A 60,948-nucleotide genomic window follows, 5' to 3' on the forward strand; every position below is an offset into this window, starting at 1 on the left:
AGGATGACAAGCCCTTACCTGGGGGTCTGACTGCCTCCCTCCCTGTCACAGGGGCAGCTTGCCATGACCAGAACCATGAACCCACTATCCGGGCAATGGGAGGATGTCGAGTGAGTAGTTTCTGTTTCAGCCTGAGGGCAAGAATCTGCAAGAAACAGGTGCTTTGGGGAGTCTGGGTTCCTGACCATACAAGAAAAAGAAAGTGTTCTGACTCAAAGTAATCCAGGGCCGAAGCAACACGGGAAGGAGGAATACTTTTAAAAATTCAATGGAGCTATTAAAGAGAGATTAGGTGCTACACCAGATGTCAGTTCCCAACGCCTCCTAATGTATCTTAGTGTAATTCTTTTTGAAAAATATTTATTTGGCTGTGCCGGATCTTACTTGTGGAATATGGGATCTAATTCCTTGATGAGGGATCAAACCTAGGCCTTCAACCCCAACCTCCCCCACCCGCCACCCACACTGAGGAGGAGGAATCTTAGTCACTGGGCCACCAAGGAAGTCACAGTGTAATTTTTGTGACAGTGATTTTTACTGTTGAATCCAAGCCATATGAAACCTGATGTTTAATGTAACTAGTGACTGGAATTGCATAGATAGATCTGAAATCATGGAGTACCTTACAGAAAACATGCATTTTTAGGGTTACTATACGTGTGCCAATAGCAGCTCCATGATTAACAAAAAGAAATTAAAACTATGGGTTTGATCTGTCTTTAATAGAAACAGTGGATACAGTTCACAATTTTCTGCTTAGTCGATCAGTCATGTCGGGCTCTTTGCAACGCCATGTATTGTAGCTCGCCAGGCTCCTCTGTCCATGGAAGTCTCCAGGCAAGAATACTGTCTCATTCTTCATTCAGTTCAGTTCAGACACTCAGTCATGTCCGACTCATTACAACCCCATGGACTGCAGCACGCCAGGCCTCTCTGTCCATCACCAACTCCCAAAGTCTATTTAAACTCATGTCCATTGAGTTGTGATGCCATCCAACCATTTCATCCTCTGTTGTCCCATCTCCTCCCACCCTCAATCTTTCCCAGCATCTGGGTCTTCTCAAATAAATCAGTTCTTTCCATCATGGGGTCAAAGTATTGGAGTTTCAACTTCAACATCAGTCCTTCCAATATTTAGGGCTGATTTCCTTTAGGATGGACTGGTTGAATCTCTTTGTAGTACAACGGACTCTCAAGAGTCCTCCAACACCACAGTTCAAAAGCATCAATTCTTCAGGGCTCAGCTTTCTTCATAGTCCAACTCGCACATCCATACATGACTACTGGATAAACCATAGTCGTGACTAGACATAGCTTTGTTGGCAAAGTAATGTCTCTGCTTTTTAATATACTGTCTAGGTTGATCATAACTATTCTTCCCAGGAGTAAGCATCTTTTAATTTCATGGCTGCAGTCACCATCTGCACTGATTTTGCAGCCCCCCCAAATAAATCCTGCCACTGTTCCCACTCTTTTCCCATCTATTTGCCATGAAGTGATGGGACCAGATGCCATGATCTTAGTTTTCTGAAGGCTGGGCTTTAAGCCAAATTTTTGACTCTCTTCTTTCACTTTCATCAAGAAGCTCTTTAGTTCTTCTTCGTTTTCTGCCATAAGGGTGGTGTCATCTGCATAGCTGAGGTTATTTTATTTCTCCCATCAATGTTGATTCCAGCTTGTACTTCTCCCAGCCCAGCATTTCTCAGTATGTACTCTGCATATAAGTTCAATAAGCAGGGTGACAATATACACACCTGACGTACTCCTTTCCCTATTTGGAACCAGTCTGTTGTTCCATGTGGAGCTCTAACTGTTGCTTCCTGACCTCTATACAGATTTGTCAAGAGGCAGGTCAGGTGATCTGGTATTCCCATCTTTCTAAGAATTTTCCACAGTTTCTTGTGAAGGTTACTGTTGGTTGTGGGTTAACACTTCATTCATTACAACCAACTGAAACACTAAAAACCATTCACTTCTACTAATAGCCTTGTATGAATTTCACACATAGTTGACATAAAACCTTTAATAATCCACGATATGATCCATGATTAAATACATATCAAAAGTACAGAGAAAGATATTCTTTTTTCTGATTTTTATGGTGTACAAACAAAGCCTAGGAAACAATTAGTAAACATGATACACACTAATTGTCTGCCTTTTCCAGGAAGGGTTTCCAATACATTTCTAGGTTATCACAGAAGCTGTCTTTATTGCAACACTGTCAAGTAATATTCATGACTTGTGCTGAAATTATAAAGGTACATCAGTATTGTAGTGAACTGTGATGGTGTTCCTCTTTCAAATAAATTGGTAGACCTATTGAAAATTTATAACCAACTTCTGTCTTCCTTTAATACTTGAAGACATTCCATGATCACTTACATCATGGCAACCTCCCAATATTTAACATCAATGCCAAACACCTCCATTTAGATGTTCATTGTCCACTTTACATTGTGGTATCCTTCATCTTCTAATGGAGAATAGATAGAAATGGTTGCAACACAGTATGAAAAGGCTAATCTTTCAAGCATAAACCATCCAAAACCCATGTTTGCATACACACTATAGAAGCGAAGCATAGTATGGATTATTTGAGTGTTGAATTACATTCACTTCTAATAATCTCAAATCACGTCATTATAAACAAGCATACATTGCTAAGAATTCTAACTTTCGTACCATCAATACATATCTACGATTCATGCTGATATATCCATTTTCTGTGAGTTTTCACCATGGAGTACTCCCTACAGTAGTTCTCCTTCAGAGAAACTTTGGAAAAGAGGATTGATGAAATACTTTCTAATAAGCAGTCTCTTATGTTTCTTTACATTTAAATTTTGATTAAATATTTTCTACATATTTGTTACATCATTTTCATAGGTTTCTTGTATAAACTCCCAAGTTTTCTGATGCATGCTTATGACAAACCTTTCATCACTTCTTCCATTACTAGTGTTCTTCCCCGGTGTGTGTTCTCAGCTGTTTAGTGAGATGACCCCTATGACTAAAGCCTTTGCCACAATCTTCATGCTTTTAAGGATTCTCTCCAGTATGCACTCGCAGATGTGCAATAAGATTGACGTTCTGATGAAAGGCTTTGCCATTTTGTACATTTATAAGGTTTCTCTCCAGTATGAACTCGCAGATGATTAGTCAGAACTGACTTGTGATTAAAGGCTTTGCCACATTCTATACACTTATACGGTCTCTCTCCAGTATGAACTCGCAGAAGTGTTGTAAGATTGAATTTCTGATTAAAGGCTTTGCCACATTCTGTACATTTATAAGGTTTCTCTCCAGTATGAACTCGCAGATGTTTAGTGTGTTTTGATTTGTCATTAAAGCCTTTGCCACATTCTATACACTTGTACGGTCTCTCCCCAGTATGAATTCGCTGATGTCCAGTAAGAGCAGAACTGTTTATGAAGGTCTTCCCACATTCTGTACACTTATAACGCTTCTCCCCCATATGAATTCGGTGATGTTTACTAAGACTTGAACTCGCAATAAAGGCTTTCCCACATTCTGAACATTTACAACATTTCTCTCCAGTGTGAGTAAGCTGATGTTTAGTAAGAAGTGAGCGATGGACAAATGTTTTGTCACATTCTGTATATTTGAAAGATGTCTTTCCTGCATGAATTTTCCTATGTCTACTTAGATTGGATGAGGTACTAAAGAATTTCCTATGTATCTTACATTGGTGTCCTTTCTGTGAATTTTGAATAGTTTGCTCTTGTACAAGTTCTGAAGACTGATTAGAAGCTTTACCATATTCACTACAATTATAAGTCTTCTCTCCGGTGTGAATACTCTTTAGAGAAAGAACTGACATCTGATAAGAGATATTTCTGCATTCATTACTTTTAGAATCCCTGTGTGAAGATTCACCTCCCTGATGTTTCATAAGGTATGAGTCTCCGTCAACCTTATACCCAGCTTGATTGCTTGAATACCTTCTCAATCCACCATAAATACCCTTATAATTACTGGGGCTGGAACCCTTACTTAAGACCTGACTAATTTTATTACACGTAGAAAGCTGTTCCGTATTAGCTATATCATGACATACATTGAACAATGGCGGTTAGACTACATCTCTTCCATTATCATCAACGCTATACATTGTGGAATGGAGAGGAAATATCTTTTGATGGAAGAATAATGACTTCCTGCTCACAGATCCCTCAAATTGAGTATATGGTGAGTTTTGTCCCTCATTTTTAAATCTCAGGTGTTCAGACATGCTTGAACCTATGTTTAAATGAAGGCTACGTTCAGAATTGTTTGAATGAGTATTTGCAGTAGAGACTAAATCACCTTCAAAATATACCACTTTTCCTTTCAGAGAACATGTATGTTTCTCAAGGTGAGGTGAATCTTCTCTTAAAAACTTACATTTCTCAGCAGATATTGAAGACTGAAATTGGTTTTTTCCACACTTTGACTCATGTTGCTCATTTCTTTTTGCACTAATGTTTGCCTTATGCGTCACTGTTTCAATTTCTTTATGTCCATAAAAACATGTTTGTCGTTCATATGCCCTCGTATATTTCCAGTGTTTTATTAAATTGAAATTTCTGAAGTGAAATCTTTCATATATTCCTAGGTTTGCTTTTGGATACAAATCTTTTATCCTTGGCTTCTGTGGGATCAAATCACAGGTGTCTTGTGGAGACACACCTGAAAGATAACAAATAATAAGTAATTTTACCTGCTCTTCCCAGGGAATATCCTTAAAGATTTAGAGAAAACTGATGAAACTTTCATTAGTTCAAAAATGAAATAGAGAAGGGAGGATAAACATGCCAGAGGATTAGGAGGACATGGACTTCTTCTCTCTCCACAAAGGCATCAAGAATACATCAGAAATGGAACACTTCTCACAGAGCCCAGCTGGACACTAGCAGAGGCCCTTGGAAATCTACAAGGACAGATACATTCCTGCTGAGCCAGGTAGGACAAGAGAAAGAAGAAGGAAAAGGAAGAGGAGAGAAGTGGGATGGGGCCTGTAGCCCTGGGGGGACATGAAAGTGAGGAGCGGTCTGCACATCCGGGGAAGCCTCTCGTGGGGAGCTCAGTTTGGACAGAAGGAGAGCCTCATTCTCTGTGGGAGAGAACATGGCAACCAGCGTGTGGCAGCGGGACAGGGTGAGACCTGCACACGGGGGCCTGACCCCTGCCCTGCCCACCCAGCCTGAGAGGCACGTCCACCGCTGCAGACAAGGGCTGGGCGCTGGAATGTGGGGTTCAGAAAGCAGACCCAGACAGAGGCCTGCGGTTGGCAGTGAGGAGACATCCTGAGGGGACGGGAGTGAGGGAGGGCTCTATAAACGGGGTGCTTGTGGAGGAAGCCTGAACCATCACAGAGCAGAGCACAAATCTCTGGACCAATCTCACGCATCAAGGTGTAGGCACCAGAAGGATGACTAACGAGGTGCCCGTAGCCTTCAAAACAGAGACTACAAGCAGAAAACTGGACAAAATGAGATGGCAAAGGAATGTGTGACAGAGGGAGAAGCGTGCTAAGAACCTACAGGAACCATTAAATGAAGAGGAGATAGGCAATCTAATGATTAGTTCTTGCTTTACGTCATCTGAAGTGGAGACACCAAACATTTTCACAAATCCTAGCTGCCTAATAATTCTTTAGTCCACTTCTTGTCCAACATGTTTCCAAGAATGTTCTATTAGATGCTTCAATCTAAAAATAATAAACAATATTGACAGAGAACTATTCATAAAGTGAAGGACACTTTATGGAATAAAAGACACTTTATTATAGGAAAATATCTGAAGAAGCTCATTACACATAAGAGAAACTTAATAATTTCTTGAGAACTTAAATGAGAGACTTTGAAAATATGCTTGAAACACTGGGAATTCTACTCATTGCTCTGTGGAGACCTAAATGGGAAGGAAATCAATAGAACGGGAAAGACTAGAGATCTCTTTGAGAAAATTAAAGATACCAGTGTAATGTTTCATGCAGAGAAGGGCACAATAAAGGATAGAAATGGTATGGGCATTACAGAAGCAGAAGATGTTAACAAAAGGTGTCAGGAAAATGTGGAAGATCAACACAAAATATCTTAATAACCATGATAACCAGGATGGCATGATCACTCACCTAGACACAGACATCCTGGAGTCTGAAATCAAGTGGGTCTAAAGAAGCATCACTACCAGCAGAGCTAGTGGACGTGATGGAATTCCAGCAGAGCTATTTGAATCATAAAGATGATGCTGTGAAAGTGCTGCACTCAATATGCCAGCAAATTTGTAAAACTCAGTAGTGGCCACAGAACTGGGAAACATTAGTTTTCATTCTAATCTCAAAGAAAGGCAATGTCAAAAAATGTTAAAAAGACCGCACAATTGCACTGATGTCACACACTAGCAAAGGCAGGCTCAAAATTCTCCAAGTAAGGCTTCAACAGAATGTGAACTAAGAAATGCCAGATGGTCAAGCTGTATTTAGGAAAGGTAGAGGAACTGGTGATCAAATAGCCAATATCCCTTGGATCATTGAAAAAGCAATAGAGTTCCAGAAAAACATCTGCTTTGGTTTTATTGACTATGCCAGTGCCTTTTACTGTGTGGATCACAACAAACTGGAAAATTCTGAAAGAGATGGCGATGCCAGACCACCTTACCTGCCTCCTGACAAATCGCTATGGAGGTCAAGAAACGACAGTTAGAACCAGACATGGAACAATGGACTCGTTCCAAATTGGGAAAGGAGTATGGCACGACTGTATATAGTCACTCTGCTTATTTAACTTATAGGCAGAGTACATGATGCATGAGCACTGGGTGATCCCTGGGTTGGGAAGATTCCCTGGAGAAGGGAAAGGCTACCCACTCCAGGATTCTGGCCTAGAGAATTCCGTGGACGGCATAGTCTGTGGGGTCGCAAAGAGTTGGACACGACTGAGCAGCATTCAGTTTCACTTTTCATCATGCTAAATGGTGGGCTGGAAGAAGCACAAGCTGGAATCAAGATACAGGGAAAATATCAACAACGTCAGATATACAGATGACACCATGCTCATGGCAGAAAGCAACGAGAAACTGAGGAGTCTCCTGATGAAACTGAAAGAGGAGAGTGAAAAGCTGCCTTCAAACTCAACATTCAGAAAACCAAGATCATGGCATCCATTCCCATCACTTCTTGGAAAATAGTTGGGGGAAAAATGGAAACACTGACAGATTTTATTTTTTGGGGCTCCAAAATAACTGCAGATGTTGACTTCAGCCATGAAATTAAAAGATACTTGCTCCTTGTGAGAGAGTCATTTCCTAGGTAGATTGATAAGTCTAGGGATCCCCAAGGAGAGAGAGGTCTGGAATACTCAAGGAGGAAGAAAGGACAAACTTTTTCCTTTCTTTCCTCTATATTCCTTAGGATTATGTAACAATAATATATTCTGCCTGAGCACAGTCTCTGCATTAAACCTTCTGGCTAATTCTGATCTTAAAATTTAAATTCTGGAATAGGTCTGGTGAGGCCTTTACAAGCTCCAGACATTCTTTGAATTCATTGGAGAGTATGTAACTCCATTGCTAACACTAGCAACGGGGTATTCTCTCTGCCCCCTTCTGATGTCTATGTCAGAAGCTTTCTCTATCTCCTTTATACTTTAATAAAACTTTATTACACAAAAGCTCTGAGCTATCCAGCCTCATCTCTGGCCCCGGATTGAATTTTTCTTCTCCAGAGGCCAAGAACCCTGGCGTCTTTGCATGATTCAGCAACAGCCTTTCACTTGGGAGTAAAAGTATGAGCAACCTAAACAGCATATTAAAAAGCAGAGACGTTACTTTGCCGAAAAATGTCTGTCTAGTCAAAGCTATGGTTTTTCCACTAGTCATATATGGATGTGAGAGTTGGACCATAAAGAGAGCTGAGTCCCAAAAACCTCATGCTTTTGAACTGAGGTGTTGGAAAAGACTCTGAGTCCCTTGGACTGCAAGGAGATCACACCACTACATCCCAAAGGAAATCAGTCCTGAATATTCATTGGAAGGACTGATGCTGGAGCTGAGGCTCCAATAATTTGGCCACCTCAGGCAAAGAACTGACTCACCAGAAAAGACCCTGATGCTGGGGGACATTGAGAGTAGGAGGAGAAGGGAACAACAGAGGATGAGATTGTTGTATGCATCATGGACTTGATGGACATGAGTTTGACCAGGCTCCAGGTATTGGCGATGGAAAGAGAAGCCTGGTGTGCTGCATCAATGGGGTTGCAAAGAATGGGACACGACTGAGAGACTGAATGAACTGGCTGATCGGTATAATTGATTCTTCCTGGTGTACAGTAGTACAAAATTATAAAGCAGCTGTATTCCAATTAGAACTTTTTAAAAAGATTTCTTTATATAATCTAGAAATTCTTATAATTGGAATCAACCATTAAGAATACGGGTGGAAAATGTACTAAGCTTTTATGCCAATTTATTTTAAAATTCGATGAGGTAATTGAGTATATTAACATACTTAGTATTTTAGAATGGGGCCAAATGCACTTAAGATATTTTATATGAAATCATATAAGGAAAAGAGAAACTTTGAAGTAAACCTTTGATTTTCAGCAGGTTTTGCTTTCTGCAGTGAAAAAATTACTTGAATTTGAAATTTATTTAGAAGGTCCTATATCTAGCTCGCAGTGGATAGGAAGTTATAAATCAGAAAACAAAAATCTGTCCCTAGTATTCCTAGGAGTTTAGCAGTTTGTTTACGACTTCACTCACACATTTTTGTCTAGAGGTAGAAACTTTAAAAGGACCATCATACAGTCACTCATAAATGGCACAGTTTTCCTAGGATCCCCAAGAAATGGAAGAGCAACCAATGAATGCAGTTTGTGACAAGCCAAGAGGAGCCTTTTAATTCACACTGTGATGGAAAAAAGGAATCACTGGAGATCAATTCATGAATGATTTCAGAGACAAAATGGGGCAGGTGATCAATTTCTTTGACAGTAGCAGAAATAAACCCAGGTTTTCCAAAATCATTTCCACTGAGGCACATCTTCCAAAACCACCTGACACATGATGACTTCCTCACTGCTCCTTGGACCTCTCATCTGAGTCCATTCACACCTACCTGGGTATATGGCTGTTGTCTCTATTCTCCTTATACTCCTGGGTTCGTTCAATTGCTCCAGAAAAGTGCCAGATTCAGCCTAGAGACTACAAGTCCTGTTCATCAGAGAAAGGAATATTTGTGTTTTTAGGGATTCATCCATGCCCAATCCTATATGTATTCAGGTGAGACGAGAATGCTAATAGAGCCGAGAAAATGATTTCCCCAAATACCTTATTCAAAGCACCTCTATAATACTAACAAATACATAACAATCAAATCCTGAGATTTTGGTCACATACTGCTAAGCAAAAGTAAGTGTGTAAATGTGAAATTAACAGAGCATGCAACTATTTAATACCACAGAACGTATACAATTACCACTCACCTAGAATGAAGCAGGAAGAGTACATCAGGGAAGAAAAAGCTTACCAGCATAGCAAACCATCATGAAGCCTTCCTCTCTAAACTCACAGACACTCATTTCCCTCTAGAAAGCAGAGATCCAAAACCACTGTGGGAAGCAGACAATTTCAGAAGACATTCTAGAAATGAAGGAACCAAAACCTCGTGGGTAGGTAAGCGATTCTGGAAGGCAGTTGTCCTCACCCAAGGAGGCCAGGTTCCTGTAGTTCTCTAACATCACCTCCCTGTACAAGTCCCGCTGACCGAGGTCCAGGCATTCCCACTCCTCTTGAGTGAAGTCTATGGCCACATCCCGGAACATCAGCCGTCCCTGGAATACAAAGTACAGATGCCATGGGGCCATGGGAAGACTTCCTTATGTGACCCAAGATGGAAACAGCAAGTTCAGAGACCTGGTTTTCCTTTACAAGAGTGTCTGCTGTTACACAAGAATATAATTTTTACACAGTAGTATCTTCACCATATTTTTAACCCCAGGAAAAGAGGATGACATATGATGACCCATAAACTACTACAGAAAATATTATGACTAGGAAGAAGAATTATAAAATAATCAAGAACTATAAAACAAATATTGGCATACTTATTTTTGACTGTTGTACCCATGTGACACAGTATAAATTGTCTATCCAAAAAAAAAAAAACAAACAAACTGGAAATATTTTTAAAAACACATTCCAATCCAAACATTCTGGAGTGGGACCAATGTGCCACATTTTTAACAAGCTTATTTCAACTACTAATGCTGAAAATTCTGCTCCATGAATGACCATTTTGAAGAGCTCTTAGGTAGAATAGTAAGGAAAGAATTCATACTTAACTTTGAACTTTAAGTGTTCTACAGATTTTACAGGTCTCTCAGTAGTAACCTTGGTGGCAAGAATCATTTTAACTATTTAGCATTTACTATATATGCAGGTCAGGAAGCAACAGTTGGAACTGGACATGAAACAACAGACTGGTTCCAAATAGGAAAAGGACTACAATATATAGTCAAGGCTGTATATTGTCACCCTGTTTATTTAACTTATATGCAGAATACATCATGAGAAATGCTGGGCTGGGAGAAGCACAAGTTGGAATCAAGATTGCCAGGAGAAATAAAACAACCTCAGATATTCAGATGACACTACCCTTATGGCAGAAAGTGAAGAGGATCTAAAAAGCCTCTTGATGAAAGTGAAAGAGCAGAGTGAAAAAGTTGGCTTAAAGCTCACCATTCAGAAAACTAAGATCATGGCATCTGGTCCCATTATTTCATGGGAAATAGATGGGGAGACAGTGGAAACAGTGTCAGACTTTATTTTTTTCGGCTCCAAAATCACTGCAGATGGTGATTGAAGTCACGAAATTAAAAGATGCTTACTCCTTGAAAGGAAAGTTATGACCAACCTAGATAGCATATTAAAAAGCAGAGACATCACTTTGCCAACAAAGGTCTGTCTGGTCAAGGCTATGGTTTTCCCAGTGGTCATTTATGGATGTGAGAGTTGGACTGTGAAGAAAGCTGAGCGCTGAAAAATTAATGCTTTTGAACTGTGGTGTTGGAGAAGACGTGTGAGAGTCCCTTGGACTGCAAGGAGATCCAAGCAGTCCATCCTAAAGGAGATCAGTCCTGGGTGTTCATTGGAAGCACTGATGCTGAAGCTGAAACTCCAATACTTTGGCCACCTCATTCGAAGAGTTTACTCATTGGAAGACCCTGATGCTGGGAGGGATTGGAGTCAGGAGGAGAAGGGGACGACAGAGGATGAGAAGGCTGGATGGCATCACCGACTCCCGATGGACTTGAGTTTGAATAAACTCTGGGAGTTGGTGATGGACAGGGAGGCCTGGTGTGCTGGGATTCAAGGGGTTGCAAAAAGTCAGACTCCACTGAGCGACTGAACTGAACTATCTTTCTGACAGTTTTTCAGAGTCTTCAGTGTGCAAGAGAAATAATTTAAAATCAATAATGTTGCTCTTGCATCCTTTAGAAGATATTTTAACAACAATTTTTAAAATGGCAGAGCTGAAATTTTACATCAATTTATGGACTCTAGACTGTCACAAAACACAGACAAATATACAGAGAAAACTCTACTGAAAGTTTACAGAAATTTCTGTATTCCTACATAATACTAAAAGCAAGAAAAGTGTTAGTCACTCAGTCATGCCCTATTCTTTTGCAACCTCAGGGACTGCAGCTTGCCAGGCTCCTCAGTCCAAGGGAATCCCCAGGCAAGAATACTGGACTGGGTAGCCATTCCCTTCTCCAGGCAACCTTTCAGAAGACAGGAAAAAAAAAAAAAAAAAGAACTTCATAGCATGGGAATCTCACAGAAGCACAGGAGCCAATGAACACCTGAGGTCATGGTGTAAGAAGTACATGGGAAAATGTATTATCACTGCCGGGTATTTTGGCAACATTATGAAAAGCATGATCTCAATCTACTATGAAAAATAATCATTTTATGCTATTCCACTGCATATATTGCTACCAAGATCTGTAACCTAAAAGTACATGTCATAGTAAGTTTTTCTTCTTGAAGCAGGAGAATCTCTGGTACGTTTTTGATTTCTGAAAATTTTCTGAGAAATTCTGCACCGCTGAGTTCATCTATTTATAAGGGCATTTTTTTGACTCCTGTTCTACAGAACTGAATTGCATCTCCACCTAAACTCATCAGGGCATTTCCCTACTTCCCTGGGATCCCAACACGAACCATATTCCAATGGGAATCTCAGATACCAGTGAATTCCCGTGTTCATTTCTCACAAAAGGAAGTCATTAATTCTTCTTGAGAATTCATCATGCTCTACAGAAAGCCAGAATAGAATGAAGAAAAGGCTGTGGGACACAAGGGAGAAGCAGCCTAAGAGCCGGTCTTCACCATTATAAGAAATAAAGGAAAAAAAGACGTTGACAACAACAAACCCCCCAAGGGAGAAAAATTAGAATCAGAGAGTAAAGGTGTGCTGCTTCTCAGCCCAGCCCTTTCAGGAGGAAAAGCAGACACAGCCCCCGACCCGGGACAGGACATTTACCTGAAAAGCTGCCATTTCCTCCTCTTCTTCCTCCTGCTCTGTGTCTTCTTTGGGGATATTATGTCCCAAACTCGCATACAGGCTGAGAAAATACCTTTAAAGGCATCCACACAGCTCTTTCACCTTCAGCTGCTGCCGTGAAAAAGAAGAGAATGTCTTCTTTCTCTCTCCCTTTTCTGAGCTCTTTTCTGGCTTCCTCGGTCCCAGAGCTGTAGTGGGTAATCAAGATTAAGCTGATATGCTAATCACATCCTGGGTTTGGTGCTCACTTTCCCCAGAATCTTTGCAGACCACCCCGAGAGTTCTCTTTCTTTTCACATTAGAGAGACCAAGCCCCAGAACAATTCACAAGAGACAAGGTCCCAACTTCTGGGCTAGCGAGAGGGATTCTGGGAAGTGGACAGACCCGCAGTGTCTCCTTTTGACCTTTCCTGAACTCTTCCGGTTGGCAGTGGCTTATTAGTTCCATATTCCTTCTCAGGATCTTTTGTCATAAAACAACTCATGCAAATAGTTACTATGGTGCCTGGCCAGGGTGGGCGGTTTCAGTCAGTGGGCTTCCCCTAACAGAACAGTTGACAAGGGACAAGTGACCCAACCTCTGGGCTACCTGACTCTGCCTCTGAGGGTCTTTGAAACAAGGCAGCAGGAAGACCCGCTTCCAGGAGCCCTGAGCTTGAGCCCTCAGCTCTGCCTGCCCCAGAGCTCTGGAGCAAGGGTTGAGAGCGGGATCTTCTAGAAACAAAGAACCTCAGCCTGATTCCCTGGGGAGGGGCTCTTTCTCGGATGGGTGTGGCCTGTGCCTGTGCTCTTGGGGGAGGGGAGGGGAGGGGTGAGTGTTTGGTGGGAATCACCTGGGGGCCCTGGGTTCCTGCAAGGCTTTGCTCTCAGAATTCTAGGAAAGATGGCCTGAGTCCTTAGTTTTGGTTTGTTTGTTACTCCCCTCTGTAACCTGGGACACAGGTTTGCACAAAATGATTTGCACTCTGACCACCTCTCTTCAGGTGGCAGGTCTGCTACAGCAAGACCAGGATCCGGGAGGTGTTTCCATCACAGCTTTCTTTGAGAATAAACCAGGGGCAGCAGTGGACGTTGGGTTAACAGTGTGTATGTGCAGGGACAGATGCATTTGAAAGTGATGCCCTAAAGTCTATCCGGTGACCAACCAAGGAAACAAGTCATAAGTGAACTTACCCATAAATTAACACATGAAACAGATTCTCTGGTGGCTCAGAGAGTAAAGAGTCTGCCTGCATGTGGGAGACCCGAGTTTGATCCCTGGGTCTGGAAGATACCCTGGAGAAGAAAATGGCAACCCTCTCCAGGATTCTTGCCTGGAAAATCCCATGTAGCCTGGCGGGCTACAGTCCATGGGGTTGCAAGGAATCAGACATGGGCTCAGCGACTTCACCTTCACTTTCAACACAGAAAAATGTTGCTGCTCTACTTCATGTTTGTATTTCCAGGTTTTATGAATCATTCGCTACAGTTTCTTCTCTGTTCTTTATGGAGAGTTCTCTTTTCAGACATCTTTAAAGGATAATTGACTAATGAAAAATTAAAGATAGGAGCATATCCATATTTCTAGTAGTATATATTCTAAAAAATAATCACTGTGCATGCACCAGTACGACTATCTTAGATGATTTAGTTTCACAGCAGAATTGAGACTAAGGTACAGAGATGTCCCATATACCTTTTCTTCCCTCAGGATGACAATCTCCCTACTTATGTCCCCACCAGTGTGTACATTTGTTACCACTGATGAATATACATAGACATAAAACAAAGTTTCTAGTTTCACCCTATGTTTCTCTTCTAGGGGTGTTCACTCTAGGATCTGGGCAAATGTATGTGTCCATTACAAAACCTGTGTCCATTACAACAGTTTAACACAATCATTTCATGATCCTGAACTCAGGGTATTCATAGCCCCTCCTTTGCCACAAAGAGCAACCACTGACCATTTTAATCTCTACAAAATTTCCGAATGAATTCTCAGGTGGCTCCAGGTAAAGAATCCACCTGCCAATGCAGGTGACTTGAGTGATGTGGGTTCAATCCTTGGATAAGGATCCCCTGAAAGATCCCCTGAAAGAAGAAATGGCCACCCACTCCAGTGTTCTTTCCTGGGAAATGTCACGAACAGAGGAACCTGGTAGGCTACAGTACATTGGGTCCCACTCAGACACAGTGGAACACATAAGAACATTTACCTACAACAAAATGCCATGTTGTAAAAATCCTACTTCTTGTGGCATTTTCAGATGGACTTCCTTCACTTAGTAAAATGCATGGAATTATTGTCTATGTATTTTATACCTTGAAAGCTTAATATAAAAAAGCTTGATATCTATGTCTGCAGCTCTAGTCCTGCTCATTAAAGAGTATCATCAATAACATTTTCTAGATTCCATATGTACATATGTCAAAACTTTTTTTCACCAATATAGAGAATAGACCTGTGGACACAGCGGGAGAATGAGAGGGGGCCCAATAGAGAGAAGAGCCTTGACATTTATTCACCACAATGCGTAAAACAGGTAACAGGTGGGGAGCTGCTCCATAGCACAGAGAGCTCAGCGCGGGGCTCCGTGATGGCTAGAGGGGGGAGACGGAGATCGTGGGAGGGAGGTTCGAGAGAGTAAAGTTTGTTCTGGATAAGGAAGATAAAAATGTTCCTGTGTATTTCCTCTTATTTAATTTTTTGTGTGCAGTTACAGTGTATAATGTGTTTGTTTAATTATGTCTTGTGTTTGTGGATTATAAGGAATGTTTGTAATCTGTTTAATAGAGAATGAATGTAAAAATTGTTTGAACTACTTAGAAATATAGGCAGAGCCATTGACTGCTTTTATAGAACTAGGTGTTCTCATTATCGCGAAGTTAGTTGATAGGTGGGTTATAACATGTTGTGTAGTTTTACCTTAGAGAGGTGTTGCCCCTAGAAAAGAAGAATTTGTATTGATCGAGACGTGTAAGAAGGGAGAGGTAGAAAGTTCAGGACATTGAGTTACATTTATTTGCCATAAAATTTTCTTTCATTTGTCATAAACCTTTTTAATATTTTTGTATTCATCATTTTATTTGCCATTTCTTATACCTTTCTATTAAAAGCATATATTTTACTTTTCTTTAGCAACTATGAAGTGTCTTATATGTTAGCATTTTATAGATTGTTAAATATGTTTATTAAATCATATTATATTATATACATAAATATATATTTATATATATATTTGTTAATAGCTAAAAATCTTTTTAGTTTTTCTCTAAGAAAAACTTTTTGTAAGAGTAAGTTAATGTTCAGTAATTAATGTTTTAAAATCTTACTTCATTTGGAAATGACCTAGTTGTTTAATAAACTTTTATTATTTAGTTTAGTATAACTCTAGAAACTTAAGTTACTCCAATCTTAAGAGATTGTTTTAGATTATAATAATAGATTATTCTATTAAAAATATAATTATTTTTAATAAAGCTTATCTAAAAGTTTTCATCTCATTTACATATTTGTGTGTGTATATGTATATATATATATATATATATATATATATATATAAAGAGTTACCTTTTTGTTGACAAATTTAGCTTACCTTAAACCAAGGCATAATAAAAGTATTATATAATGTTAATGACTTAAGACATGTCTTAATTAGATTAACAAATAATTATATTTAAATTTAAATAAACATATTTAATATTGAATATTTTTCAGTTCATGTGAAGTTGAATTTAAATAGAGCTTATTAACTTCATATTATCCAAAAACAAAGACATATATTGAAACATAGATAATTTTAGATAGATAGACATAGTTCTCCATTTGAAATTTAAAATATCTTTCTTTTTTTATTTATTTATTTTGAGTTCCACCAATTTGTTAATGGCTGGAGTCCTAGATAGAGCGGCTGTGTATCCCAAGGACATGATAAGAGTTAACTTAAGGCTTTTTCTTAGGCCTATTTTTGTTTCCCAGGCAGAACTGGAGCTCCAAAAAAGTGTTTTAACAAGTTAACCTTTTCCTAACTGCACGTGCAAGAAGAACCGGTTTTGCAATTTCAAAAAAGATTTTATTTTAGTCAGCTTTCTCCAGAGTCTAAAGAACATCATGGCCATTCAGTGTCAAAAATATTATTTCTCCTTTTTGTAACTATAGTATATTATTAATGATATATACATGAGGGAATTGCTGTCACATAGGAAGTAAAGCCTTGGCTACAAAATTTTGACAAATACTAGGACTGTTATGGAGAAGGCAGTGGCACCCTATTTCGGTACTCTTGCCTGGAGAATCCCAGGGATGGGGGAGCCTGGTGGGCTGACATCTATGGGGTCGCATAGAGTCTGACACGACTGACGTGACTTAGCAGCAGCAGTAGCAGGACTTTTAAGCATACCTTGAGGTAGCATAGTCTACTGAAATCTTTTATGAGGCCCGAAATGAATAGGATAAGGGAGAGAGAAAGTGAATCTCTCCCGGTCTAAAGGGTGTAAAGGTATATTAAAAAAGCAATCTTGTGAATCAGTAATAATAATGTGCCAATTTTGAGGAATAGTAATAGGTGATGGGATCTCTGCTTGTAATGCACACATAGGTTTCATAGAAGAATTAACTTTTCTAAAGTCTGTTAAGAGACACCATTTGTTAGATTTCCTTTTTATAACAAAACTAGGAGAGTTCCAAGAAGAGTAAGATTCCTCAATATGTTTCCATTTTAATTGTGTGTTTCTAAGTTCTTTAGTAGCTTGTAATTTTTCTTTCACAAGGGGCAATTGCTTTGTCCAAATAGGCTCATAATTTTTCTCAGTTGTTTTAATAATTGTTTTGTTTGTTAAATGAGCAGTGGCCCCTAGGAAAAATGTGGAATGTATATCTGAGTTTGCCGTTGCATAAGTAAGTCCTTTCCTATTAGATTAAGGGGTGCATCTATCACATAAGGTCTTAATGTTGTAGGTTGGCCTTTTGGTCTATCACATGGGTAGATTTGAATATTTTGATAAATTTCTTGAACTTTGGTTTGAGAAATTCCTGCAATTTGCAAGAGACCTTTTGTATAGGTCAGGATTTGGGCCATAAGTGTTTGGAAATAATAGTAATATTAGATCTACTGCCAAGGAGACCAGAAAATCTTTTACCATTAATTTTAATATTTATATTTGGTAGGGCATATTCAAATACCAGTGATGTCCATAAGGATTGTTTTTGACCTGTATTGCCAAATCTGCCTGTCCATACATTATTAGAGGAGTTAATAGAAATGTAAGGCAAAAGAAGTAATCGAGCAATTTTGTCCCCCCTTTGGAATTGCCATAGAATCTGAGCTGACATCATAATTTGAATCTCTCCTTTATAATTTGAATCAATTATTACAGGGTGAACAGTAATTCCTTTAGAAGCCAAATTAGATCAGCCAAGTAAAAGACTGAAGGTTTGTGGGGGCAGGGGTCCAAAAAGTCCAGTAGGTACTCTAGAAGGGACTGCTTAAGGGTAAAGGAAAAAATCATTTAGGGCTGGTATATTAATGGCAGCACTGCTGGACGTTGAGGGTTTGAGGGAAAAGATAGAATTTGCCCCTGGTTTTTGTTGTAGGGGACCTGGGGGGGTCCCCTGTTTGGAGTTTCCTGGAATAGGTATTCCTTCAATATCAAATTTAAATTTACAATCTTTGGCCCAATGCATTCCTCTATGGTAGCAAGGGCGAATTCTTGGATGTTTTTTATTAGCCTTATTAGGGCAGTCCCTTTTTAAATGGTTTTTATCTCCACATGTAAAGCATCCTTCATTTCCCTTTTTAAAAGGTAGTAGCCATTGTTCCAGCTAGTATTTGCATCTTTTGAGTTTTTGATCCCAGATTGTGACAAGCCTTCAAATAATCAGAAATAGTCCTAGTCTCACAAATTGCAGGTATAGCTCTTTGACATTTCTGATTTGCATTCTCATAAGCAAGTAATTTCTCTAGCTGTTTCTTGGTTTCTTCTCCGATTATAGTACAGGAAATAGCAGCTTCTAATCTAGCTAAAAAACTGGCATAACTTTCATTAGATTCCAACAAAGGAGAGACTTTTGGAGTTGCAACCGTTGGCAGAGGAGGAGCATTTGGAGTAGCCGGGGCAGGGTTAGTAAGAAAACTTTGAGATATTTTGTATTGTTTTAATTGGGCCTTTTGTAGAGTTTTACCATTTAATTTATACTTATGTAATAAGTGTTCTGTCTGTTGCTGAATATTGGAAGGGCTAGAATGTACCTTGAAATGGCAGAATTACAGCTTTAATGAGAGCCCATAGGGGGCTAGAGATCAATTGGAATATTTTTTCCTTGTTTGGCGGCTCATTTAACATTTCCTTTGACCCGGAGCCAAATTTCTAAATCAAAACTGCATTTATCAGGGAACTAAGGATTATGTTCAACTACTGTTTGAAGGCAAGCCTCTATTCATTGGCGTGAAACCAGAAGTCCCTGAACTTTAAACAAATGGTGAAGTAAAGTAGAAAAATAATGGGGCTGGCCAGCCGTTTAACCCATGCCTTAGTACTTACCGACCTCAATAGGTCCCTGAGTCACTCCGCCCCATATGCCACGTATACCAGTGTCCCTGTTTCTTGGCGCCATTTGTTGTGGTCCTTTAATGGACCGGAACCTGGTGGTACGGAGTCGACGATAAGAAAGTAAAAGAGAGAAAGAGGCTGATATCCCCTGGTTTACGCAGAAGACCAATAAAGCCCTTGACACAGGACTTGCATCGCTCATGAAGGCACCAGGCGCCCTCTCGAGGGGGTGAAGGCACAAAGTGCCTTCTCAAGAGGGTCTTAGAAGCCCGGGCAAGAAAGTGAGCACGATGGGTCTCCACGCTCCAGAGTCAGCCAGAAAAAGAGAGAGAGAGAGAGAGAGACACAAAAAGATCCAGGGACCTAAGTTCTGATGGAGCAAAGTGTATATGTATGGAGCCTATGAGTATATATAGGCTGTGGCACGAGAAACTTCTTTCAGGAATGATAGAAATCAGAAAACCAAACGTACAGCAACCGTTACCAAGGGAACAAGGGGTAATGTTAGTCACAAGGTCAGGAGACAATCCATATCTCAAGAAAGGGGAGCAAGACTAAGCAGTTTTGTCCTAAAGAGAATGTTTACTAAAGGAGACCCAAGCCTGCCTCACACAATGACCTCAGTCCCTGGGAGCAGCGTGCTGTTCCGCTTGAAGAGAGACAAAGGACTCATGAGAGACAGCACGTAGGAATCCTCCCGTCAAACATTCCCTGACACCGGGAAAAATATCGATAACCTCAGATATGCAGATGACACCACCCTTATGGCAGAAAGTGAAGAGGAACTAAAAAGCCTCTTGATGAAAGTGAAAGAGGACAGTGAAAAGTTTGGCTTAAAACTCAACATTCAGAAAACTAAGATCATGGCATCTGGTCACATCACTTCATGGGAAATAGATGGGGAAACAGTGGAAACAGTGTCAGACTTTATTTTTTGCTCTCCCAAATCACTGCAGATGGTGACTGCAGCCATGAAATTAAAAGACGGTTACTCCTTGGATGGAAAGTTATGACCAACCTAGATAGCATATTAAAAAGCAGACACATTACCTTGCCATCAAAGGTCCATCTGGTCAAGGCTATGGTTTTTCCAGTGGTCATGTATGGATGTGACAGTTGGACTATAAAGAAAGCTGAGCTTCCAAGAATTGATGCTTTTGAGCTGTGGTGTTGGAGAAGACGAGTGAGAGTCCCTTGGACTGCAAGGAGATCCAACCAGTCCATCCTAAAGGAGATCAGTCCTGGGTGTTCACTGGAAGGACTGATGCTGAAGTTGAAACTCCAAAACTTTGGCCACCTCATGTGAAGAGCTGACTAATTGGAAAAGACCCTGATGCTGGGAGGGATTGGGGGCAGGCGGCGAAGGGGACGAGAGAGGATGAGATGGCTGGATGGCATCACCGACTCGATGGACACGAGTTTGGGTGGACTCTGGGAGTTAGTGATGGACAGGCAGGCCTGGTGCGGTGCAATTCATGGGATTGCAAAGAGTCGGACATGGCTGAGCGACTGAACTGATGACTTATTATCAGATAGATAATCCAAAAGGACCTACTAAATAGCACAGGGAAGTCTACTGAACAAAGTGAAAGATCCTACATGGGAAAAACCCTGAAAAGGAATAGATATAGGTCTGTGTATAACTGAATCAAGTTCCTGTAAACCTAAAACAAACACAACAATGGAAATCAACCCTACTTCAATAGAAAATAAAAATTAAGTTAGCCAAAACAAACAGACAAAACAGGAAGTGTGAAAAAAATGCTACTAACCTGTGGCCACTTTTGGTTACTGAAAAACACAGTCAATACTGAATACTCCAGGCTAGGGGTAAAGAAGGAAAAAAATCTGTCCTCAACAAATATCCTCAGGTAGGCCCTGGAGATAGAATCAAAACAGGGCAGACCACCAAGAGGCTACTCTTGAGAGGTCAGATTTACATTTCTTAAAAAAAAAAAAAAAAATAGTGAAAAAGTTTCAACCTCCTGAAATCTTAGAAAAATGCAAATCAAAATTAAAATGAGGTATCACTTCTCACTGATCAGAATGGCCTTTGTTAAAAAGTCTATAAACAGTAAAGTTTGGGGAGGCTGTGGAGAAAAGGGAACCCTCCTACACTGATGCTGGTAAAGTAAATTGGGAACAGCCACCAAGGAGTATGAGGCGCACGTTCCTTAAACGAAGGAAAAGAGAGTGAAATTATGACAACTCCCTAACCCCATACAAAAAAAGGAACTTGAAATCAATTAAATATCTAAATGATGGGATGATTACTCTATATCTCCTGAGGAAAATAAATGCTTTGATATAAATCACAGCAAGTTCTTTTTGGAACTACCACTTAGAGAAATGAAAAATAAAACAAAAGTCAACAAAATGGATCTCATCGACCTTTAGGAAACCCTAACGGAAAGAAAAAGTCAACCCTCAGAATGGGAAAAAAATATAACGAACAAAGACCTAAATGGACTTCATCTCCAAAACATGTAAACTGCTCATGCAGCTCAAACTCATATGGAACAGCTAAACAAGAGAAATTTTTTTGCCCAAAAGTCTGAATACAACTTATATGTTCTTTTAAAAAAAGAATCCTTCTAAATTATATTTTTTAATTGTGTCTGTGCACACGTAGAAAGCAACTATTTTAGACCCTGGCATGGGTTCCAAGCCAGGAGATAAACACAGAAAATGGAAAAAAATCATTCCTAAAAAGCTCTAATGAAAAATTAAAATGAATAAGCATTTTTATCCCATTTGAGAAATTTAGCATATATTAACAAATTGCTTATATATATAGACAAGATATTAAGGCTGTAACCCTTTCTTTAAAACAAAACTAATCTTACTTTATAAGTAAAGAAAAAAATTAAAAGTTGTAAAATATGCAAAGACTCACTGACATATCAACTAAACCTTTGTGATTAAATTATACCATGGTTCAAACACCCCTTGAAGGAAGTAGACAAAAAACCTAGCGATTACTTTTTCTAGAAGTAATCTGAAATATATGAACAAAGCATTTTCATAGATCTGGGATACCTGCTAATTATCTCCTTCTTACCAAATATATGTTCATTCAAGCATGTTATATTATATCTTTTAGATAAAGTCATAGATGATTTTGATATAAAACTGATCAGAATGTAAAAATATACGAGACCAAGGATTTTGGCTCCTATGGAGTTGAAGGAGCCAAAACAAGCTGAATTCTAACTACATATCTGGTTCATAAATGGCCATTGTGAATGGCACAGAGGTGAAACAGCCACGTAAGAAATCTTAGTTAAGATTGAACTTAAAGCATTATACAGATTTTTACAGGTTTAATAGATTACAGATTTTACAGGTTTAATAGATTTGTAAACCTAGAAAAAACAATCCTTTAGACTATATATATACTATATATCTAACAGGTTTTTACTTTTCAATCTTGAATGTGCCATATAAATAATTTTAGATCAATAATAATGCTATCCAAAATTGTTTTGAATATTTGGTCAAATATTCAGGAAATGGTAGAGCTTGGGATTTGCTTCACTGGATCTGAGCTTGAGTTTCTCTAAAAAGAACAAAGGCAGCACACAGATAATTCTAATGGATGTTTTACCCAAATGAGCTAACTGGCAAAAATATCAGAAACAGAAAAAATGAATCATTTAATGTTAACATTTTCATGCACACATACATACACTACTTAGGAACTATATACATATTAAAAGTGATAGAGAAAACCTATTCATGTCAATAAAATCAAGACTAGATTTCCCTGTTTAAATCTTATAGTTTATTTCTGGTTGATTCTCTGTATTTTTTAAACATGCTAGGGCAAAAACACATGACGATATGATATAAATTAGAGCTCTTGCTTCTGAACGTTTTATTCTTTAGAAAATCTCTATCACTAGTGTTGAGTGCTATTTTAGGTTTAACAGAGTTGAACATATATTAGTAATAAGATTCTTGTAAATATTACAGAAAATACACAGATGTGAAAAGAATTCTATTTTTGGAATATGTTGTTCAGTTGCTCAGTCGGGTCCAACTCTTTGAGACTCCATGGACTGCAGCACCCCAGGATTCAGTCTGTCACTGTTTCCATTGTTTCCCCATCTATTTGCCATGAAGTGATGGAACCGGATGCCATTATCTTCATTTTTTGAATGTTGAGTTTTAAGTCAGCTTTTTTACTCTCCTCTTTCACCTTCATCAAGAGTCTCTTTAATTCCTCTTTGCTTTCTATCATAAGGGTGGTGATACCTGCATATCTGAGTTTACTGATATTTCTCCCTGCAATTGCGATTCCAGCTTGTACTTCATCCAGCCCGGCATTTCACGTGATGTACTCTGCATATAAGTTAAATAAACAAGGTGACAATATACAGTCTTGATATACTCCTTTCCCAATTTTGAACCAGTCCATTGTTCCATGTCTGGTTCTAATTGTTGCTTCTTGACCTCCATACAGGTTTAGAAGGGGGCAGGTAAGGTGATCTGATACTTCCGTCTCTTTAAGAATATTCCACACTTTATTGTGACCTACACAGTCAAAGGCTTCAGTGTAGTCAGTGAAGTAGAAGTGGATGTTTTTCTGAAATTCTCTAGCTTTTCCTATGATCCAGTTGGTGTTGGCAGTTTGATCCATGGTTCCACTGCCTTTTCTAAACCCAGGTTGTGCAGCTGGAAGTTCACATACTGTTGAAGCCTAACTTGAAGGATTTTGAGCATTACTCTGCTAGCTTGTGAAATGAGTGCAATTGTGCAGTTGTTTGAATATGAGTGCTGAGTATATTAAAAATGGAAATAATCAGACCTGAGCTTAAGTAATGAAAACTCAAAAAACTCAAGAACCCTACTAAACACAGGTGAGTGTTCATTTTTCCAAAGCAAACAGAGGAAAACACGGATTTCTCATTAACTGTGGCAGCTTATTCACACTCCTCACTAAATCGTTCAAAGATTTTTATTAAAGATAAAGAGAAAAAGTATGAACATTTAGTGCTGGAATCTCAGAGAACCACCTGAACCAATGGAACATGAAGTGTAATGGGATAAATGTTAGCAGTGATCTGAATCTCTCCTGAAAAAAATATCAGTTTTATGCAAATTTCACTGCATATATAACTTCCAAAGTTCTGTATATTAAAAGTACAGTTAAGCATGAGTTCTTCCTGCCAATATAGAGAAGAGTGTCTCACATTTTTCTTCTCCATTTTCCCCCCAAACTTTCTGTAGAATTCTGAACCACTGAGGTAATTCTATTTATAAGGACATTTTCTTAATCCTTTTCTAAATGTCTGAAGTTGCACCTACATGTAAATTCATCACTAATTTCCCCCTACTTCTCTAAGATCCCAAGACTGAAGCACATCCCAATAGGATTCTCAGAACCTATGCCTCCCTGGGTTGATCTCACACAAAGGAAATGTTTTCACCAATTGAGAGTCATTAATTCATGTTGAGAATCTGTCATACTCCATAGAAAGCCAGGATACAGACAATGCAGAAGACTCTAGGACTAAGGGAGATGTAGTCTAAAGAGCCGGTCTTCACTACTATAAGACAAAAAGGAAAAAATAAGTTGATAACAAATGCCCCGGGCAGAAATATTAGAAGCAGAGAAGTAAAGGTTTGCAGATTCTCAGTCCAGGAATTTCAGGAGGAAAAGCAGACACAGCCCCAGACCTGGGACAGGACAGGTACCCGAGAAGCTGCCATTTCCTCTTCTTCCTCCTGCTCTGTCTTCTCTGGGGATGTTATGTTGCAAGTTCACACCTGTGTCTTGAGATACGTTCAAAGGCATCCGGACAGCTCTTTAACCTGCAACCACCTCACCTAGACAGAAGGACCTTGAAAAGCTGAAAAGACCCACCTCTCCTGTTCTGTCTCAGGAAATATTCAGGAACAATCACTTCCTACCTGGAGACCAGCCTGCGAATTTACTTGTTGATTGTTCACTCCCCACAGAGAGCTCCAATCCTCTGCTCACACAGACCATGTGAGCTGACTGACTTCCCCGGTCCAAATCCAGCTAGACCAATGCTGCTGCCTCTCCTCGGACTGAAGCTGGGCCTCAGCTCTCACAAATGGACCAGGAGCCACGTTCTTAAGCCGGGTTCCCCCTCAGAATCCCCTGGAGCACTTCCTACACACCACACTGATGCCCCCACAGGGCCAAGAGAACTCTGTGGGGAGGTCGCTTCCTGACACTGGTCACGTGACCCTGATGGGAAACAGATGGAAACCACTTGGCTAAGGATTCTTTCCGAATCATTTCAGTGAATACAAATCACTCAAGGCCAGGGCCCCACTCTAAGAAGCTATGAATCTGCAGGTCTGAGGCGCAGAAATGAGTCTTTACCAGGCTTCCCATATGTTCTGATGTTTCTTCCCCAAGCCCACTTTCAGACACCCAGAGCTCAAGCCCTCACACTCAGCACACCTGAGACGTCTCTGTAGGGGAGGATTTAGAATGGGAACTTCTGAGGGAGGTCAAGGCTAGAATCAGGCAGAGAAAGTTCCAGTACTTAGGGTTCAGGCCTTTCTAAGTGACCCTGGGTGAAGCACTGTGGGCTCCTCAGGCTGAGTGTGGATGGGTCCATTCAAACCAGAGGAGCAGGATTCTGGTGAGCTCTGAGGGTGTCATTGAAGGGGGGCCTGTGCAGTAGACACTGAGGTTCAGCAAGACTGCTGGTCTCAAGGAAGGGGGTGATCTAGGGCAGGTGCACCCAGAACTGGCTGGTGTGAGTTCAAGGACCTGCAGGCTGCCTGCTCCCCAGGCAGATGCTGAGAACAAAGGATGAGAACATAGATGCTGAGAACAAAGGACAACTGAAGCAGGTGAGTTCATGACTCTAGGTCCTGAGAAAATTCACAGCAAGCTCTGAGTGATGTCATGGATAGAAGTGAGCAGAGAAAGAGGCAGTAATTGCGGTTCAGGTTTTTATAAGAGGCCCTGGGTGAAGCGCTGTGGGCTCCCCAGGCTGAGTGTGGATGTGTCCATTCAGACAAAAAGGACTCGGATTTTGGTGGCTCTGTGAGGGTGGCATTGAAGGGGAGCTTGTGAAGTAGCCCTGGGGTTCAACAAGCCTGCTGGTCTTAAGGAAGGGGGTCTTCTGGTGCAAGTGCTCACAGGACTGGCTGGTGTGAGTTCAAGGACCTGCAGGCTGCCTGCTCCCCAGACAGATGCTGAGGGAGCAACAGCATGGAGCAGTTCAGGGACGCTCTCAACAGGACTCTGTATGATCCTTCTTACTAGAACCGTCACAATCTCCCTGCAGTTACAGAGAGGGGGGAAAGTACAATGGAGAAATGATGGGAAATACATGATCAAATGATTTGAGGCTTAAGGGCAGTAAGGAAACTAACTGTTACAGATTACATCCCACTGTGCTACCAAAGATTTCACTGTTATGTGCTCTTCCATGCAATCTTAAATAAGATGGGAGAGGTTAATGGTGGTGGTAGGTTAACACTTCATTCATTCACACCAACTTTACCACAAGAATCCATTCAGTTTTATTGATTAACATGTATGAACATCACACACAGTCAGAATAAAGCCTTTTATACTCCATTGTGTAACTTTGATTAAAAGACAGATTGCAAGCATAAACAATATTCATTCATGATATAATGATCTGACAACTGTGATTTCTACAGTTACAAAATGGAGGCTAATCATTTAAGAAAGAAGACTTACAATAATTGCAGGAATTTTCTAGGAAGGGTTTCCCATACATTTTAGGGTATCAGAGGTTATTTGAAATATGTTAAACATTCATAATTTCTGCTGATATTATAAAACACATCAAGATTTCAGTGAGCTGTCATTATATTAACCTTTAAAAGCATAACTTAATAACTTACATCCTTAGTATGTGGAATTATTCCCTGAACACTTACATCATGGTGACCTACAGGGATGTGTGACATGAATGACAAACACCACCATTTAGGCGTTTACTGTACATGTTACAATACTGTGTCCTTAATCTTCTAATGGAGAATACATATAAATGATTTCTCCCTAGATAGAAGGGCTTCTCTCATCTTTGAGGTACCAACTATCAAAAACATAAGTTTGCTTGCACACTAGAAATGAATCATTCCTTGGATTAAGTAGAGAGTTGAACTACATTCACTCTCAAATAATCACAAATCATGTCAGTATAAACAAGGATACATTGCTAATAATTGTACCCTTATAAACATCAAACTTTCATCTTGTGATCCACACTAACATATCAATTTTCTATCTGTTTTAACTGTTGATTACTATCTATAGTACTTCTCTGTAAGAGGAACTTCGGAAAACAGGATTGATGTAAAGTTTTCTAGTATGGATTTTCTGGTATTTATTTAGATTTCAATTTTCATTAAATCATTTTCTACACTTTTTTTTCTTTTACATTTATACATCACTCCATATATTTCTTATATAAATGGTCTCGTGTTTTCCGACGTGTATGTTTAGGACAAACTTCTTCCATCAGTTATTTCATTATGAGGGTTTCTCTCCAGTATGTGCACTGAGATGCCTAGTGAGATGACTGCTATGCCTAAAGGCTTTTCCACATTCTTTACATTTATAAGGTTTCTCTCCAGTATGAATTTGCTGGTGTTTAGTAAGAGTTGAGGATTGACTAAAGGCTTTTCCACATTCTTTACATTTATAAGGTTTCTCTCCAGTATGAATTTGCTGGTGTTTAGTAAGAGTTGAGGATTGACTAAAGGCTTTTCCACATTCTTTACATTTATAAGGTTTCTCTCCAGTATGAATTCGCTGGTGTTTGGTAAGAGTTGTGTTTTTATTAAATGCTTTTCCACATTCTTTACATTTATAAGGTTTCTCTCCAGTATGAATTATCTGGTGTTTAGTAAGAGTTGAGGATTGACTAAAGGCTTTTCCACATCCTTTACATTTATAAAGTTTCTCTCCAGTATGAATTAACTGATGTTGAGTAAAGCCACTGCACTGGCTAAAGGCTTTGCCACAATCCTTACATTTATAAGGTTTCACTCCAGTATGAATTCGCTGGTGTTGAGTAAGATGTGAGTTTGTATTGAAGGCTTTCCCACATTCTTTACATTTATAAGGTCTCTCTCCAGTATGAATTCGCTGGTGTTGAGTAAGACCATAGCGCCGGCCAAAGGCTTTGCCACAATCCTTACATTTATAAGGTTTCTCTCCAGTATGAATTTGCTGCTGGTGTCGAGTAAGACTTGAGTTCTGATTAAAGGCTTTGCCACACTTTGCACATTTATAAGGTTTCGCCCCAGTGTGAATTTGCTGATGGTGACTAAGATTTGAGAAATAGATAAACACTTTGCAACATTCGCTACATTTATAAGGTTTCCTGCCAGTATGGATTTGCCGATGTTGACTAAGATTTGAACTCTGATTAAAGGCTTTGGCACATACTGTACACTTGAAAGGTTTCCTTCCTGAACATTTTTTCCTGTGTTTACTTATATTAGATGAGTTACTGAAGACTTTCCCACATTTATTACACTTGTAATGTTTCCGTGGATTCTGAATTTTCTGCTGCTTAATCAGATTTGAAGACTGATTTTGTAAGTTTTCTCTCCACTATGGATACTCTTATTTAGAGAAAGATCTGATGCTTGATAAAAGATATTGTTACATTTACTACTTTTAGAATCCTTGTGTGAAGACTGAGCTCCCTGATGTTCCATAAAGTTAGAGTCTTGTTCAAAGTTATGCCCAGGTTCATTGCATGAATAGACCTTCACTCCATCATGAATAATTGTGTAATTATTGGAGCTGGAGGTCTTACTTAAGGTCTGACTCATTTTATTACACATGGAATGTTCTTCCCTATTAACCATATCATGCAATGTATTGAACAATGCTGGTTGGATTACATCTCTTCCATTATCATCAACATTATACATCTTGGAATGGAGAGAAAATATCTGTTGATGGAAGAATAATGACTTTGTAATCACAGATCCCTCAAATTGATTATATTGTGAGTTTTTCCCATCATTTTTAGATTTCTGGTTTTCAGACATGTTTAAATATATGTTGAATCGAAGCCTATGCTCAGAGTGGTTTGAAGGAGTATGTACAGTAGAGACTGGAGGACTTCCCAGATTTCCCACATTTCCTTTCAGAGAATAAGTATGTTTCATAAAACGATGTAAATTTTTTCTGAAAAACGTACACTTCTCAGCAGATGTTGAAGACTGAAATGAGTGTTTCCCCCAATTTGACTCAAGTAGCTCATTTCGCTCTATAGTAATGTCTGCATTATGTGTAACTGTCTCAATTTCTTTATGTCCAGGTAAACATCCTCTCTGTCTTTCACACGCCCTTGTATGTTCTGAGTCTTTCATTAATCGCAAGTTTCTGAGGTGAAATCTTTCATATATTCCTAGGTTTGCTTTTGGGAACAAATCTTCTACCCTTGGTTTCTTTGGCATCAAATCCTGGGTGTCTTGAGGAGATATAGCTGAAAGATACCAAAGAAGTTGCCAGAGGATTAGGCAGACATGGACTTCATCTCTCTCCACAAATGCATCAAACATACATCAGAAATGGAACACTTCTCACAGATCCCAGCTGAACACTAGCAGAGGACCTTGGAAATCTAAAAGGACAAGAAAGATTCCTGCTGAGCTAGGTAGGGCAAAAGAAAGAAAAAGAAGAGGAAAGGAAATGGGATGGGGCCTGCAACCCTGGGGGGATCTGAAGAGAGGAGAGGTCTCCACCTCCAGGGAAGGCCCTCACTCGGGGAGCCCAGCTGGGACAGAAGGGGAGCCTCATCCTCTGTGGGAGGAGAATACGGCAGCAGTCAGAGGCAGCAGCACAGAGGAGACCTGCACACGGGATACTGCCCCCAGGCCTGCCCACCCAGCCTGAGAGGGTGTCCACCACTGCAGACAAGGGCTGGGTGCTGGAATGGGGGTCTGGAGAGCAGACCCAGGCAGAAGACTGCTCTGGGCTGTGAGGAGACGTCCTGTGGGAATGGCAGGGACGGAGGAGCTCTGCAAACAGGAATGCTTGGGGAGGAAGCCTGAACCACCCTAGAGCAGAGCGCCATTGCTGAGTCATGCCCCAAGCGAAGACCCACCATTGTTTGTAGCCTCTCTCCCCCTGTGCTGGCCCCTCCTCACGAGGCAGGAGGAAGGGCTCCATTAGGGTGGGTGCTCTCATGAACCCAGCTGTTGCCTCTTCCTCTGCGCCCCTCACTTCCAGGGTAGACTGGTGGACTCTGGGAAACCTCGGGAGCAGCGGCCTGTAGTTTATCCACATGCCCAGAGCGGGCTGAAGCACTGCTGAGCCCCACGGTCTGGCAATTTAAGGAAGTAAAGCTGATATCTCCAGTGGAAGTTGCACAAACTCGTTTCTATATGATCACAGCTGTCTTTGTAAACTCAGCACCTTTAGAACGTCTGAGTGGACAAGGACGGCTCCCCCAGTCACAGCAGGTGTAGTTGTAGCAGCTGTAGACTTCCTGGGCTCCCACACTAGGGGGCAGGGCCAGGCCGGAGTCTGAGCTGCCCCCACAGCACCAAAGCAGATCCAGCTCCATGATGAATGCAATCCTGGGCCCTGACTTCAAGGATCTATGCTGGTGACCTGGTGAAAACAACATCTGAGAGGCACCAGGGCCATGTGCCAGGGTACCCATGGGTGAGGTGGGGCCAAGGGCAGTGCCAAGCAGGGTCACCCGAGACTCACCCAGTGGGTGAAAGTGACGCACAGAGCACATCCCAAGGGGACCATCCCCAGGGCAGCAATCCTCAGGGGCTTCTCTCCCGGGGGTGTGCTCCAATCCCACCTGCCTCCACACAGATCAGGATCACAGTGAAGAAAGAGATCTGGGGGCTCTTTTCCACAAACCAGGGCACAGACCCACCACAGACAGAGCGGTGACAGCCACAGAGCAAAGGGGAAGCTCCCCTCAATATCCAGGGCAGGCTCGGGTCACAGAAACAGCAGTCAAAAGTCCATCAAGGGGGTAAGGGCACAAACCTCTGGACCAACCTCACCCACCAGGGGACAGACACCAGGAGCAAGAGGAACTAGGGTCCTGCAGCCTGCAGAACGGAGACCACACAAGCAGAAGATGTGACAAAATGAGAGGACAGAGAAGTGTGTTGTAGAGGAAGGAGCAAGATAAAAACCTGCTTAGATAAAAAGTAAGTGAAGATGAGAGAGGCAAACAAATGATTACTTTTTGCTTAAAGTCCTCTGAAATTGAGACACCAAACATTTTCACAAGGGCTAGGTGCCTACTAATCCTTTCATTTACTTCTTATCACCTGCGTTTTTATTTGAGAATGTTCTATTAGATGTTTGAATCTAAAAATCATAAATGATATGACATAGAACTACTGTCCTAGCAAGTGAGGACATATAAGACAGGGGCCAGGGAAGCTCATGACGAACAAGATAAGTTAACAAAGTAGTAGTTCTTAAGAAATTAAATAAGAAGTGAGACTTTAGAAATATGATGGATCTAAAAACAAAAAAAAAAAATATGATGGAAACACATGGGACTCGACTCAGTACTCTTTGGAGACATAGCTGGGGAGGAAATCTAAAACAGGGTGGCTATATGAATGTATAATTGATAATGTTTTCTGTACAGCAGTAGAACTTTGTAAAACAGCTACACTCCACTAAGAATTTAATAAAAAGATTTCTATATTTTATCGAAAAATCCTACCAGTTTGAAACAACGATTACAAATATGGAAAATGTTCTAAGTTCTATATGCCAATTTATTTTAAAATTCTTTGAGGAAATTGAATATATTAAAGTGTTTTACCATTCAGGAATTAGGACAAATACACTTAGGTATTTAACATGAGTTCGTATAAAGAGAAGAGAAACTTTAAAGCAACCATGAGACTTTCATTTTCCCATTTTAGGGAGGTTTTGCTTTATGCAGTGAAGACATTACTTAAGTTTGAAATGAATCAGGTCATATCTGCAGTTTCCAGTGGATTGGAAACTATAAATCAGAAAAACAAAAGAAAACAAAAAAAACAAACCTGTCCCAACTATTCCTAGGACTTTGGCAGTATGTCTATGACTCCACTTACACAGTTCTGTTTAAAGGTAGGAACAAACTTTAAAAGGAGTATCATATAGTCACTCAGAAGTGTGCACAGTTTTCCTAGGATCCCCAAGAAATGAAAGAGCAGCCAACTCATGCAGGTTGTCACAGGCAAAGAGGAGAATTTTAGTTCTCACTGTGAGTGAGAAAAGCAATCACTGGAGATGAATTCATGAATGATTCAAGAGACAGAATGGGGCAGGTGATAGCCATCTATGACAGCAACAGAAATAAACCCAGGCTTCTCCAAAAGCATTTCCACTGAAGCAGATCTTCCCAAACCACATGATACAGGATGACTTCCTCACTGATCCTCACAGAATCAACCATACGTATATATAGCCACTCTGTTTTAGATTCTCTTCCAAGGTAGGTCTCTCACTGTACCTCTCACCTGAGTCATCGGCTCCATCCATTCACACCTACCTGGGTATATGCCTGTTGTCTGCATTCTCCTTATATTCCTGAGATCCTTCATTTGCTCCAGAAAGGTGACCAAGTCTGGCTTAGAGACCACAAGACCTGTTCATCAGAGAAAGGAATATTTGTTGTGCTAGAGATTCATCAGTTTCCAATCCAATATGTATTCAGGCGAGAAGAAAACACATGGGTGAATGTTAAAACAGCCCAGAGAATGATTCCCCAGATGTTTCCCCACCCCCCCAGATACTTTATTGAAAGTACCTATATAATGCTAACTAATACAAAAAGTTAGGTCCTGAGATTCTGGTCAAGTGCCACTAAGGCAAAAGTAACTAGTGGAAATGTGAAATTAAGAGAAGGTACAACTATTTAATACCACAGAACTTACACAATTACCACTGACCTAGAAGGAGGCAGATTATATAAAGGAAGATAAAGGTTACAAGCATTATGAATCATCATAACGAAGCCTTTCTTTCTAAACTCACAGATATTCATTTCCACCTACAAAGCAGAGATCTGAAACAAATGTGTGGAGCAGAAAATTTCAGAAGACATTCTAGAAATGAAGGAACCAAAACCCTGAGGTTTAGATAAGTGACTCTGGAGGCAGTTGCCTCACCCAAGAAACCCAGGTTCCTATAGTTCTCTACCATCACGTCCGTGTACAAGTCCCGCTGACTGAGGTCCAGGCATTCCCACTCCTCTTGAGTGAAGTCTATGGCCACATCCCAGAAGGTCAGCCGTCCCTGAAATACAAAGTACAGATGCCCTGGGGCCGTGGGAAGACTTCCTAATGTGACCCATAATGGAAACAGCAAGTTCAGAGACCTGGTTTTCCTTTAGGCGAGTGGCTGCTATTACACAAGAATATAATTTTACACAGTAGTATTTTCTTTTCTGGGGTGTTAATTCTAGAAAGTCTTGTAGGTCTTCATAGAACTATTTAACTTCAGCTTCTTCAGCATTACTGGTCGGGGCATAGACTTGGATTACCGTGATATAGAATGGTTTGCCTTGGAAATGAACAGTGATAATACTGTCGGTTTTGAGATTGCATCCAAGTACTGCATTTCAGACTCTCTTGTGGACTATGATGGCTACTCCATTTCTTCTAAGGGATTCCTGCCCACAGTAGTAGATATAATGGTCATCTGAGTTAAATTCAGCCATTCCAGTCCATATTAGTTTGCTGATTTCTAAAATGTCGATGTTCACTCTTGCCATCTCCTGTTTGATTGCTTCCAATTTACCTTGATTCAGGGACCTAACATTCCAGGTTCCTATGCAATAGTGCTCTTGACAGCATCGGACCTTGCTTCCATCACCAGTCACATCCACAACTGGATGTTGTTTTTGCTTTGTCTCCGGCTCTTCATTCTTTCTGGATTTGTTTCTCCACTGACCTCCAGTAGCATATAGGGCACCTATCAACCTGGGGAGTTCATCTTTCTGCCATTTCATACTGTTTATGGGGTTGTCAAGGCAGGAATACTGAAGTGTTTGGCCATTCCCTTCCCCAGTGGACTACATTTTGTCAGAACTCTCCACCAGATTTGGGTGGCCCTGCACAGCATGGCTCATAGTTTCTTTCAGTTAGACAAGGCTGTGATCCATGTGATTAGATTGGTTAGTTTTCCATGATTGTGGTTTTCAACCTGTCTACCCTCTGATGGAGAAGGATAAGAGGCCTATAGGAGCTTCCTGATGGGATAGACAGACTGAGGGGGAAACTGGGTCTTGTTCTAGTGGGCAGGGCCATGCTCAGTTATTCTTGAATCCAACTTTCTCTTGATGGGTGGAGCTGTGTTCCCTCCCTGCTATTTACCTGGGGTCAAGCTATGGTTGGTTTCCCTGGTGGCTCAGATGGTGAAGCATCTGCCTGCAATGTAGGAGACCTGGGTTTGATCCCTGGGTTGGGCAGATCCCCTGGAGAAGGAAATGGCAGCTTACTCCCGTACTCTTGCCTGGAAAACTCCATGGATAGAGGAGCCTGGTAGGCTATAGTCCATGGGGTCACAAAGAGTAGGACACGACTGAGTGACTTCACTCACTAAACTATGGTTGAGGGAATGAAGATAATGGTGACCTTCCTCAAAAGATCCCATGCATGCACTGCTAGTCTGTGCCCCCAACCCTGCAGCAGGCCACCACCAACCCTTCTAGAATTAACACCCCCCAAAAATGTACTTTTCATTATAGGGGACTGGAATGCAAAAGTAAGAAGTCAAGAAACACCTGGAGTAACAGGCAAATTTGGCCTTGGAGTACAGAATAAAGCAGGGCAAAGGCTAATAGAGTTCTGCCAAGAGAATGCACTGGTCATAGCAAACACCCTCTTCCAACTACACAAGAGAAGACTCTACACATGGACATCACCAGATGGCCAAAACTAAAATCAGATTGATTATATTCTTTGCAGCCAAAGATGGAGAAGCTCTATACAATCAGCAAAAACAAGACTGGGAGCTGACTGTGGTTCTGATCATGAACTCCTTATTTCCAAATTCAGACTTAAATTGAAGGAAGCAGGGAAAACCACTGGACCATTCAAGTATGACCTAACGATTATACAGTGGAATGGGAAGTAGATTTAAAGGACTAGATCTGATAGACACAGTGCCTGATGAACTATGGACGGAGGTTCATGACATTGTACAGGATGATCAAGACCATCCCCAAGAAAGAAATGCAAAAAAGCAAAATGGCTGTCTGAGGACTTCTTACAAATAGCTGTAAAAAGAAGAGAAACCAAAAGCAAAGGAGAAAAAGAAAGATATACCCATTTGAATGCAGAGTTTCAAAGAATAGCAAGGAGAGATAAGAAAGCCTTCCTCAGCAATCAATGCAAAGAAATAGAGGAAAACGACAGAATGGGAAAGACTAGAGATCTCTTCAAGAAAATGAGAGATACCAAGGGAATATTTCATGCAAAGATGGGCTTGATAAAGGACAGAAATGGTATGGACCTAACAGAAGCAGAAGATATGAAGAAGAGGTGGCAAGAATACACAGGAGAACTGTACAAAAAAGATCTTCACGAGCCAGATAACCATGATGGTGTGATCACTCACCTAGAGCCAGATATCCTGCAATGTGAAGTCAAGTGGGCCTTAGAAAGCATCACTTCGAACAAAGCTAGTGGAGGTGATGGAATTCCACTTGAGCTATTTCAAATGCTAAAAGACGATGCTGTGAAAGTGCTGCACTCAATATGCCAGCACATTTGGAAAACTCAGCAGTGGCCAAAGGACTGGAAAAGGTCAGTTTTCATCCCAATCCCTAAGAAAAGCAATGCCAAATAATGATCAAAATACTGCACAACTGCACTCATCTCACATGCTAGCAAAGCAATGCCCCAAATTCTACAAGCCAAGTTTCAACAGCGTGAACCATCAACTTCAAGCTGGTTTTAGAAAAGGCAGAGTAACCAGAGATCACATTGCCAACATCTACTGGATCATCGAAAAAGCAAGAGAGGTCCAGAAAAACATCTATTTCTGCTTTATTGACTATGCCAAAGCCTTTGACTGTGTGGATCACAATAAATTGTGGAAAATTCTGAGATGGGAATACCAGACCATCTGACTTGTCTCTTGAGAAACCTGTATGCAGGTTAGGAAGCAACAGTGAGAACTGGACATGGAAGAAGAGACTGGCTCCAAATGGGAAAAGGAGTACGTCAAGGCTGTATATTGTCACCCTGCTTATTTAACTTATATGCAGAGTATATCATGAGAAACACTGGGCTGGAAGAAGCACAAGCTGGAATCAAGGGTGTCGGGAGAAATATCAATAACCTCAGATATGCAGATGACACCACCCTTGTCGCACAAATGAAGAGGAACTGAAAAGCCTCTTGATGAAAGTGAAAGAGAGGAGAGTGAAAAACTTGGTTTAAAGTTCAATATTCAGAAAACTAAGATCATGGCATCTGGTCACATCACTTCATGGGAAATAGATGGGAAAAGAGTGGAAAAAGTGTCAGACTTTATTTTTGGGGTCTCCCAAATCACTGCAGATGGTGATTGCAGCCATGAAATTAAAAGATGCTTACTCTTTGGAAGGAAAGTTATAGCCAACCTGGATAGCACATTTAAAAGCAGAGACATTACTTTGCTAACAAAAGTCCTGCTAGTCAAGGCTATGGTTTTTCCAATAGTCATGTATGGATGTTAGAGTTGGACGGTGAAGAAAACTGAGCGCCGAAGAACTGCTGCTTTTGAACTATGGTTTTGGAGAAGACTCTTGAGAGTCCCTTGCACTGCAAGGAGATCCAACCAGTCCATTCCAAAGGAGATGAGTCCTGGGTTTTCATTGGAAGGATTGATGTTGAAGCTGAAACTCCAACACTTTGGCTACCTCATGCAAAGAGTTGACTCATTGGAAAAGACCCCAATGCTGGGAATGATTGGGGGCAGGAGGAGAAGGGAAAAACAGAGGATGAGATGGCTGGATTGCATCACCGACTCGATGGACATGGGTTTGGTTAGACTCCGGGAGCTGGTGATGGACAGGGAGGCCTGGCGTGCTGTGATTCATGGGTTCACTAAGAGTCAGACATGACTGAGCGACTGAACTGAACTGAACTGAAGATATCTTTCTGACAGTTTTTCAGAGTCTTCAATGTGCAACAGAAATAATTTAAAATGAATAACGTTGTTGTTGTGTCGTTTGACAAATATTTTAACAGACATTCTTTAAAGGGCAGAGCTGAAATTTTATTTCACCTGATGGACTCTAGACTTTAATAAAACACAGACAAATATACAGAGACAACTTTAATGAAAGTTAATAGAAACGTCTGTATTTGTAAATCATACTAAAAACGAGAAAAATGTTAGTTACTCCGTTTTGTCCTACTCTTTGGGACCCCAGGGACTATAGCCTGCCAGGCTTCTCTGTCCATGGGAGTCTCCAGGCTAGAATACTAGAATGGGTAGCCATTCCCTTCTCCAGGGGATCTTATGGAAAAAAAAAAAAAAAAGAAACAATTTGATGTAATCATGCTAACATGTTTATACACAGAAACGTATACTACAATGAGACTACATACTCAGTAATAGTAATAGAGAAAAACTGTCATGTCAATAATATCAGGATAATTTCTAACTGATTAAAAATATACATAAATATTTGAGGATGATATTATTTTAATTTTTAAAAATAGACTAGGGTACAGACATATACAACGATATAAAATAAAGTGGAGCTCTGGTTCTGAATTTTTAAATTTCCTGGAAGCCTGTATCATTTGCACTGAACTATATTTTAAAACTTGACACAGGGGAAGAAAAGAAAAACAAAAAACAACCAACCACTTAACACTGTTGAACTTAGATTAGCACTAATATGATTCTTGTAAACATTTCGGAAAATACAGAAATAGGATGAAACTATGTCTGTGATGTGAGCGTGGAGTGGACTGGAAATGATAAGACCGAGGCTTGAGTGATGAAAACCCCCACTCCCCAAACCCAGCATCTCTCCTAAACACATGTGAGTGTTGTCAACTACAAGCTGGCACTTGCCAAGAGTATTGCCAGCAACCGAACAACAACAAGGGCGTTTGTCATCTGCCTCTGTGGAAAATGAACCCTATGGTGCTTCAAGTGCTGACTTCAATCGCCCCTGAGGGAGTTCAGGTTGCATTGAGGCACTCTGCTCCAGGGAATCTGGTGGAACAGGTCTTTAGAGAGTTAGATATTTTCAGGAGCTGATTTCATGACCCTAATCCTTGCATCTCTTCATATCTGTGTGGGCTGGGCTTAGTCACTTAGTTGTTCTCTGTCTGTGGGCATTCTCCAGGCAAGGATACCAGAGTGGGTTGCCACGCCCTCCTCAAGGGGATCTTCCCAACCCATGGATCAAACCAAGGTCTCCCGCATTGCAGGCAGATTCTTTAGCATCTGAGCCATCAGGGAAGCCCCTTCACATCTAGAAAAGCACCAAATCACTGAACGGTGACATCAGCTCCTCACGACTGGCAGAAAAGCTTTTCTAAAGTAAATGCTTGACTGCACTGAACTCCCTCTTCACTAAAATCTTATCTACTGACCTTCCCCGCTGCCTCTTTAGTGCAGTCTCTCAGAGTTATCTGAGCTGCTGTCTCCTGGGTTGCTCTCCTTATTTTGCTCTAAATAAAATTTAACTCACAATTCTCAAGTTGTTTGTCTGTTTTAGCCAACAGTGTTCATTGTTCAAAGTGAAGAGAAACCAAAATGATAAAGAGTTTCCCCACTAACTGTGATAGTTGCCCATATCCCTCAGTTTTTTTTTTCCAAGACCCTTTTTGAAGACAGAAAAAAAAAAAAAAAAAGAAATGCACTGGAATCTCACAGGAGCACCTGAACCAGTGAACACCTGAGGTCATGGGGTAAGAAGTCCATGGAAAAATGCGGTATCACTGCCAGGTATTTTAGCAATATTATGAAAACCGTGATCTCAACCTACTATGAAAAATATCATTTTATGAAAATTCTACTGCATATATACCTCGCATGATCTGGAAACTAATAGTACATTTAATAGTAAGTTTTTCTTATCGATACAGAGGTTAGTCATTGTACTTTTTTCATTTCTGAAAATTTTCTGAAAAGTTCTAAACTGCTGAGTTCACGCTACTTTAAGGGCATTTTAAACTCCTGTTCTAAAGAACTGAATTGCATCCACATGTAAACTCATCATGGCATTTCCCCTACTTCCCTAGGATCCCAACGCTGAACCACATTCCAACGGGAGTCTCAGACACCTGTGTTCATCTCTCACAAAGGGAATATATTCACCAGTTGAAAGTCACTAATTCATGTCGAGGATTCATCAGGACAGAAAGAAGAAAAGGCTGTGGGACACAAGCGAGAAGCAGGCTAAAGACCCCGTCTTAACTATTATGAGAAAAAAAGCAAAAAGAGGAAGTTGACAACAAATCCCCAGGGAGAAAAACTGGAATCAGAGAAGTAAAGGTTTGCGGATTCTCAGTCCAGGCATTTCAGGAGGAAAAGCAGACACAGCCCCAGACCCGGGACAGGACGTTTACCTGAGAAGCTGCCATTTCCTCCTCTTCCTCCTGCTGTCTCTTCTGGGGATATTATGCAGCAAAAACACGTCTACGTATTGAGAAAACAGCATCCACACAGCTCTTTCACCTGCAACTGCTGCAGTGAATAAGAAGAAAGAGTTTTCTTGTTTCTCTCTCCCTTTTCCGAGCTCTTTGGTCACTTTCTCTGTTCCTGAGCTGTAGTGGGTTATCAAGATGAAGCTGATATGCTAGTCACATCCTGGGTTTGGTGCTCATTTTCCCCACTCTCTTTGCAGATTACCCCTGCTATTTCTTCTCTTATTTTACACATTAGAGAGAGCAGGCCACAGAACAATTCACAAGAGAACATGGACCCAACTTCCGAGCAACCTGACTCTGATTCTGAGGACGTTTAAAACTATGCAGGAGGCAGACCTTCCAGGAGCCCTGAGCTTGAACCCTCAGCTCGGCCAGCCCCAGAGCTCTGGAGGGAGGATTTAGGGCGGGAACTTCTAGAAACAAAGAACCTCAGCCTGATTCCCTGGGGAGGGGCTTTTTCTCGGATGGGTGTGGCCTGTGCCTGTGCCCTTGGGGGAGGGGAGGGGAGGGGTGAGTGTTTGGTGGGAATCACCTGGGAGCCCTGGGTTCCTGCAACTCTTTGCTCTCTGGATTCTAGGAAAGATGGCCTGAGTCCTTAGCTTTGTTGTGGTTTTTACTCCCTTCTGTAACCTGGGGACACTGGTTTTCACAAAATGATTTGCACTGTGAAGACCTCTGTGCAAGTGGGGGGCCTCCTACTCAGAGATAAGGGGCCTGGAAGTGTTTCCATCACAGCTTTCTTTAAAAATAAATCAGAGGCAGCAGTGGACCTTGGGTTAACAGTCTATGGACAGGGACAGATGCCTTTCAAAATGATGCCCTAAAAGCTATCTGATGACCAACCAAAGAAATAATGATCAGTGTTATGTCATTAGTGAACTTACCCATAAATTAATCCATGAAAGGGATTCTCTGGTGGTTCAGATGATCAAGAGTCTGCCTGCAAAGTGGGAGACCCAAGTTTGATCCCTGGGTCACGAAGATCCCCTGGAGAAGCAAATGACAACGTTCTCCAGTATTCTTGCCTGGAGAATCGATGGATGGAGGAGCCTGGAGGGCTACAGTCCGAAGGGTTACAAAGAGTCAGACACGACAGAGCGACTTCACTTTCACTTTCAACACAGAAAAATGTTGCTGCTCTACCTTATGTTGGTATTTCTAGGTTTTATGAATCATCTGCTACAGTTTGTTCCCTGATCTTTTTAAATAGCTCTATTCTCTGACATCTTTAAGGGGTAACTGACTAAGGAAAAAATTAAATAGAGGAGCATATCCATTTTTCTAATAGTGTCTATTCTAAAAAATATTCAGTGTGCATGCACCAGTACCAATATCTTAGATGATTCAGTTTCACAGCAGAAATGAGAGTAGGTACAGAGATGTCCCATATACATCCTGTTCCCACACATAGACAATCTCCCGACTTTTCTTTCCTCACCTGAAGATACCTTTGTGGCACTGATGAATCTACTCAGACATTACATAAAGTTTCTAGTTTCACCTCATGTTTGTCTTTTAGGGATGTGTACAGACATCCTGGAATGTGAAGTCAAGTGGGCCTGAGGACGCATCACTACAAACAAAGCTAGTGGAGGTGATGGAATTCAAGCGGAACTATTTCAAATTTTAAAAGATGATGATATGACAGTGTTGCACTCGATATGCCAGCAAATTTGGAAAACCCACAGGACTGGAAGAGGTCAATTTTCATTCCAATTTCAAAGAGAGGCAATGCCAAAGCATGCTCAAACTACCACACAATTGAACTCATCTCACAGGCTAGCAAAGTAGTGTTCAAAATTCTCCAAGCCAGGCTTCAGCAATACGTGAACCACGAGCTTTCAGATGTTCAAGCTCGTTTTAGAAATGGCAGAGGAATCAGCTATCAAATTGACAACATCTGCTGGATCATCGAAAAAGCAAGAGATTTCTGAAGAAACATCTATTTCTGCTTTTTTGACAATACCAAAGCCTTTGAGTATGTGGATCACAATCATTGTCACTGTCATTTAACTTCTATGCAGAGTACATCATGGGAAACGCTGGGCTGGAAGAAACACAAGCTGGAATCAAGACTGCCGGGAGAAATATCAATAACCTCAGATATGCAGATGACACCACCCTTATGGCAGAAAGTGAAGAACTAAAGATCCTCTTGACAGTGAAAGAGGAGAGTGAAAAAGATGCCTTAAAGCTCAACATTTAAAAAACGAAGATCACGGAATCTGGTCCCATCACTTCATGGCAAATAGATGGGGAAACAGTGGAAACAGTGACAGACTTTATTTTGGGGGACTTCAAAATCACTTGAGTCATGAAATTAAAAGATGCTTACCCTTTGGAAAGAAACTTATGACCAACCTAGACATCATATTAAAAAGGAGAGACATTACATTGCCAACAAAGTGTGACTAGTTAAGGCTATGGTTTTTGCAGTGGTCATATATGGATGTGACAGTTGGACTATAAAGAAAGCTGAGCACCCAATAATTGATGCTTTTGAGCTGTGGTGTTTGAGAACACTCTTGAGAGTCCCTTGGACTGCAAGGATATCCAACCAGTCAATCCTGAAGGAGATCAGTCCTGGATTTTCATTGGAAGGACTGCTGTTGAAGCTGAAACTCCAATACTTTGTCCACCTGATGTGAAGAACTGACTCACTGGAAAAGACGCTGAGGCTGGGAAAGATTGAAGGTGGGAGGAGAAGGGGACAATAGAGGATGAGATGGTTGGATGGCATCAGCAACTCATTGGATATGAGTTTGAGTTAACTCTGGGAGTTGGTGATGGACAAGGAGTCCTGGAGTGCTGTGATCCATGGGGTCACAAAGAGTCAGAAATGACTGAACAATTGAACTGACTGACTCTACGAATTTATAACTTGTTTTATAAAGTTGGGCGAATTTATAACTTGTGTCCATTACAACAGTTTAACACAATGATTTCATGGTCCTGAACTCAGGATATTCATAACCCCTCCTTTGAAACCCATGGCAACCCCTGACCATTTTAACCTCTTCTACATTCCTGACTAGATTCTGAAGTGGCTCTGTGGTAAAAAAAAACCCACCTGTCATTGCTGGTGACCCAAGTGATGTAAGTTCAATTCTTGGGTAAGGAATTCCCTCGAAAAAGAAATTACCACCGACTCCAGTGTTCTTTCCTGGAAATCACCTAGACAGGGTTACTTGGCAGGCTACAGCCCATTGGGCCCCAAAGACTCAGACACAATGGAGCACATAAGAACATTTAGCTACACCAAAATAACATATTGTAAAAATCATACTTTTTGTAGCATTTTCCGATGGGCTTCCTTCACATAGTAAAATGCATGGAATGATCATCCATGTATTTTACGCCTTGAAAGTTTAATATAAAAAAGCATAATATCTGCCCTTCTAGCCTGCTTATTAAATAGGTTCACCAATAACATTTTCTAGATTCATATACATGTATAGGATTAATGCCATATAGGTTAATACCTTATTTTCACGAATGTAGAGATTAGACCTGTGGACACAGCGGGAGAATGAGACGGGTCCCAATTGAGAGAAGAGCCTTGACATTTATTCACCACAATGTGTAAAACAGGTAGCAGGTGGGAAGCTGCTCCACAGCACAGAGAGCTCAGCGCGGGGCTCTGTGATGGCTAGAGGGGTGAGACGGAGATCGTGGGAGGGAGGTTCAAGACAGAGTGGGTGTGCATATAACTATGGCTGATTGATGAAGTTGTCCAGCGGAATCTAACACAACATTGTAAAGCAATTATATTCCAAAAAATATATATTCATCTCAAAAGAAAAAAGAAAAACCAGACATAATGCAGTGCTAAGAACCCCCCTGACAGTGCAGGGCCCTCGGGCCTCATCCCTGGTCCAGGAATACCCCACGCGCTCTGGGAAGAGGAAGCCTGTGCGCCTCAGCTGCTGAGGCTGGGTGGGGGGGGGGGGGGGGGGGCGACTTGGTCCTTTAGATGGGCACGAGGCAAAAGAGAGAGGCTCAGCATCGCTAAACAATAAGAAACGCAGAGCAAACCGACAGGGACACATCACCTCCTGACAGTCAGAGTAACAACTAGCAGAAAGCCCACTAATAATGTCATAAACGCGGAAGAGGCTTGGAGATCAGGGAACCTCCTGAATGGCTGGAGGGAGTGTAAGCGGGTGCAGTCACTTGGGAGGACAGTGTGGAAGTTCCTTAAAAACATAACCTCCTGACATTAAAGGAAATGAATTCCCAGAATAGTAGACAAAATAGATTAATTGACAAATTTATAAGATTTGCAGTTTTAGTAAACCATCTGCACTTCTGACATGAGCAGTTGTGGTCTAGCATTTTTAAATCCCTTGAGTAAATGTGTATGAATACACACACACTCACATGTTCCTTGTGTTTCTCACTGCTAGCGTTTATACCTTCAGATATATATTTATTCTATTCATTGTATGTTATATAAATTATATAACATATATACTTTCAGATATTTATATATTGCCTTCAATGTATGTCAAAGCCATGAGAAAACTGTTCCTTTAAGCCAAGGCAAGAAACATGTGGTAAGAATGAAACAGGGTCAAATATTATAAATCTTCATTCAGAATTTTACCATCATGACTTTTAAGTATTCTTGTGACAAATGTTAAATTTACATTTGCTTAAATGAGCCCATGAAAAGTCTTACTTAGGTCAACAGAAGAACAAAGGACAACTGAAGCAGGTGAGGTCATGACTCTAGGTGCTGAGAGAATTCACAGCAAGCTCTGAGTGAGATCAAGGATAGAAGCGAGCAGAGAAAGAGGCAGTAATTGGGGTTCAGGTTTTTATAAGAGGCCCTGGGTGAAGTGCTGTGGGCTCCCCAGGCTGAGTGTGGATGGGTCCATTCAGACCAAAAGGACTAGGATTTTGGTGGCTCTGTGAGGGTGGCATTGAAGGGGAGCTTGTGAAGTAGCCCTGGGGTTCAGCAAGCCTGCTGGTCTTAAGGAAGTGGGTCTTCTGGTGCAAGTGCTCACAGGACTGGCTGGTGTGAGTTCAAGGACCTGCAGGCTGCCTGCTCCCCAGACAGATGCTGAGGCAGCAACAGCATGGAGCAGTTCAGGGGAGCTCTCAACAGTACTCTGTATGATCCTTCTTATTAGAACCGTCACAATGTCCCTGCAGCTACAGAGAGGGGGATAAGTACAATGGAGAAATGATGGGAAATACATGATCAAATGATTTGAAACTTAAGGGCAGGAAGGAAACTAATTGTTACAAACATCTCCCTTCTATGCTACCGAAGAGTTTCTCGTTAGGTATTCTTTCCTGCAACCTTCAATTGCTAGGTTAACATTTCATTCATTACACACCAACATGTACACAAGAAACCATTCAGTTTTATTGATTAACATGTATGCTTATCACACACAGAATAAAACCTTTTACACTCTGCTATGTCACTTTGGTTAAAATACAGATTATAAGCAAAAATACAGATTATAAACAATGATAATCTTTCCTCTGATACAATGATCTGAGAACTGTGATTTCTATGTTTACAAAAGGCAGGCTAATCATTTAAGAAGATGTACACTAATTACATGACTTTTCTGGGAAGTGTTTTCCGTACATGTCTAGGGTAGCAGAGATGTCTTTAATTGAAATATGTCAGCTGATATTCATGACTGCTGTTCATATTATAAAATACATCGAGATTTTAGTGAACTCTCATTATATTTTACTTTAAAAGTAAGTGATGCAACTATTGAAAATGGACATCTTAATCTGTGGAATTATTCCCTGAACACTTACATCACGGTGACTAACAGGGATGTGTGACATGAATGACAAACACCACCATTTAGATGTTTACTGTACATCTTACATTCCTGTGTCCTTAATCTTATAATGGAGAAAAATAATACCTCTCTCATCTTTGAGGTAGCAACCATCAAAAACGTAAATTTGCATGCACACTAGAAATGAAGTATAGCATGGAGTAATTTGAGAATTCAGTTACATTCATTTTGGCTTTCAAATAATCACAAATCATGTCAATATCAACAAACATACATAGCTAGTAACTGTACATGGCTAAACATCACCTCTTCATCTTGTGATCCATACTAACATATCAATTTTCTATCTATTTTAACTATGAATCACTATCTACAATATTTCTCCCTAAGAGGAACGTCAGAAAACAGGGTTTATGAAATACTTTCCAGTATGCATTTCCTGATATTTATTTAGATTTGATTTTTTATAAATACTTTCCTACATTTTCTTTACGTCATTCCATATCTTTCTTATATAAATAAGTCTTTTGTCTCCTGAATTGTATGTTCAGGACAAACCTATTTCATGTCTTACTTCATTACTAGGGTTTCCCTCCAGGACATGCTCTCTGATGTCCAGTGAGGTGAGAGAGATGATCAAAGCCTTTGTAGGTTTCCTTACATTTATGAGATTTCCTTCAGTATGAATTATCTGATGCTAAGTAAGACCAATGTGCTGGGTTAAAGTCTTTGTCACAATCCTTACATTTATAAGGCTTCTCTTGTTTCATAAGAGTTGCATAGTGACTGAAAGCTTTTCCACATTCTTTATATTATTAAGGTTTCTCTCCAGTATGAATTCTCTGATGGCGAGTAAGAACTTTGCCGTGCCTAAAGCCTTTGCTACAATCTTTACATTTAAAAGGCTTCTCTCCAGTATGAACTCTCTGATGGTGCATAAGGCCTGAGTGCCGGCTAAAGTCTTTGCCACAATCCTGACATTTATAAGGCTTCTCTCCTGTATGAATTCACTGATGTTTACTAAGAGTTGCGTATTGACTGAAAGCTTTTCCACATTCTTGACATTTATAAGGTTTCTCTAAAGTGTGAATTCTCTCATGGCAAGTAAGATCTCTGTGTTGAATAAAGCCTTTGCCACAATCCTTACATTTATAAGACTTCTGGCCAATATGGATTCGCTGATGTTGACTAAGTTTTGAACTCTGATTAAACGCTTTGTCACATTCTGTGCATTTGAAAGTGTTCCATCCTGTAGGAATTTCCCTATGTTTACGTAGGTTGAGTGTGTTAGTAAAGACTTTCTCACGTTTCTTACACTTGTAGTTTTCCTGTGGATTCTGAATACTCTGCTGTTGAATAAGTTCTAAAGACTGATTAGAAACATCATATTCACTAAAATTGTAAGTCTTCTCTCCAGTATGTGTAGTCTTATTTAGTGAAAGACCTGATGCTTGATAAAAGATATTCCTACATGTATTACTTTTAGAATCCTTATCTGAAGATTGAGGTGCCTGATGTTTCCTAAGATCAGAGTCTTGTTCAATGTTATATCCACTGTCATTGCATGAACAGTTTCTTGCTCCATCATAAATACTCTGGAAACTACTGGGGTTGGAGCTCCTACTTAAGGCCTGACTCGTGTTATTACACATGAAAAGTTGTTTTATATTTACCCTACCATTATATATATCAAACAGTGATGGCTGAATTAAGTCTCTTCCATTATTATCAACATTACACATTTTGGATTGGAGAGAACCTGTCTGTTGGTGGAAGAATAATGACCCGTTGCTCACAGACCCCTCAAGTTGATTACATTGTGAGTTTTCCCCATCATCTGTAAACTTCTCCTTTTCAGACGTGGTTGAATGTATGTGTAACCGAAGTCTATGTTGAGAGTGGTCTGAACGAGCATTTGGAGTAGAGACTGGATGACCTTCCAGATTTTCCACATTTCCCCTCAGAGAACGTGTGTGTTTCAAAAACTGATGTGAGTCATTGCTTACAAAGATACACTGCGTGGCAGACGGTGATGACTGAATCGGGTGCTTTCCCCAATTTGACTCCCAGTGCTCATTTCTTCTGGCAGTCATGTCCACAGTATATGAAGCGGTCTCAATTTCTTTATGTCCATTTAAACATCCTCTCAGTTTGTCATATGCCCTTGTATATCCCCAGTTTTGGTTAAATGTTCATTTCCGAGGTGAGCTCTTTCATATAGGTTTGCTTTTTGGATTGAATTTTCAAACCTTGGATTCTCTGACATCAAACCTTGGGTGTTGTGAGAAGACACAGCTGAAAGATACCAAGTAAAAGCTTTCTTATCTACTATTCTCAGTGAATATCCCCGGAAAACTTAGAGAAAATGAGAACCCAAGGATCAAGATGCCAGAGGATTAGGCAGATTGGAGTTCATCTCTCTCCACAAATGCATCAAGAATACATCAGAATTGGAAGAATTCTCACAGAGCCCCCTCTGAACACTAGCAAAGAATCTATACCACCTAAAAGGACAAGAAAGATTCCTGCTGAGCCAGGGAGGACCAAAAAAGAAGGAGAAGGAAGAGGAGAGCAACTGGGATGGGACCTGTAAGCTTGGGGGGATCTGAAGAGAGAAGAGGTGTCCACATCCGGGGGATCCCCTCACCGGGGGAGCTCAGTTTGGACAGAAGGAGAGCCTCATTCTCTGTGGAAGAGAACATGGCAACCCGCGTGCGGCAGAGGGGAGTGAGAGCTGCAGATGGGGTGCTGACCCCTGCCCTGCCCACCCAGCCTGAAAGGGTGTCCACCTCAAGGGTGTCCACCACTGCAGACAAGGGCTGGGTGCTGGAACCTGGGCTTTGGGGAGCAGACCCAGGCAGAGGACTGCGGTTGGCCATGAGGAGACATCCTGAGGGGACAGGAGGGAGGAAGGAGCTCTGCAAATGGGACGCTTGTGGAGGAAGCCTGCACCACCAAAGTGCAGAGCGCCATTGTTGAGTGAGGCCCAAAGGGAAAAACCCCACCGCAGCCTCTCTCCCCCGTGCTGGCCCCTCATCCCTGGCAGTAGGGAGGACCACCACCCGGGTGGGCTCTACTGAGGCCCAGCCACGGCCTCCCCCATGCCCCTCCTCCCCCGACAGCAGACCCATGTGCCCTGGGGCAGCCTCTGGAGCAGACACCCGTGGGTGGGCCACATGCTCAGATGGAGCTGAAAGCACAGCTGAGCCCCAGGGTTAAGGAAGAAAAGCTGAGGTCTCTGCTCGCAGCTGCACTAACCATGCTTTTACACAGGCAACCGGCTTTCTCAACTCAGCCCCTGCAGAGCATCTGAAGGACAAGGGGGATGCCCCCGGTCACAGCAGCTGTGGCTTTAGCAACTGTAGACTTTGTGGGCTCGGACACGAGGGGACGCGGCCAGGCCGGGGTCTGAGCTGCCCCCACAGCACCACAGCACCTGGGACCTAGGCCCTGAGTTCAGGGGATCTATGCTGGTGACCCGGGGAGAACAACATCCGAGAAACCCCAGGCCCGTGTGCCGGCATACCCATGCGTGAGGTGGGGCCAAGATCAGGGCCAACCAGGGTCACACGAGACTCACCCAATGGGTAAAAGTGACGCACAGAGCACGTCCCAAGGGGAACATCCCCAGAGCTGCAATCCTCAGGGGCTTCTCTCCCGGGGGTGTGCTCCAATCCCACCTGCTCCACTCAGATCAGGATCACAGCGAAGAAACAGATCTGGGGGCTCTGTTCAGCCAACCAGGGCGCACACCCACCACAGACAGGGCGGTGACAGCCACAGAGCGATGGGGAAGCGCCCCTCAATATCCAGGGCAGGCTCAGTTACAGCAATCAAGTGCCCATCAAGGGGATCAGGGCACAAACCTCAGGACCAAACTGACCCCTAAAGGGCAGGCACAGGAAACAAGAGGAGCTAGGACACTGCAGCCTTCAGGGCAGAGACCACACACACAGAAAATGTAATAAAACCAGGGGACAAGGAGCATGGAGCAGAGGAAGGGGCAAAACAATAAGCTCCAAGAACCACTAAATGAAGCGGAGACACGCAGTCTAATGATTACCTTTTGCCCTAAGTCGTCTTAAACGGAGACACCAAACATTTTCAGAAATACTAGGTGCCTTCCAATTCTTTAATCCACTTCTTACCACTTGTGTTCTACTGGAACACATTCTATGAGATGTTTGTATCTAAAAATCATAAATGATATTGACATACAACTAACTAGAAACTGAAGGCCATCGGGAACTGATAACAAATGAGATAATAAAGTCTTAAGCAATTAAATAAGAAGTGAGATTTTAAAAAATATGTCGGGATCACAGAGAACTCTACTCAGTTCCCTGTGGAGACCCAAATGGAAGGAAATCTAACAAAGAGTGGCTACTTATACCTATACTTCATTCTCTTTGCTGTACAAGAGCACAACATTGTAAAACAATAAGGATTTAAATCCAATAAGGATTTAAAGGACTTAAAAGGACTTTATATGATCTAAAATGTTAATAGTTTGAAACAACCATTAGAAATATGGTGGAAAATGTTCTAACTATTTTGCCAATTTATTTAAGAAATCTTTGAGTTAATTGAATGTATTAAAGTATTTTACCATTGAGGAATTGTGGCAAATACGCCTCAGATATTTAAAATGAGTTCACGTAAAGAAATGTGAAACATTGGTGTAACTCAGAGATTTCCATTCTCTCATTTTATGGAAGTTTTGCTTTATACACTGAAATGAGTTTAAAATTTATAAGGTCATATATGTAGCTTCCAGTGTTTTAGAAAATATAAATCAGAAAAAAAATACTGTCTCCAATATTCTTAGAGTATCGGTAGTTTGTTTACAATTCCACTCATACACTTCTTTCTAGAGGTAGAAACAAACTTTAAAAAGAGCATCTTACATTTATTCATCAATGGGCAGTTTTCCTAGGACCCCCAAGAAATGAAAGAGCAGCCAACTCATGCAAGTTGTCACAAGCCAAGAAGAGAATTTGAATTCTCACTGTGGATGAAAAAAGTAATCATGGAGCTGAATTCATGAATGATTGAGAGGCAGAAGGAGCCAGGCAATGTCCGTCTATGACAGCAACAGAAAGGAACCCAGAGTTCTCCAAAATCATTTCCACTGGAGCACATCTTCCCAAGCCACAGGACAAAGGCTGACTTCCTCACTGCTCCTTGGACCTCTCACCTGAGTCATCAGCTCCATCCATTCACACCTACCTGGGTATGTGGCTGTTGTGTCCGTTCTCCTTACATCCCAGGGATTCTTCATTTGCTCCAGAAAGGTGACCAGGTCCAGCTTAGAGACCACAAAACCTGTCCATCAGAGAAAGGAATATTTGTTTTGCTAGAAATTCTTAAGTTTCCAACCCAATATGTATTTGGGTGAGAAGAGAACACACGGGTGAATGTTAATACAGCCTAGAGGATGATTTGCCCAAATACTTTATTGAAAGCACCCTTACAACACTAACAAATACATAAAATAAGACCCTGAGATTCTGGTCAAGTACTACAAGGCTAAAGTAAGTAGTGTAAATGTGATTTTAAGAGGAAGGTTTCACTATTTAATACCATGGAACTGATTCAATCACCACCACACTAGAGTGAAGGAGGCAGATTACATCAAGGAAGAAAAAGGTTAGAATCATACTGAATCACCATGAAGGCTTTCTTTCTAAACTCACAAATACCCATTTCCTGCTAGAAAGCAGGGATCTGAAGGTGTTGGTGGAAGCAGAAAATTCCAGGAGACGTTCTAGAAATGCAGGAACCAAAGCCAGTGCTGGAAAAGGGATTCTGGAAGGCAGTTCTCCTCACCCAAGGAGGCCAGGTTCCCGTAGGTCTCTAACATCACATCCCTGTACAAGTCCCGCTGACCGAGGTCCAGGCATTCCCACTCCTCTTGAGTGAAGTCTATGGTCACATCCTGGAACATCAGCCATCCCTGAAATACAAAGTACACATGCATGTACTTTGGGGTCACAAAGAGCCAGACACAACTGAGATCGCAAAGAGTCAGACAGGACTGATGACTGAATGACTGAACTGACTGACTGACTGACTGTCATATGGCCAAGAGAAGACTTCCTAACCTGACCCTAAGTGAAAGCAGTAATTTCAGAGAACTCATTTTGATTTACTGTAGTTTCTGGTATCACACAGCAACATTTTCTACCACATTTTTAACCCCAAGAAAAGAGGATATGATTCACAAGAAACTACTCTGATGTGGAAGAGAAATTATAATGTAATCAGATGAACACTGGCATATTTATTTTTGAGTGTTGTATTCGTTTTCCCCAGGATAAATTGTCTACCAAAAACCAGGAAACATTTTTAAAAAGCAGATTCTGATCCAAGAGTTCTGGAGTGGAGAAATTGTGCCACATTTTTACCAAGCTTATTTGAACTAGTAATATTGCAAATTCTGCTCCACCAATGACCATTCTGAACAGCAATGAAGGAGAATAGTAGAGAAGAATGCATACTTAAGTCTGAACTTTAATTCTTTACAGATTTTACAGGTCTAGGATAGTAACCTTGAAGCAAGAATCATTTTAACTATTTAGTATATACTGTATATCTTTCTGACAGTTTTTACAGAATCTTGAATGTGCAACAGAAATAATAGCTCCTCTGTCCACAGGATTCTCCAGGAAAGAATACTAGAGTAGGTACCTATTCCCTTCTTCCGAAAATCTTAAAAAAATAGAAAAAAGAGATCAAATCATGTTAACAGGTTTGTGGACAGACACATAAAACTAAAATGGGACTATATATTAATAGTTAATAGGGAAAAGTCCTCTTGTCAATTAAATAAAATTTTTTAACTTATTAAAAATGTTCATAAATATATGAGGATGATATTATTTTATTTATTTAAATAAACTAGAATACACACATACAAAATGATGTAACATAAAGTAAAGCTCTGGTTCTGAATTTTTTAATTTCCTGAAAATCTATATCATTTCCAAAGAGCTATAGTTCAAATTTTAATATAGTTGAACATAGATTAACACTAATAAGATTCTTATAAACATTTTGGAAAATACAAAAATGTGATGTGACTCTGTGATGTGAGTGTGGAGTGTACCTGGAAATGATCAGACCTGGGCTTGAGTGAGAAAAATCTCCCAAACCCAGCATCTCTACTAAACACAGTCATCTTCCAAAGCAAAGAGAAACTTAAGAGCATATGGGATTCCCCCATTAACTGTGATAGTTTAGGCACATCCCTCACTTTTTTTCCCCAAGACACTTGTTAAAGACAAAAGGAAAATACATGAGCTGCGTCGCATGGGAATCTCACAGAAGTACCTAAACCAGTGACCATCAGAGTCATGGGGTTAGAAGTACATGGAAGAATGCATTACCACTGCATGGGTATTTTGGCAATATTATGGAAACTGTGATCTGAATCTATCGTTAAAAAATGTTAGTTTTAAGGAAATTTCACTTCATATATACCTCCCGTGACATGTAGCCTAATACCACATTTAATTAGTAAGTCTTTCTTATCGACACAGAGGAAGAGGATAGTCTCAACTGCATTTTTTTATTTTTGAAAATATTCTGAAAAAAAATCTGGACCACTGAGTCCATTCTATTTCCAAGGGCATTGCCTTTTACTCCTGTTCTAAAGACCTGAAGTTGCATACAGATATAAACTCATCATGGCATTTCCGCTACTTCCCTAGGATCAACACAGAACAACATTCCATTGGGAATCCCTTATACCAGTCCCTCCCCGTGTTGGTCTTTCACAAAGGGAATATGTTCAACATTGAAACTGAACAATGTTGAGAATTCATCATGCTCTATAGAAAGCCAGGATACATACATTGGATAACAGGCTCTGGGACATAAGGAAGAAACTGTCTAAAGAGCCAGTCTAGCCATCAGCTCATTTTAACCAGTTTTCTCCAGAGTCTAAAGAATGTCAGGGTCATCCTGTGTCAAAAAGCCATTATTCGTTTCTGTAGTCTTAGTTTTATAGCTAAAATATAGACCAAATAATGCTGAAATTGACTCTGATATCAGGGGCATTTCAGCTGATAAAAATTTTGGACTGTCCCTCTGGTGGGAAGTGAGGTCTTTGTCCAATGAGGAGAATCTGAAGGATTAAGGGAATTTGCAGGAGTGGGGGAAGCTTGGTCCTTCCCAGCCCTGAGAAACAGGAGTAGTCAGAAGGGAATTCTTTAGGATGTTCAGTAGTGGGGGAAGCTTGCTTCCCTCTCCACCTGAGAGATAAGCGTCCTTAGAAGGGGATTCTTTAGAATGATAGGACAGTTTTTGATCCTTCAGGCTTTTGAATATAGGAGAAAGACCTGGACCAAAAGGAACCTCAGAATCCTTTCCTAGAGACCATGTGGATATGAAGGATCGAGTAGGGGTCATCTAGGAAATCTGACGCAGAGAGACAGAGGGGACAGGAGACAGGGAGGCACCAGAACACAAGGAAATTCTGAGTCTTTTCCATTCCGTTGGCAAAACCTGGTATGCCATTCAGAGGCCATTTCTGGGGGGGGTCCCCCGTTTGTATAGGAGCCAGGCCTTTTGGAGGGTCAACACTTCCCAGTTTCTGAGAATGGAGCCAAGGGTTGAGTATGAGAGAGCCTCCTGGGATGAGAGAGAACCCACTCTTAGCCCACCTGCCACAGAATGGGCGAACCGAGTCACTGGCTGGCAGAAAGGCGGGCCTTTTCCCCCAGTCGTCTCTCCATGCGACTGACGCACAAAATGGCCGAGCGGCCCAGCAGTCGCGTCCAACAGTGAGACGAGACCTGTGAGAGCCCTGCAGCGAAGCCACCAGGTGACACGGGCAGAGAAAGACAGAGATGCCTGGGAGCAACCAGGTGACTCACCGTTTGGTGATTCCCTGAAACGTGGAAGGCACTCTTGGGATGGCTCAGAGGCAACACCTAGGCTCCTGTAAATCAATCCAGACCAGAAGGGAAAGAAGTGAAAGTGACAGGGAAGAAGGCTGAGGAATCTGCCTTACAATATATCTAGGACGCGGTGGCCCAGGGACAATGGTCTCTGCTTTGCTTCAACCACTATGTGCCTGACATAGTGGACGGAAGTTGTCTTCCTGGGGGCGGATGCCCCTGTGGCCTGATCCGTTCTGTGTCCCCCCTATCCTCACATGGGAGTCTTTCTGGGGCAGGCGCCCTAATGGCTTTTATGTGTCTGACCTGTGCCCACACAATATTGGTTGGCATAGTCCTCACTTGCAAAAAAGACAAAGGAGAGACCCTCACCCATTCAAGTGGCAGCCACTTTGGGTGCAGTGGGCAGTGAGGCCTTTACAACACACCAGAGGGTAACCCTGGCCAGAGTTCCTCAGTTGCTGCCACAGCACTTGCTATTGGCAGAGGGTCCCTATGAGGAAGGAGAAGCGAGGAGGCGGGGAAGAGACTCTAAGTCCCCAAACAAGCCACCAAAAATGTCATGGTCTGGGTGCGAGTTGGAAAAGAATGTCCAGACATGAGACAATAAGGGTCTGGTTTTTTAGTTTCTGCATTCTAAGACCCTCCTTGGTTTTATCTGCTTTTCACTCGTTGGGTAACCACAACCTTGGCAGAAAGAATCATTTTAACTATTTAGTATATACTCTATATCTTTCTGATGGTTTTTATCAGTCTTGAAAGGACAAGAGAAATAACTAAAAATCAGGAAAGTTGCTCTTGTACCTTTTGGCACATATTTTAACAAACAGCCATTAAATGGCAGAGCTTAAACTTTACTTCAGTTTATGTACTTTAGACTTTAGCTAATAAAACACAGACAGATTCACAGAGACAACACTAAGAAAAGTTGATAGAAGTTTCTGTAACTGTAAAGAATACTGAAGACAGAAAAGGTTTAGTCACTCAGTCATGTCTCATTCTCTGTGACTCCATGGACTCTAACTGGCCAGATTCCTCTGTCCAAGAAATCCCTAAGCAGGAATACTGGAATGGGTAGTCATTCCCTTCCCCAGAAGTTCTTCAAAAAACAAAGCAAAGCGAAAAGAAGAAGAAAAAATTGATCAAGTCATGTTAATATTTTCATACATACAGTCCAGTTCAGTTGCTCAGTCGTATCCGACTCTTCGCGATCCCATGGCCCACAGCACACCAGGCCTCCCTGTCCATCACCCACTCTCGGAGCCTACTCAAACTCATCTCCACTGAGTACAGACATACACTCAAATGAAGCTATCTGCTCCTTAGGAGGAAGAGAGAAAATTTTTCATGTCACTAAACTCAGGTAATTTTGAATGGATTAAAATGTACATAATGTGAGAAGATGATCTTCTTTATTTACACTGAACTGTATTTTAATTTTAATACAGTTGAGCATAGATTAGGACTAATTAGATTCTTGTAAACATTTTGGAAAATACAAAACTGTGATGACACTCTCTGATGTGAGCATGGAGTGTACTGGAAAAGATCAGACCTGGGCTTGGGATGAAAACCCCCACTCCCCAAACCCAGCATCTCTGCTCAACACACCTGAGTGTTCATCTTCCAAAGCAGAAAGAAAGTAAGAAGACATGGAGTTACTGCATTAATTGTGAGAGTTTAGGCATATCCCTCACTTTTTCTTTTCAAGACAGTTGTTCAACTCAAGTAAAAAAAAAACAAATTCATAGCATGGGAATCTCACAGAAACATCTAAACCAGTGAACATAAGTCATTAATAAGAAGTACATGTAGGAATGCATTATCACTGCATGGGTATTTTGGCACTATATGGAAACTATGACCTGAATCTATCATTAAAAAATGTTAGTTCAGGAACTCTGTGATGATCCAGTGACTAAGACCCTGAGCTCCCAATGCACAGAGCTCTGGTTCTTTCTCCGATCAGCAAACTAGATCCCCCATGCTGTAGCTAAGAGTTTACATGTCACAACCAAAGAACCTGAACATTACAAGGATGACTGAAGATCCTACCTGCCACAAGAAGACCCAGTGCAGCCAAATAAATAAATATTTTAAAAATGTGTTGTAAGCAAATTTCACTTCATATATGACTTCCCTGATCTGCAGCCCAACGTTGCAGTCCTTTAATGGCCTGGAACCTGGTGGTCCGGAGTCGACAATAAGAAAGCAAAAGACAGAAAGAGGCTGATATTCCCTGGTTTACGCAGAGAACCTATAAAGCCCTTGACACAGGGCTTGTACCCCTCATGAAGGCACAGGGCATCCTCTCGAGGAAGTCTTGAAAGCCCGGGTGAGAAAGTGAGCTCGGCCGGTTTCCATGCTCCAGAGAATTAGCCTGAGAGGGAGAGAGAGAGAGAGAGAGAGCGAGAGAAAGAAAGAAAGACACAGGGACCCAAGCTCTCATGGAACAAGGGTGCCTTAATGATTGTTGTGTGAGCATATACAGGCTGTTAAGGAATTTCTTTGACAATAATAAAGATCAGAAAACCAAGCGTATAGTAACCGTTACCAAGGAAAGAAGGAATTAACAATGGTCATAAGGTCAGAAGAAAACCTGTATCTCAAGAGGGATGGTCGTGACTAGACAGATTTACTGAAGGGAAAGAATTTATTGAAAGAAATCCATGGATGCAATTCATCTCATTTATCTCAGTCCTGGGAGCAGAACTGAACTGGTGTTAGAGTATAATATGACTTTTACACAGCAATATTTTCTACCGTAATCCTAAGCCAAAAAAAGATGAGAAATGAACCACAAACCATTTCAGAAACTATTCTGATCTGGAAAAGAAATGATAAAATAATAAGCACAACATTGGCATATTTATTTTTGAGTGTTGTATTTGTATGACACAGGATGAATTTTCTATCAAGGAAACAGGGAATATTTTTAAAAACCATACTCTGACCCAAGAGTTCTTGAGTGGGACAAATGTGCCATTTCTTTTAGCAGGCTTAACTTTTTTCCTTAGTATTGTTAACAAGCTTCTTTTAACTAGTGGTATTCAAAATTCTGCTCCATGAATGGCCATGTTGAATAGTAATTAAATGCAATAGTAAGGTAAGCATTCATGCTTACTTTTGAACTTCAGGTGTTTTACACATTTTACAGTTCAAATATGATAGCATCCTCAGTAGCAACAATAATTTTAACTATTTAGGATATACTATATATCTTTCTGAGAGTTTTGACAGAGTCTTCCAATTATGTTGCTGTTCCACCTTTTTGCAAATATGTAGCAAACATTCCTTAAACAGCTTAAATTTACTTCACTTTATGTACTCTAAACTTTAATAATACACACACAAATACATAGGGACAACTCTAAAGAAAGTTCATAGAAGTTTCTCTAACTGTAAAGAATACAAGAAAAATAACTGATCAAATCATATGAACATTTCCATGCATACATATATTAAAATGGAACTATATATTTGTTTCACTAAAATGAAACAATCGAAGGCCATGGAAAATATGTAAGAACAGTTTTCAAAGGTTAGAATCAATACAAATCTTCATGAGATGATGATGGCTTTTAAATAAGCCCTAGGTTTCTGCCTGCCCACACAGATGCACACATAAACACACTTCAGGTAAAAGCAGCCTTCCATAAGTAACAGATCTTTTGGAAGAAACATTTTTAATCCACCTTAAAAAAACACACAAACAAAAAAAAAACCTCGTGTATTTTAGCATTTATGGTAAAACAAACATTTACAAATTGTGCATGAATGTGTGCTAAGTCACATGAATCACGTCTAACACTTTGCGACCCCATGGACTGTAGCCATCCAGACTCCTCTGTCCATGGGGTTTCCCAGGCAAGAATACTGGAGGGGGTTGCCATTTCCTCCTCCAAGGGACCTTCCTAACCTGGGGATCAAACCCAGTTCTCCTGCATTGGCAGGCGGATTCTTTACCACTGAGTCACTTGGGTTCACTGAAAACAAATGTTTCTCTTTAGTAACAATGATCAAAAACACAATATGAGAAACAGTCTACATTTTATTAGCAAATATACCATGACACCTATTTAGAACACATTTCCAGACCTATGTGAAGAAACTGTAAACCTTTACTGAAGCACATAAAGTCTGAATATCACAAGTTTTACTTGGAAGATGTGGTGACATAAAGACTTCAGTGACTCCAAATTCAGAACAATTCAAACTCAAAACAAACATGGATATTTCAAGTATAAGTCTCAGCTGTATCTAGGAGAGCCAACCTAATTTTGAATTTAAAAATGAAAAAAACATAAATAGAGGGAAATTACAGATTTCTGTAATTACAATCTGTAAATCTGTAATTCTGCCAAATTACAGATGAAGTTATCACAGTATAGACTAGTAAAACTTCAAAAGAGATGAAGCAAAATAGTTACAAGGTAGTGAAAGAAGCTCACCTAAAGAGAGACTTAGACATTATTTTGAAAAATAGAAGGTAAACACAACAAAATATTTTTTCATATTGAAACAGGTGAGGTATTCCAAAGTAACAAAAATCAGAGGGGAAAAAAAAGTCAAAGGGCATAAAAGAAAGATTTAGGTTTCAGCGTTGTGTAATAAAGAATTTAGGGGAAAAAAGAAAAGAATTTAGGGGCTTGTCTGATGGTCCACTGGTAAGAAATTGGCCTGTCAATGCAGAGCACACCGGTTCCATCCCTGGTCAGGGTAGATCCCACAAGCCTCAGAGCAACTAAGCTAGTGTGCCACAACTGCTGAAGCCCACACCCTCCACAGCCTGCCAGGTATTAGTACAACGACTGAACCGGTGCCTTAGAGCCAGAGCTCCACAACAAGATAGTGGCCCCTCCTAATCACAACAGAGAAAGCCCAAGGCCATCAGCAAAATCCCAGAATAGCCAAAACTAAATAAATACCAAAACAAAACAACAACAAAAAAAGAATTTGGCAGGCTTTGGTCCCCAGGGTCTGGAAGTTTGTTACCTACTCTTGGAATATAAGGTTTTTTTTTTTTTTTTCTCTTGGAATTTCCTTAGTGAGTGCAGTGGCTTTAACTCCCCGTGGGCCCTGATAATTTATGCTAGCAACATGACCTACGGTTGGCCCCTAGTTTAATAATGAGATGACTCAGGTTGTGATGCTGGGCATTTCACAAAGACCAACGAAGTGACTAGAGGTTTGGGGCTTTGAGCCAGGTGGGCTTATTAGTCCAACCTCTAAAGAGGGGAGAATGCTGGAGATGTTACCAACCACGGCTATGTGGCTAAACCCCAATAAAAACTCGGGACTTAAAAGCTTGAGCGAGCTTCTCTGCCCGGCAATACTGTTTTCTGTCACACATGCCAGGAGGGCAATGGGTCCCTTGGGATGATGACTATGGTTAAGTCCAAACAAACCCATCCAGAAGTTAAGAAGCTTATCAAGTCCAAAGAAACAGCATTTCAGGAAAGAGAGACAGAACAAACACGGACTGTGCCTCTTACCTGGGAACGAGTCATTTCTGACTCCTTGCTTTCCTTCTCCTCTGGTCTTCCTTCTCAGGTAAGATCAGTCTTGGGAAGTGACCCGAGTGTTGAAAATAGGCTGTTCAATACTTAGAAAACCACAGCGAGCTCCCTCTAACACAGCCCCACACAGAGGGAGGATCTCAACAGGTACAAATCACAATCCTCCACGGCCACTGACACAGCAAGGATTCTGGAACACAGAATCAAACGAGGTAGTTTTAGTTTCATTCTTTTCTTCAGAACTCGCGGCCCTTCCTGTGAAAACCACGCGTTCTAGGCTGACCCTCCCCTTCAAACCATAGGCGAGACCCTGACCAAACTCCATACAGAATAGAGCCTCCTTCACCTCTTCGTGGATCAGGGACCTCGGGGTTGGGCAATGCAGGACTTTTAAGCAGCGGTCTCTACAAACTAGAAGGCAGAACTGCCGGAGAAGGACTTAGACCCTAGAACGATGCTAACAGGAAGCGGACGTGGGCCCCAGGGACCCGGCAGCTAAGCTAACGGACCTCAGAACTTCTCCCGGCGATGCGAGGACACGCTGGGGACGGGAAAATGGGGGCGGTACCTTGAACGTCCACACAGACCCCCGAAACCCACGTGTGAAGGACAACAGGCCGTGGGACGACGACATCCGGGTTTAAAGTAACAAACAAACTCACCAGAACTCTCTGTCGCTCATTTAAACGCAACTCCGGTCTGCGGGATACTCTGCACGCGCGGGCGGAAAATCCGGTACAGAGGAGGGTGAGTGCGCTACGCCGCGGCCAACCAGAGGGGACGTAAGGGGGGAGGGTGGGACGAGGCCGGAAGCGCAGGTACGTAGGGGCGGGGCCAGTGGGGGCGGAGCCTTACCTCCCTTCACCCCTCCCCAGTCCGTTTTGGGTCTGTTGGTCCTTCTGTCCAGCTGTGCTTCCTTTCTCTGCCTTTTCATGTCTTTAAATCTCTTTGATTTCCTCTGGAGCAGAGCTGCTTCCTGCCTGTTCTAAGTTAGTGTTTCACACAACTTAAGGCAAAAG

General features: G+C 41.2%; 3 protein-coding genes across 5 annotated transcripts; all 3 read right to left on the reverse strand.

Moving 5' to 3' along the window:
- Positions 1-3,034: 3,034 nt before the first annotated feature.
- Positions 3,035-9,827, reverse strand: LOC133055205 (putative zinc finger protein 56). Its single transcript, XM_061140632.1, has 2 exons — positions 9,710-9,827; positions 3,035-3,534 (listed from the first exon to the last, which is right to left on the reverse strand). The coding sequence occupies exons 1-2, from the start codon at positions 9,825-9,827 to the stop codon at positions 3,035-3,037; spliced, it is 618 nt and encodes a 205-aa protein (XP_060996615.1).
- A 17,042-nt stretch (positions 9,828-26,869) lies between these two features.
- Positions 26,870-46,005, reverse strand: LOC133055206 (zinc finger protein 253-like). The gene is made up of 8 exons (XM_061140633.1): positions 46,001-46,005; positions 44,743-44,890; positions 43,579-43,665; positions 33,239-33,365; positions 30,510-30,707; positions 30,199-30,400; positions 29,979-30,084; positions 26,870-28,691 (listed from the first exon to the last, which is right to left on the reverse strand). The coding sequence occupies exons 1-8, from the start codon at positions 46,003-46,005 to the stop codon at positions 27,603-27,605; spliced, it is 1,962 nt and encodes a 653-aa protein (XP_060996616.1). The 3' UTR covers positions 26,870-27,602.
- Positions 45,086-60,673, reverse strand: LOC133054832 (KRAB domain-containing protein 5-like). Of its 3 annotated transcripts, none has more exons than XM_061140153.1 (5): positions 60,592-60,673; positions 59,906-60,119; positions 51,337-51,463; positions 50,737-50,832; positions 45,086-47,802 (listed from the first exon to the last, which is right to left on the reverse strand). In XM_061140153.1, exon 5 carries the CDS (start codon positions 47,598-47,600, stop codon positions 46,515-46,517), a length of 1,086 nt encoding a protein of 361 aa, XP_060996136.1. In that variant the 5' UTR covers positions 47,601-47,802; positions 50,737-50,832; positions 51,337-51,463; positions 59,906-60,119; positions 60,592-60,673; the 3' UTR covers positions 45,086-46,514. The 3 variants fall into 2 exon arrangements, with proteins under 3 accessions (XP_060996136.1, XP_060996138.1, XP_060996137.1); XM_061140154.1 differs by lacking the exon at positions 51,337-51,463.
- Positions 60,674-60,948: the final 275 nt, after the last annotated feature.

This window comes from Dama dama, chromosome 4 (genome assembly GCF_033118175.1).
Source record: "Dama dama isolate Ldn47 chromosome 4, ASM3311817v1, whole genome shotgun sequence".
Lineage (NCBI taxonomy): Eukaryota > Metazoa > Chordata > Mammalia > Artiodactyla > Cervidae > Dama > Dama dama.

Excerpts from the sequence above, each read along its gene's own strand:
- LOC133054832 (XM_061140154.1), bottom strand. The coding sequence starts at position 47,600 with ATGACTGCCAGAAGAAATGAGCACTGGGAGTCAAATTGGGGAAAGCAC.
- LOC133055206 (XM_061140633.1), bottom strand. Across the intron at positions 43,666-44,742 it reads AACTCACACCAGCCAGTCCT|CCTCAGCAGCTGAGGCGCAC; the intron begins GTGAGCACTTGC and ends CCCCCCACCCAG. Across the intron at positions 30,708-33,238 it reads TAGGAACCTGGGTTTCTTGG|GTCACCAGCATAGATCCTTG; the intron begins GTGAGGCAACTG and ends TGTTTTCACCAG.
- LOC133055205 (XM_061140632.1), bottom strand. The coding sequence starts at position 9,827 with ATGTTCCGGGATGTGGCCATAGACTTCACTCAAGAGGAGTGGGAATGC. Across the intron at positions 3,535-9,709 it reads CAGGAACCTGGCCTCCTTGG|AATGTGGGAAAGCCTTTATT; the intron begins GTGAGGACAACT and ends GTAAATGTTCAG.